The sequence below is a fragment of the Rhodamnia argentea genome, chromosome 8, assembly GCF_020921035.1.
Source record: "Rhodamnia argentea isolate NSW1041297 chromosome 8, ASM2092103v1, whole genome shotgun sequence".
NCBI classification, from domain to species: Eukaryota; Viridiplantae; Streptophyta; class Magnoliopsida; order Myrtales; family Myrtaceae; genus Rhodamnia; species Rhodamnia argentea.
In genome coordinates, this window is record NC_063157.1 from 4467831 (window position 1) to 4530090 (window position 62260).

The 62260-nt window shown below is 40.1% G+C and overlaps 4 protein-coding genes and 1 pseudogene across 13 annotated transcripts; all 5 read right to left on the bottom strand.

Moving 5' to 3' along the window:
- Nucleotides 1–2105: 2105 nt before the first annotated feature.
- On the bottom strand, nt 2106–11113 carry LOC115744741 (annotated as a pseudogene).
- A 12089-nt stretch (nt 11114–23202) lies between these two features.
- On the bottom strand, nt 23203–27791 carry LOC115744758 (26S proteasome non-ATPase regulatory subunit 4 homolog). 2 transcript variants are annotated; one of them, XM_030680087.2, is made up of 11 exons: nt 27631–27791; nt 27381–27494; nt 26985–27090; nt 26559–26673; nt 26264–26473; nt 25864–26176; nt 24690–24813; nt 24228–24331; nt 24054–24122; nt 23620–23691; nt 23203–23502 (listed from the first exon to the last, which is right to left on the bottom strand). In XM_030680087.2, exons 1-10 carry the CDS (start codon nt 27640–27642, stop codon nt 23647–23649), a joined length of 1212 nt encoding a protein of 403 aa, XP_030535947.1. In that variant the 5' UTR covers nt 27643–27791; the 3' UTR covers nt 23203–23502; nt 23620–23646. The 2 variants fall into 2 exon arrangements, with proteins under 2 accessions (XP_030535947.1, XP_030535946.1); XM_030680086.2 differs by having other exon boundaries at nt 23203–23507.
- Nucleotides 27792–29479: 1688 nt separating this feature from the next.
- LOC115744792 (MLO-like protein 4) lies at nt 29480–35441 on the bottom strand. 2 transcript variants are annotated; one of them, XM_030680137.2, is made up of 15 exons: nt 35156–35441; nt 34764–34821; nt 34447–34664; nt 33759–33875; nt 33612–33672; nt 33248–33345; nt 32807–32881; nt 32370–32455; nt 31915–31964; nt 31376–31416; nt 31094–31264; nt 30967–31002; nt 30343–30410; nt 30190–30250; nt 29480–30100 (listed from the first exon to the last, which is right to left on the bottom strand). In XM_030680137.2, the coding sequence occupies exons 1-15, from the start codon at nt 35375–35377 to the stop codon at nt 29657–29659; spliced, it is 1806 nt and encodes a 601-aa protein (XP_030535997.2). In that variant the 5' UTR covers nt 35378–35441; the 3' UTR covers nt 29480–29656. The 2 variants fall into 2 exon arrangements, with proteins under 2 accessions (XP_030535997.2, XP_030535999.2); XM_030680139.2 differs by lacking the exons at nt 34447–34664; nt 34764–34821.
- A 1643-nt stretch (nt 35442–37084) lies between these two features.
- On the bottom strand, nt 37085–38670 carry LOC115744762 (thiosulfate sulfurtransferase 18). Its single transcript, XM_030680097.2, has 6 exons — nt 38471–38670; nt 38241–38321; nt 38036–38115; nt 37812–37882; nt 37640–37693; nt 37085–37389 (listed from the first exon to the last, which is right to left on the bottom strand). The coding sequence occupies exons 1-6, from the start codon at nt 38485–38487 to the stop codon at nt 37234–37236; spliced, it is 459 nt and encodes a 152-aa protein (XP_030535957.1). The 5' UTR covers nt 38488–38670; the 3' UTR covers nt 37085–37233.
- A 10709-nt stretch (nt 38671–49379) lies between these two features.
- On the bottom strand, nt 49380–54208 carry LOC115744760 (receptor homology region, transmembrane domain- and RING domain-containing protein 1). Of its 8 annotated transcripts, none has more exons than XR_004015848.2 (6): nt 53741–54204; nt 53401–53631; nt 52523–52918; nt 51745–51842; nt 49830–50167; nt 49380–49706 (listed from the first exon to the last, which is right to left on the bottom strand). XR_004015848.2 is itself a non-coding variant. In XM_030680094.2 (6 exons), the coding sequence occupies exons 1-5, from the start codon at nt 53868–53870 to the stop codon at nt 50144–50146; spliced, it is 879 nt and encodes a 292-aa protein (XP_030535954.1). In that variant the 5' UTR covers nt 53871–54205; the 3' UTR covers nt 49380–49706; nt 50098–50143. The 8 variants fall into 8 exon arrangements, 6 of the variants coding, with proteins under 6 accessions (XP_030535954.1, XP_030535953.1, XP_048139333.1 ...); XR_004015847.2 differs by having other exon boundaries at nt 49380–49763; XM_030680094.2 differs by having other exon boundaries at nt 50098–50167; nt 53741–54205.
- Nucleotides 54209–62260: the final 8052 nt, after the last annotated feature.

The window sequence follows — 62260 nt, forward strand, 5'->3', positions numbered from 1 at the left end:
ACTGAGGATCTTGTCAAAAAGAGACTGGAGTGCCGAGTACTTCCATGGGAAAGAAGCTGTGGGACATTTTATCCAGAGCCAAGACACCGGACGGAGCTGGCCCAGAAGGAGACGAGACGGGGAGACGTTTTCGGACCGGGACGAGGATAATGATGGGATTCGATGTGACGCGACAAGGCGGCAGAGAAAAAAACAAAAAAGGACAAGAACAAATCAGACACGTGGGAAGACTGTTGTAGAAAATGACGACGCTGGAAAAGTCAAAAACCAATCGCGGCGACGGCTTACTCCCTGTCGCGGTGGGGCTGAAGAATTGATTTGTGAAAGGGACATGGCAATAATGCAAATAGGATTCAGATCCTGTGTTGAGTATTTTTTACTTGTCTTTTTTTTTCCTGTCAAAAATATTGATTACTTGTTTTTTTTTTTTGGTCGAAATATTGATTACTTGTTATAATGCTACTTTTCGCCAACAATCATCCGTCTTATCCTTTTAAATAGTTCCTAAATTTCAGCACGATACACGGTATGACCTCTAAATATTTAATTTGTGCAATGTTATTCTTAAACTTTTAACTTATTCGATAGGATCCATAAATTTTTGATAAATCTTCAATCTAGTCTCCAGATTATATAAAGGTGACCAATGTTATCCTCTCATTAATTCAAGCTCGAAGTCAATATTGAATATTTTCATATAGTTTGGATACAAAATTTTGAACATGTATCAAAATTTTAAGAATCCCATTAAACAAATTAAAATTTCATGGACATCATTGTATATTGAGCTAAAATTTATGGACTACATTGAACAAAATTTCAAGGATCACATTACGTATTTGATCAAAGTTTAGGTTTAGGAACTATTTGTGTCATTTTACCTTTCATATATTTGTTAAAAAGAAAAAAAATGAAAATAAAGCCAATGCTTATGCTTGGATGTGTGATCGAGTGGGGTTTTCCATGGATAGAGCCCATCGTCCAATCTCGTCCATCCGCCGATTCGATCTCCTGGGGCCTGGGTGAGCTTGCGCAGAGCTTATGTCCACCCAGCCAAGGGTCCCCTCTGCTCCTGAGATGTTACCATAGTTAATACCATGGAATAAAGCTCTTTAATCCACGTCATGATGGCAATTGATCTAAAACCTGGAACATAGGCACCAAGGTCTCGAGCCCGGTCTTAATGAACGAGGGCACAAGCAACGAGGACCCGAGCACCGACACTAGGGTCCCAAGCTCTAGGGGTGAACATGAGCATGGTCCGGATGGGTGGTCCTCATCTCATAATCGGGAACTGCCCGTTGGTTCCATGGATCCACCCTGGAACCGGACTGCCGATCTAGTCCAATTCCTAGATGGGTCCATGAAACCGGTCCCATCAAGCAAATGGAGGCGACCGAGAGCGGAAAAGGGAGGCGATGAACGGCCGGAAGTGCGGCCATGGATCAATGGGAGCCGAGAGTTGAGGCCGTGAGTCGATGGGAATTGAAGTCGTTAGTAGATGAGGGTTGAGGTCTTGAGTCAAGAGATGGAGACGGGGAGACGGAGATGAGAGTGAGAGTGAGAGTTTGAGACGAGATGAGTGAGCCAAATAAGGAATTTACAATTTTTCATTTTTTTAATTTATTGATTAAATAATATATATTATGTATTACCGATCCGGTCCGAATGAACGGGTGGGCGGTTCCACACTTGGAACCAGAAACCAGACCAATTCCCTTAGGAACCACCGGTTCCGAATGGTCCTGGTGGTTCCCAATTCCTTTGGACACCCTTAGCGGACCCTAAATCCTGATGCCCATGCCGAATTTTTCGACTACTCATGTCTGAGTGACTAATGCTAAAAAAATGCATGTTTATTCACAAAAATAAAACTAGATTTTCTTTTCTAAACGACGAAAACTAATTTACTAGTCACTTCCAGATTTCAATCAAGTGCCAAAAAATACTGTCATTTTCTTCGAAAATTACTTCTTAGAGAATTTTTTTTGGAACTATCAAATTTTCCACGATACAGACGAGTCTAAATTTCCGTTCTTCATTTATACTGTAAGTGCACTTGAACTAAGTCGGACCCTTTTGGGCACTGGTTGATCTCTTTAGTATGCATGAAAGAGACATCGAAAGTTAATTGATCACATGAAAAGAGACATTATGTGCAATGCTTAGAATTTCAGCAAGAAAGTGCGAATTTCCATGGGACCGAGCTCGACAACAAGATCCGACACGTCGACAAGGCCGCCTCTTAAGGGCATTGGTTCCGTCGCGACTTCCCCTTCGACTTTCCATGTCATCCGCTTCATTTCAGACTTCTCTTGATTCGCTGACAGGCTCATTTCTTTCACTTCATTTATCTGTAACTCACGACCATATATTTCAATGACAAAACTTTGTACACCAGTACGAGAAACAACTTTTAGTAGTAAACAGATACTGAGAGGAATAGTGGGATGAGAGCTGTAAAAGCTTTACGTACCCTCCTTCCGGCGAACATCTTCTTCAGCTCGACTTTAGCCAAGGTTGAATATTCGGCGTCTTCATCGGGCTAGATATGTTCACAACAAGAAAGATTGAAATGAATACTCCGTTCTGTGGTATCTATCTATCACCACTCTTTGAACGAAGTTGCACCAAATGATTCATGAGTGTGTCGAATCGATGGAAAGTGTGGGGTAGTAAGTTGAATAGCCTAAAAGAGTCGGTTTAGTCGATCCAAGAGGCGATGCCTCCATAGTCGGACTACAGTCCCTTGTGGGTTTGCGAAGATTCACAGTTCTGTTGATTCTAGATCTCACATGGAGTTTCATATCATAGCCCAAATGACAGTTGCATTCCTATGAAATAGGTTGACGAAGCTCCTTTTTGGGCTAAAAGGGTAAATGAAGAACTTTTCTCACCTCATAAAGATGGGCAAGACGTAGAAGTGCACTTCCATCATCCAATTCCTGCAAAACAGAAAGGTCAGTTAATCCCAAAGAGAGGGAGAGAGAAGGAGAGTATTTTGAGATAAAACTCATTTACCTGCAGAGTGATCAAAGCGACATTCTGAGGTAAACTGTAACTCGAATCCATTGTAGTCGCCCTGGTAACATGAGAGCCCGTCCAGTCCTCCATCTTCTGCTAGGTGATTGTCTTTTGCTCAGGTAAAGGCTTGAGCATAGACCACAAAAAGCTAATTCATTCAATCCCTACCTCATGTGCAAAAGCCAAAACTAACGGCGAGTACACTTCTTGGCCAGTAGTCCGTCGCCAGCGTGCTCCAGTCCCAGGTTTGTTGATGCCTATGTAGAAGTTTCCTCGTACCTGGAGATATGACTTCACCTAGGAGAAACGAACGAGGAGAAACAATTTTTCGTCCACAGATAACTTCTGGTGACAAAACGTACCGTTAGTCCTTCGCACGTACCATTTGCAATGCACACCATCTCGTCGAGAGGTTCCTCCACTCCTCTGCTGTCATCGATGAGTATTTGCCTGGTGCACGAAGCAACAGAAGGTGAAAGATTTTTAATTTGAAGAAAGGAAGTAATCATATGGGTCGGAGCACGGAAATGACGAGTTGAACCTGTGAAGCATCAACTCTATTTGCCCGTCTTTGATGCTGGCTCCTCCAGCGGCACGATCCACTAAGACTGAGAATTCAGTTTTGTTGTCCATGGTGAAAATCCCAAGATTAATCTGAGGGCATAGTGTAGCAGGAGAGCATCAGTTTTAGGGAAAAAACAAATTTATGAGTCTATGATGTAGGTTGATGAAATTTCATCTATTCAAGGACCATATTATCAACCAATCATTTGCTAAATCATTCAATCAAAGAACTTACTGGATAGTAATTTCCTGCAACAGGTTCTGTAACAGTGAGGGACCAATCTGGTCTATTATCTCGCACCTGCACGAACCATAGTAAGCTTTTTCGCATCAGCCTAGGACAATCGAGCAAGATGACTGTTGTGTGAATTAACGCTATGACTGGAAGAGAGTAATATGACGCACACCATTTCGCTTTGTCAGCCAAATAATGAAAATGCTGATTCCAGCTAACGTCTTCCAATGATAAATGAAACAAACTTTTCTTTTAAACAGCATTTGGAATTTGAAATACTAAAAGAACATCGTTATTAATAACTATAACGCTAGGATAGATGCTTAGTGGAGTGAGTCGGAATACAATAACAAGTCTAGCAAACAGGAAATGTAGGTTTCGGAGTTTACCCGTTTTATGAAATCCCTTCCATTAGAATCGGTGTAGAAGGTCTTGTTCATTGCCATATTCGTCGTCATTTGTGTTATCACCTCCTTCCCGACTTCATCATCTGTTGGAATTGGTCCAATCTTCATAGTTCAAAGCAAGAAGTCTTAGGAGGATTTCTTGGAGACTGAAGAGACTAAATCTTTAGTACGTAGACATTAGTGACAATAAATCCATTGACTTTGCATGCAAAGCATTGAAAATTCAATCAAACTGTTTTGTTGCATAACTCTATCATATGTAGAAAATCATAGTTTACAAAGCAACCAAATAGGGAAGGGCAACTCACTGTAAATTCAACATCAGCGTGCTCTTTGTCCTTGTATAATCTTGTGACCTGATTAAGTGAAAAAAACGTAATTTCAGTTGTCTGAGAATCAAGCCGTTTCACTCGTGTGATGACATTATGCCGGTCCAAAACTGCATAAGAACACTTAATTAATAACAAAACGTACCCAATGGGGCAAAATAGAAGTAAATTAACCTGCAGTTCTAATTGTTTGTTTGCTAAGGTAGCAAGGTTGTCCAACAAACTTAATTACTGTGTGTTCACTTGGATCAAACTTGAAAATTTAAGCTATTAATGGGGATGTCCAACATGCAATGAAAAAGTCCAATTTCTTTCTGGGTCGAGGATTCTGGTTAAATGAATGACATTTTTTATCAGTAGCTTAGCTATTCGAGCCTAATAGTTCTATGCTTCACTTAATCTCTCTGTTGAAATATCTACATTCTGGACATTTTTGGGTCCTTCAAGTATCTGGAGTTTTGCAAGCCCATGAAAACTAAAACCCATAGGTTCTTGAAAAGAAATTTCGAGAGACAGAAAAGCAAACCATCGGCATAAGCAAGAACAATCTGTGCTTGGGCATAATTTATCAAACAAATGACCTGGTAGATCCATGAACTGAGCTGTTGATGCACTTCATCAACTAGTGGTCCCTGAACAACCTTCAGGGGCACCTGTGAGAGTTGAAATAGGTAATGAACTTTATGTGTCCAATCTTATTGTTAGATAAGTTCTAATATAGAACATCGCTGAATGGGTAGTATTTCAATGTTCCAAGCTAGTAGATCATGCACAGCTGAGTAATGGCCAGCTGCTCACTTTTCTTGAAACAGTAGTTGGACACGCCCCATCTGGACGGAAGATGTACGCACCAGAAGCCTGCGATAAAAGAACTCTGCTGAACACTTGCAGTTATATATCTATGATTTGTGTTGTGAATAGGTCTAGATACCAGTCTGCATCGTGTCACAAATCAAGCATAGAAAGAGTTACCTGAGGATCATCTGCATCTCCGATACTTGAGTTATAGTAGAGATAGCTTTGCTGTATTGGTACATCAACCTGGTAAATTTGAGTCAGCCAACTAAAGATGCCATGCAGTGAATTTGGCATAGCCTCACAGTAACATATAAGAAACCCTTGTGAATGCACTGAAGGTAATCCAATAAGGAAAGGAAGGACAAAGTGTTATACTGTGGAACATTGAATTATTGTCAAACCCTGAAGAAAATCTGCCATTATCTGAACCGAATCGTCTGATTTTAGGAGTTCTCATAATTGTTTCATTTTCGCTACTATGAATGGATGCTTCCTCAAGATTGTTCCATGACCCTCAAACTAGAATTACAGTCTTCTCAAGTACTAAGAGAACAAAGAGGTGCTGCCAATGTTGAAATCTGAGACATATTAATAAAGTAGGTTAAGATGCCAACAATATGAGAACTAATCCAAGAAGCAAAAGAAAAGGCAGAATACGGAGATGAGATAGTGCGCTATAACAGAAAAGATTGATTCAACTGATCCTCAGTGAAAAATGAACAGAGAACAGGTATATCAATCAATAACCATCCAAACTTATTAATTTGGATACATGATCTAAGCTAGAAAGCTGAAGCAGCCAGTTGCATTCCCCCCCATTTTCATCATTACCCGAGGTGTCTGTCAATTAGCAACACGACTAGTGTGCATATAGTTTTTAGATTTCAAGAGAAACTGGTGACTGAGATGTTCACAGACTACTTTTGGCAGTATAAAAAATAGCCTTTTTCTTAGAGCCAGGTATTTCAGCTTGTAAACTATTTTTGTAAAAGAGCAAGTTTTTTCTACAAAAAAGTTGCTAGTATGATTCTGATCCAAAGAACTTTAAAAAAGTGAATGAGATTGATAATTTCAATGGAATAATCCATGCATAGATAAATGGTAACAGAACAGTGAACACACAATGGAAGAAAATCTCGCCTCTATACGGAAATCAAAGACATTCACTAGACTTACCCCCATTTTAGAGTTGATTATCTGGACAAGTTGCCCGGAGGACGACGAAAATAGCATCTTCAGATCCCCTGGTCCAACTTCTATGGTACCATTCTGTGGATTGCCCAGTGCAGAAACGAAACTAGTTTTAGTTTTCCCTGCATCATTTTGAAGCACGGACAAGGGAAATAGATCAAATGAGTCAACATGGCTCACTAACAAATATGAAGCTGTGCCAAATTAATTGTGCTGTTCGGTTTTACAGCCACATGCACCACAAATGGATTCTGAATGGTTTTGGAGCATGTCTAGGCTCATCTCCCCTCCTACATGATGCGTTTTACCTCATGCCGATTATCATGGGTTTGAATTTGGACTCATTATTCGTTTTACTTCCTGTTCTTGATATCTACTCTAGCTCACCATGGCAGATGATATAAATATCAATCTCAGAGGCTTGAACGTGAGAGTCAAGTATGTAAATACCAACCTTTTGTAGCTGCTTTAGAGATGAAGTATGTGTTCCAACCCAGTGGCGGTAATGAAGCTTGAAATAGAAGCCAGTACTTTGGGACTTGCTTTGGCAACGATCCCAAGTAGGCTTTACGTAGAAGTTCCTCAAGTTGATTGTAACATTATCCAACTCAACAAATTGCGCTTCAACGGTATATCCAGAAGAGTCACGGACGACTGAATTTGAATCAATAACCTAGTAGACATTGTCATTGCCAAATTATATTCAAATGCAATTATCAATCTCTTGATGCATAAACTATTGGCACAACAGGAAAGAAGTAAATACTCACGGGGATCCTTATAATATCAGTTCGATTCCATCCAAGCGGATTATATGCTACCACAACCTGGTAAAGAAAATTTCTATTAGACCGTACAAATTTCTATAGGGAATTTATAGCTTAAAACCCGAAAAGTTACCAGACTCTTTGCGTCCGGAATATCTTCCTCTGTTGCTGGGCAGAAACTTATATTGAGTAATTGGCACTGCAAAGGAAGTGCCGTAAACAAGAGATGAATACAGGTCAGCTTGAGTAAGTAAAACATTTAGTCCTGAGACAGATTATAAGTCCCAATGAATCGACTTGCTTACAAATCCTTTTGGTTGGAAACTGAAGGGATTAAATTGAAACTTACCTGGCGAAAGTGAAAAGCAGGTGATGAGCATTGACCTCCTGGTTTCTTACTAACTAGGCACGAGAGAGCATTATCAACGACAGCTTCTGCCTAATTGATTTTAGAACGAAGAGCATTTTTTGAAATAAAGTGAGAGTCGAAAACAAATAACCCCAAAGGGAAAATTCAACGGGAGTTGGGTATCCAACCTCAGAAGCTCCAATAGCTAGGCGCTTCACATAGTCATTGGTTGTGTGCTGTTTAGCCGTACCAGTGAGAGCATCATGATGTTGCGCTGTTCCTAAGGCATCTCCAAGCCCGTAAGTGCTAGGACCACTGGACCTTCGCCCCACAAGAAATTCAAGCTGGCGTGCTGCCTATATAGACAAGAGAGCCCAACCATGGTGATGTTTAATGTAAGCACACACTGAAGTCAAAATCATTTAAGTCGTGGGCATTCCACCAGGCAACAATGGGAAGGTATAGACAGTGTTGTGATATAGTATGATCACCAAGAAAGAGAAACAATACCAAATAATATCCACTTAGCATCCTGACATATCGTTTCAGGGCTGGTCGGCTGGTAAAGTAACCAGTCCAATAGGCATCTTTCCTATCTGCATACCTGTACACAGAAGCAAGTGCTGGTCATATATGTAGCTGATGGCGATTAACATAGATATATCACATAGAGGCAACTGAGATGGGTGAAAAAGCGGTACTCACGGGAAGTAATCATCAGTTTTCAAAGGCCATGATACATTCCCTGCATTTTTGGCATCGACATAAATAGATGGCGTAGAGTATAATGCATTCACCCGACCATCCTGAGAGAGAAGAAATACCAGGAATGGGAAAAAAAAAATAAAGGCAAATGCATTGAAAGAAAACATAAGGGAAAAAGCACATCTCATCTCTCCTCTCCAGAGCAATCTTAGAAAGCCTTATTCTAAACTAAGTGCAGATCCTTTTGGGTTACATCTCAAAGAAAAAGATACAAGGGAAAGTACCACGACCTCGATGCCTAGGGAAAGTATACAAATTTTATCTGGGACTGGAAATGAGTTTTTGCAAAACTTCAAGTGTCTTGAAGCATAACCACTTGCATTTTAAATTAACAAAAGCAAATAATAGAGGAGGTAGTTTGACCTTGTTAACATAGTGAATGAGTTTGTCCATCTGCTTGAACCAAGACTCAGCGTATTGGTAGGTAAAATCTTCACCCATTGTCCACATAATGTGATATGTTCTTGTAACATTTGCCTGTTTACTGGAAAAATGAGTTCCTAAATGTGTACCTCAATGATGCTTATTCGCAACGAATTACTCGATAAATACAACAAAGCTATTGTCTGCAGAAAGCTAAGAGTATACCTGTCTCATTGCAGCATTAACAAAATCATTCACTCTTTTTTCGACATTGTAGTCATATAGGAGAGTATTATCCTGCAGTTTTTGAATAACCTAATTTTGAATCCATCCGCTAGAGAAATGAACAAAATGAAAAACTTGAAGGTGACTGATTTGGTTGAATATCAGCACCTGAACAGGCTCAAAATCACCAAGCACTTCAAAATTAAAACCTTCTGGTGGATTATAGTGATCAGGAAATACATTTGTGAAAATCTGCAGTGCACAGACAAGTGCATGATGTTAATTGTTCAGGCGAAGTAACCAAGAAAGATGAAGGTGATGAGGCTGCTTTCAACTCAAACCTGAGATGAAGAACCAAATGTTTTAGACCCATGCCATACAACCTCAAGAGATTTATCTTTCTTGCGTTTCTCTCTGTCTTGATAATCGATTCTCGCAAAATGCAGGGAATCAAATCCAACCTGCAAGAATTGCGATGGTCCTTTTATAGGAAATACTACACAAAGCATGGACTACTCAACTGTGCTAAGCAACTCTCATTCCGATTAGGGACATAGAAAATTAGACATGATACTTGTAAATGTGTAGTGGTTGCATCATAGCGCAAACATCAAACCACAAAACAACTCAGTGCTACACTTAACATTGATTGGAAAATGAAAAAAGAAAAGGACGATGTTCAGGAAACCTCAGATAGAATCTTCTACCTCAGCTCCAAGTAGGTAAGCTTGCACAGCAGAATGTCCAAACGTATCAATTTGCCATCCAACTCGAGGAACCTTGTTGAATTCTGACTTTATTAAGCCGTGACCCAGAGTTGTTTGGTCGATCATGTCGATGTAATGAGTTGTTGCTTCGTCGTGCATACACCATCCGCCATTTCTGCAAATTGCCAACGTTACTGTCAGGACATTAATAGTGCAGAAATTGCCATAGAACACATTACATGCTTCCCAACAGCATACATGAATTCCAATTGGCCAGCATTCACAAGTTTCCTCACTAGTTCTTGCGTCTCCAGACTCTGCTCTAGCCACCACCTTTGGAAGAACGCCTGTCATTTTCATGAAATTCGTTAGTAGCTGTATCGAGCTAAGCTTGTTTGAAAGTGGACAGGGGAGTAAAAACAGTTGTCTGTTCACAGAAACAGCGATTGTTTATCAATTTGCGAGCAAACGATTTGCGAGGTACACCTCAAAATGGGCAAAAGTGGGCTACGATGTGCTTCTACGTCGAAGTGCATTGTCTTACGACAATAATAAAGAATAGTGTGCAACTGCCTCTTTCATGTTAATGGGGACTGTTATGCTGAACTTCAAAATCTTCCGTCTAGCATGTCATGGTGGCATGCCTGGAAGTTCAGTTACTCTTCCGATGCAGTTGGACTGCAAAAATTGCATAAAGATTTTAACTTCTTTAAAGCCAAAACCATCGGTTTCTTCGTGGCAACTATAATGGATTTGAAGGATTGTTAGATTAATGTCACCACAGTCAATTGGATTGAAGTTTTACAACAATGCTTTAGACCAGCGGAGTCAAGCTGATCAACTAGATTCAAGCCTGAGACAGCAAAATTGACCGATTGCAGAGTACTCAAAAACAGGGTTCAAAGATGATCAAAACAAAAAGTGAGCCTTCAGAAACATGCATCAGGGAGAGTCTGAAATTAACAGAATTTACCATCTCGGCGAACACAAACTTCCTATTGGGATCTCGCGCCAATGCTTCGATGACTGAATCAAGCACATTCTCGACGCAACCGCCCTGCAAAACAAGTAACAAACATAAAAAGCATTTCCCCATTCGCCCAAACCCGTGATTATTCATCAACCGACGGTGTAGCCAAACTACATTTCGCTCTTTGATCCCGAAAATTTAAGCACCTGGATGCTGTTATTTGAGCCGACGTAGTACTGATCGACCGTCTTCAACCATCCGACGTCGTCGTGCGAATGCGGGACCAAATGCACGTTCAACTTCCCTTCCACAACCCCAGCACCAGCGTTGTACTTCACGTCAGCACCACCCACTCCTCCATACGAACCCGCAATCTCCAGAATCACAGCCACAAAACAAGAAGCCACAAGAGTACCCATTTCGGGAACAACAATGACGCTCACACTCACAAGGTCACGATGTTCATCGTAGTCAGTGGCTGTTGAATTTATAGGCTTGATGAATGGTGAAATCACCAAAGGGTTGAACCAGTGATGGAGTGATGACAGTTGGAGCTCGTCTGGTTGTATCGGACTTTACCGCCCCGCCTTGTGATTGGTCGGGTACTGCGTACGATGTTGACTCTTGACTGTGATTCTGGCATGGGCGGTTGTCACTGAATGGTCATCATTTTCGAGAAAACGAGCGTGTCAGGCAAAATCCAATGCATACTCATCGAACTTCATCTCTATTTTCATGCAAATTGGTCTGTTAGTTCCTTTATGTCAAAACAGATCCTAGCCACCTCGGATCCTCGAGGAAAATGATTGTTCCGAAGCAATCATCCTTCCCGCTTCAATGGTTTTCGCTGGAAGTCCCTCAGCTTCGGTTCGACAGTTCGTCGGAAGTTCTCGACAAGAACGTGAAGAGGGGGAGTTGAATTTAGATGGACGAAAGGTGACCTCAAACTTAGTTTACGACGTCCACCACGACCGATGTGATATGCCAAATTGAACCTTGTCGGAAGAGAAGGGACAAGAAAACCAGAAAAACACTAACGAAACGAGTATTTCGGTAGAGTAGAAGCTATCGGACTTTGTCCAGAGCCAAGAGACCGAACGAAGCTGGCAGTGATTGTTCCATTGTGACGCGACGAAGCGAAAAACAACACGAAATCAGCACGTGCGGCAGACTTGGCAGAAAATGCCCAAGCCGAACATGCTATGCCGGTGATGGCTTTCCTCTGCTGTGGCCGCAGTAGAAAAAATATTTTTCCTAAAAATGATTATATCGCTCGAAATAATAATTTAAATAAAAATATACTTTATCATCGATAAAAAAATTAATGCCTAAAACACTTTGCAAATGATGAAAATATATTTTCAAAGTCATTATACGCCAATAATGTAATAAGCCGTAGGATTTTGTTCGCGTTAAAAATTGCTTGCTTATTTTAATGTTATTCTCCACTGACAACCCACCATATCTTATAATTATATTGGTCTTATAACCTAATTTACCATCTCTATTTCGATATTTGTTAAAGGATCATACTTATACTGACAGGTGATTGTTGATCACACCCAGACCAGATCCAAAGGCCATTCTCAATTTGTTGCTGAGACCTGCTCGTAATCCAGAGGTCGAGTCCAGGCGTATAACTATTGAAGAACCATCAAAAGCTTGAACAAGCATTCATAGATCCCAGCGAATTTCCAGCTCCTCTGCCAAATCTCCATTCACGCTACCAGCACCTATGTAGCACGGACACCGACACGTGACACGACACAACACGACACGTTATTTCTAAAAGTAGAGTTTTCCGACACGTTGTATATTAAATATATATACATATATATAACTAATAAATGAAGCCAAACCAGGCATCCTATGCAATGACTGAACTACAACAAGCATTTGACTAGAAAAATTCCCATGAAAATCAATGTGCAATGTTAAGCAGAACATGAGAATAACATACAACCATACAAGTTCTTGCCTTGAGTCAGGCCAACCTCATTCACCTTTCAGCAGCACAAGAAAGTTTCAGTTTCAAACCAAAAAGAGACTTTGAATTTGCAAATACACAGAAAGCCCCATATTCCCATTAGCCTGAACGAGTTCTCGAAAAAATAGAAAAAAGAAATACAAAGTAAAAGGAATGAGCCGAATGTCTAATGAGTAATGACACGTTTTAACTTTCATCATGCAATTCACAGTCTAGTAAGGTTACAAAAATAAGTCTAAAAAATCCTGAGAGCCATATGAATAAGAGGTTTAGAAAGCTTCAAATCTTTACACACAATTCTGCTGCTTTCCACATTTCTTACTCGGTAGAAATAAGGATGAGCCCGCACAAGAAAGAAGACAAGTTTTTTCACGAAATGATAAGACACAAGGAATCTGCACACACATGGAGAGATAGTAGGTGGGTGTTGTTGTGTTTATTACTTTAGAGTATTAGCAAGTTGGGGGTATTTGTGTAAATGTATTGTTAGGCTTAACCCTAAGCTAAGCCTATAAGTACTCTTTGTTATCTCTAAAATAAAAGTTAAGTTAGCTCTTTTATCAATAACATGGTATCAAAACCCTAATTAAAAAAACCTAAACCCTAGATTTACAAAACAATTGACCTACGACCACCGCTTCTACAATTCTCGCCGGAATTCTTTGACATTGACCAAATCCAGCAAGCCCCAGTGTTGGCCATCTCAGATTTAACGTTAGGAGGAGTCGCCCAAGCCGGACGACCTCAAGGCTGAGTCATCCAGGCCAGGCAACCCCAAAACAGGCGCCGCCTGACTTGCCCAGTCGGGCGACCCCCGAAGCATGTCCGGCCCGACCTCGTCCAAGTCGGGCGACCCCAGAACAAGTCTTGCCTGACCTTGTCCGGGCCCGGCAAGCCCGGGAGCAGCATTGCAAGGGTCGGTGAATCTTCGGGGACCTCGGATCCGACGTTAACTTGGTTGACGAACCTAGTTCAAGTATCTTCGGAGATCTAATTCGATTTTGAATGGGCTGATTTTGCAGATTATGTTGCTGTAAATGGGTATTTTCTATGAGTTTGTGCAGTTGGTGTTTAAAGGATTGTGATCTGTGAGTTTGTGAGTTGATGGTGATAGATGTGTGGCTGTTGGGATATTGTTAAATCTACTGGAAGTGAATGGCTGTCTTGAAGAAAGTAAATTTTGGTACTGTTTGGCTGAATGTGTTGTTTTGCAAAGTAGCGGCTCGATAGTTGAATGTGGGGCTGGTTTTGTTTGAATTTGGAGTTATAAATTCTGTGTGGCTGAATTGGTGCTGGCTATGGGGTTGGTTTTTTGTTGGAATTGGTAGGTGGTGCGTGTGATATTTGATTACACGTGGGTCAAGTTCCTAGACATGAATTTTTATATTGATTAGTAGTTTATGGAGATGTCTACTAACTTATCAAGTTCTCCATCGATTACTTCGGGATTGGTTCCCCCTAGTGCTTCTTCGAGTTCAGTATCTTTTGGCCCCTACAATAGTATGACTAGTTTGCATAATACCTTGGTCAAGTTAGATGGTACCAATTATCCTTCTTGATCAATGGCTCTTTCGACCTTTATTTATGCTAATCGTCGGTCTAGATGGCTTGAAGAAGAACCACCCGAAGATTTAGCCGATCTAGAAGAATGGAAGTTTATTGATGCTACTTTGCGTACATTATTGTGGGGAAGTATGGCTGAATCGATTCACCATCTTTTCATGGACTTTGCGACAGCCCGTCGGGTATGGATGAAGTGTGCTTTACTATATTCCGGACAGAATAACATGAGTCAAGTTTGTGATATGTAGGAGGCTTTATTTGAAACCAAAATTGGTGATGCTAGGTTAGCAGAATATTATGCTCGTTTTGCGTCTTTGTATCGGCGCCTCAAGTCTTATTTTCCATCGGCTACCACGGTTACTCGGATGCAACAACGTGAAGCAGACATGATGACCGTACTCTTTCTCCAAGGTCTTGGTCCGGATCACAATGCACTTCGACAACAGATTACCTCTCAGAGCACTCTCCCTTCCATTGAAGAAGTGTATTCTCGAGCTGCTCGTTATACTTCTAGTCCCAAGACTTCAGCAATGTCGGATAGTAGTGCTATGGTGGCTCGTGGAGGTCAAGGGACTCGTGGTCGTATTAATGATCGTGGACAATGGAGTTCTGACGGTTCCAACCGTGGTCGTGGTCGTGGTTTTCAAAGCCAAAGTGGTGTTCGTGGTGGTAGTAATAATGCTTCTAGAGGAGCTCGAGGTGGTGGTCGAGGGAACCGCTTTTGTACGCATTGTCAACTTTCCGGGGATATTAGTGATTATTGTCATGACCTCCATCCCGAGCTGCAGGGTCTACATGGCTCCATTAATACCGAGCCTTGGACTTCTTCAGCTGGATCCTCTTCTGGATAGGCTATATAGTAAACTTGACTCGTGCAAAATACGATGAGTTGGTTAGAGCACGACGTAATACCAATGGTGTTGTTCCTATCGCTACTTTGGCACAGCATAATGATCTTACTTGTCTACTTTCTAGTACTCCTCCTTGGATTATTGATTCAGGTGTCACTCATCATATGACCGGTGATTCTCGTCTTCTCACATCCACCTCATTTGTTCCTTCTACGTCGGTTACCTTAGCAGATGGTTCTCAATCCAAAGTAGCTGGTATAGGTTGTGTATCATTGAGTTCCTCTGTCTCCTTACCATTTGTTTACCATATTCCACACTTCCCTCACAATCTATTATCTGTTAGTTCTATTACTCGTGATCTTGATTGCGATATTATCTTTTCTTCGTATTCGTGTGTTTTTCGGGATCGGAAGACCGGACGCCGAATAGGTGGTGGGCGTGAGGCTGGTGGATTGTACATCCTGGATCCCGAGATTATTGTTGCTGCTACAACGGTTCAGAATAAAGCCGTGGATGATTCATATAAGTTACATTGTCGTCTTGGTCACCCATCGGCGGACGTACTCCGACGATTTCCTTTTATGACTAGTTCGAGTCTTCAATTTAATTGTGAAACTTGTCGGTTGGGCAAACACCATCGTGCGTCTTTTTCCCCTCGAGTTTTGAGTCGTCCTTTCCAACCATTTGAGTTAGTTCACTCCGATGTGTGGGGTCCTAGTCGAGAGTCTTCGTTTGGTCTTCGTTATTTTGTCACTTTCATCGATGACCGTATTCGTACCACTTGGTTATATCTAATAAAAGATCGTACTGAAGTTTTTCATTCTTTTCTCCAGTTTTATAATGAAGTACACATTCAATATAATCATTATGTTAAGTGTTTGCGTACAGACAATGCTCGTGAGTATTTTTCTTCTTCTACTTTCACTCCATTTCTCAAGTCTCATGGTATTTTACATCAGAGCTCTTGTGCTCACACTCCGCAACAAAATGGAGTTACTGAACGTAAGAACCGTCATTTGTTGGATGTTGCACGTTGCCTACTTCTTCATACTCATATGCCTAAGTCTTTCTAGAGCTATGCTCTTCTTACAACATGTCATCTCATTAATCGTCTTCTATCCTCTGTGTTGAAAGGAGTTATTCCTTATACTCTTCTTCATCCCGATCGTCCATTATGGTCTATTCGTCCTCCTATATTTGGATGTGTCTGTTTTGTTCATTCTTTGTCTCATGGATTGGACAAGTTATCACGTCGTGCCGAAAAATGTATATTCGTGGATTACTCCCATACTCAAAAGGGGTATACATGTTATAGTCCTACTCGACGTCGGGAGTATATTTCTGCTGATGTGACTTTCTTTGAGGATCAAACATATTTTGGCGATGTTCATCCTCGGGAATCATTAACCATGGATCTTCCGCCGCCCTTAACACCTATCTCTCAACCGGAGCAACCACCTATTAATTCTAATGATACTCCACCGGATCCAGGATCACCAAGATCGACTCCTCTTCGGGTTTATACACATGGTCCTCGCCCGGTTTGGGGCCATACATCTCCACCAACAAGCGTTCCACCACCACCACCTCCAGTCCAGGCCTCCGATCCTCTTCCACCATCTCTTAACAATTCTCCTATTGCTCACCGCACTCGGTCTCGGTATCCTTTGTCTAATTTAGTGTCTTATCGTAACTTAAACCCTCGGATGTCCGTCTTTGTGTCGTCCCTTGCATCCGTGTGCGTGCCAAGTTGTGTGCAGGAGGCTTTGGCCTATCCAGGTTGGGCTCGTGCTATGGAGAAGGAAATGGCTGCATTGCATAATAATAAGACTTGGGAGCTGGTTCCGTTGCCGGCGAATAAGCAATTGGTAGGTTGCCGCTGGGTTTTTGTTATTAAACACAATCCAGATGGTTCAATTGAGAGCTTAAAAGCGCGTCTTGTGGCAAAGGGCTATACTCAAACTTATAGTATTGACTATGATGAGACTTTTTCTCCTGTAGCCAAAATTCCTTTCGTTCGTATTGTTATTTCCTTGGCTGCTCGGTTTCACCGGACTCTTCATCAACTTGATGTAAAAAATGCATTCCTCCACGGTGATCTTCACGAGGAGGTGTATATGGAGCAACCACCTGGGTTTGTTGCTCGGGGGGAGAAGGTGTGTCGGTTGTGAAAAGCCCTTTATGGACTTAAGCAATCTCCTCGTGCTTGGTTTGGCCACTTTAGTGATGTGGTTGTCACCTTTGGCATGTATCAATGTAGTGTGGATCACTCAGTATTTAGTACGTCATCTTCAAAAGGTTGTGTTATTCTTGTTGTCTATGTTGATGATATCATTGTGACAGGAAGTGATGTTGAAGGTATACAACGACTCAAGCAGTTCCTACAAAAGGAGTTTAACACTAAAGACCTAGGTCGTCTTCGATATTTTCTTCGTGTTGAAGTCGCCTAAGCTAATGACAGTATTGCTCTTTTACAACGAAAGTATACTTTTGACATTCTTAAGGAGGTTGGTTTACATGATGCTAAGCCTGGAGACACACCGATGGATCCCGGAGTAAGGCTTGATAATGAGCATAAAGAACTTCTTCATGATCCGGAGAAGTATCGTCGCTTAGTAGGCAATTTAAATTATCTTACCATTACTCGTCCGAATATTTCATTTGCAGTTAGTGCGGTAAGTCAATTTATGAGCACTCCTCATACTACTCACTGGCAAGCCGCTCTACAAATTGTTTGCTATTTGAAGGGAGCTCCGGGTCAAGGACTTGTATTTCATAATCAGAGTCATCTTCATATCGCTAGTTATTCTAACCCCGAATCTTTGGAGGTGATAGGATATTCTTTTACGTATTGGGCTGGTTGCCCTATGGATCGTCGGTCTACTTCAGGATACTGTGTCTTTCTTGGTAGTAATCTTGTGTCTTGGAAAAGTAAGAAGCAGTTTGTTATTTCTCGATCTAGTGCAGAGGCCGAGTATCATGCTATGGTTGATGTTACGGGGTGAACTTCAATGGGTTCATATGTTATTAGCCGAGATTGGACTGTCTATGACTGGATCATCTATTCTCTATTGTAATAATCAGTCTGCTATTCATATTGCTAGCAATCCTGTGTTTCACGAGCGAACGAAGTATATAAAGGTGGATTATCATTTTGTTAGGGAAAAAGTGAATTGTGGAGACATACGATTGATGCACACACGTTACGAAGAGCAACTAGTATACATTTTCACAAAGTCTCTTCGACGTGGGCGAGTTTAATATATTTGTCATAAGTTAGGGCTTTTTGATGTGTACGCTCCAACTTGAGGGGGAGTGTTGTGTTTATTACTTTAGAGTATTAGCAAATTTGGGGTATTTGTGTAAATGTATTGTTAGGCTTAACCCTAAGCTAAGCCTATAAGTACTCTTTGTTATCTCCGAAATAAAAGTTAAGTTGGCTCTTTTATCAATAACAGGTGCATTACCCTTCTCATATTCCAAGGCTTGCAAAATCAACTTGACATGGAAAATGGCACATGTTAGCGTACTTGAAGAAACCATGCCATCAAGAACAGGAGCTGATTTCAACAAGAAGCCAACAAATTGAGAAGTCCTGAAAAATCGGCAACCACATGCTTCATATCCATAAAAAAGTAAAGGAATTCTTACTGTTATATATGAGCACTATGATAGACTTAGAAGCATATATATTTATCTTGCAATCATATGATGTTGAAGGCAAAATCTCTTACTTCAAATTATGTGCAAGGAAAATATCAACTTCAAAGCATAGCTATGAAATAATGAACAACCAGCAAATAGTAAACAAGACCACAATATAAATTTTAAAGAGCAGAAGTCCAGCCCAAAAACAATAGCTCAAGGAGAAAAAAATCCTCCGAAGAATCTCTTCTAGTGGACAAGGTTAGTTTTCACACAAACAACATGAAAATCAAGAGCCAATGCTGACTTACCAGTTCTCTTAAGAGGAATCTAAGTTGTACCCTGTGAAGAAATGCTCGGTCATCGACATCTACATTATCCATTTCTTCTAAAAAAATAATAGACTCCATCTTCGACTCATCAAGTGAAAGGCTCGTAATTTCAAGCACCCCAACATCTTCAAACGTGTCAAATGCATCTCCGCCAATATCCCACATCTTGGTCTCTCCTCCCGCATATTGTGGGCTTTTTCTTGGTAGAAGACGAAGGTGTTGTGAATGAAAATAAAATCTTGTGCACATTTTGGAGTCATCTTATTCTTTCTCACCGAGTGCACAAATGAGTAAGTACTTTAATTCTCTCGGCACATGATGAAGAAGAAGGTTGTGCAAGAAGTTTTAACGCTATGCTTTGAAACATAGGTGCACATGCACCACGATTAACCCACCAAGCCTTAGGATCCATAGAATATCAATTTTGAATGAAATCAAATTCTCTAAAACCTCCACTTTTGCATGCAAAATCTACATACTCTAAATTCACCTTGTTGCGCTCATCCGAGTTGGGAAAGTATTTTTTTAAGGCATTTTAATCATTCTTGACAAATCGCCTTCTCCTTGTATGGAGAAACTCGAATAGAATATTCATTAAGCCATTAATCACTATAGTACCTATAAAATAAAAGTAGGAAAGCACAATAAATAGAAGAGTATTATATTATCATGTCAAAGAAAAGATACCGATTTTGAATGGAATCAAATTCTCTAAAACCTCCATTTTTGCGTGCAAAATCTACGTACTCCAAATTCACCTTGTTGCGCTCATCCGAGTTGGGAAAGTATTTCTTAAGGCATTTTAATCTTTCTTGATTGATCACCTTCTCCTTGTATGGAGAAACTCGAATAGGATCTTCATTGAGCCATTGATCACTATAGTACCTATAAAATAAAAGTAGGAAACCACAAAAAGTAAGAAGAGTATTATATTATCATGTCAAATAAAAGATACCGATTTTGAATGGAGTCAAATTCTCTTAAACCTCCATTTTTGCGTGCAAAATCTATGTACTCCAAATTCACCTTGTTGCGCTCATCCAAGTTGGGAAAGTATTTCTAAAGGCATTTTAATCTTTCTTGATTGATCGCCTTCTCCTTGTATGGAGAAACTCGAATAAGATCTTCATTGAGCCATTGATCACTATATTACCTATAAAATAAAAGTAAGAAACCACAAAAAGTAAGAAAAGTATTATATTATCATGTCAAAGAAAAGATACCAATTAATAAAGTGATAATGTCATACAATTTTTAAAACTTACCTAGGATTCAAGGCATGTGCCAAATAATGAAGTGAAGTGTTGTTCTACTCCAACGATCCACAAGAATTGTACAAACCACCTCATTAAATGTAAACTCCTTATCTAGCCTTTTTCACTTCTTTCGCATATATAGCTCTCTTCACTTTAACAATCATTGAATCCCACATGTCATAAACTAAGTGAAGACACGGTTTGTCGGTGTCACAAAATTGAAGCGTGTCATAAATAGGAGCAGTGAAGGAAAGTATATAATCAATTGAATCCCACCAAAATCATCCAACACCTCATCCTTGGCAAACTTAACCCTCTCTTGATTATCATCTCGATAGATATTCCATTTATCACAAACAACCATGCTTTGAAGACCACATTTGATTAATAAACCTCTTAATCATCACAATCATTGAAGCAAAATATGTATCCGCCACGGAAAGCAACTTCAAGCTAAGAAACTCGTTGTATATTGCTAATCTCAAGGAATAGTTCATGATGAAATTTTTGATACGTATAACATCAGCAACAATCTCTGAAATCCAACCACATTCCTCATAAACTACTTGATTATTCTCCACATTCTTCGTTGCGAAAATATTCTTCAAAGCAAGATTAAGAGTATGCACCACACAAGACGTCCAGATAATGCATGGAAATTCTTGCTTAATGAGCTGTCTCGTGGCCTTACAATTTGAAGCATTATCTGTAATTACTTGGACCACATTCTCATGTCCAATTTCATTGACAACTTCTTTCAATAAGTTAAAAATGAAATGCTTGTCGTTTGTTTCTCCCGTACAATCAACCGATTTTATAAACATAGGTTATCTATCCGACATCGCCATAAAATTAATAAGTGGCCTCCTTTGTGGATTACTTCATCTATCACTCACAATGCTTACACCCTTCTCCCTCCACATGTGTCTAATAGGTGCACACAACCTATCAACATTTGCCTTCTTCTTTTGCAACAAAGTGGTCATTAACAAATTATATTTCGGTGGTACATACCCCGCAATATGATGATTAGCGACATAAGTGAAAGAGGATTGAAAGTAAGGGTTCATTGCTAAGTTAAACGACAAGCCCCCCGAATAGAACATTCTAGCAATCTCACAGTCTAAACTTTCTTGTTGACTCATGTTGAATGCATTCTCAATTGATGCTCCACTCCCACTCTCACTCCCACTTCCACTTCCAATCTTCCTTTTTTGGAGTGAAAAGATGTATCCATCCCACTACTACCACTAATTGAAAAACTAAAAGGGGGCACAGGTACTTTTTTAGGCGTATTCCTCTTCAATCTAGATTTGACCTCTTCCACTAATCTCTCCATCTCCCAAAGATCCTTTTTTTTCTACTTTTCTGCATTTTTGAATACCTTTTCCAATTATCATCAATGAATGAGTCATAACTCTTGTGTATGAACTCTTAAAGCATTTTTTCACAAAAGTTGCATTTCCATGACAAATTTCCCCCCGCATCACCAGAACTACCTAACTTAGTAACATACCTCCATAGTAGGTTATTCAAATCTTTATCGCTAGATGTAGGTGGTGGAGCGGTACTATCAATGCTTGAAGCCTTTCTACAGAAAAATACCAGTATAAGATGTCAAGAAGTATGAATTTAACATATATAATCAGCCATCACTAATGTAGTATCAATGCAAATATGCAAGCCCAATAAAAATGATGAGAACTGTTTGGGGAGATTAGATCCATTGGCCATTATAAAGACATGCATTCAATTCCCTAAAACATCTACAAATTGAAAAGGACAAAAGCAAAAAGCATTATTCATGCATTATTCATGATGTTTCGCCATAACTCACTTTATTGATGGCAGAAAATTTGCTTTTCGAATAGACAGACACTAAGTAAGGTGAAACAATGATATTTGTTGCCTTAAATCACAAGCACTGGATGAACTCTGTCTAAAAGCTGATCAAATCCTTATAAAAGCAAAACCCAAATCACAAATTATAAACCACAATCAATCTCCTTGATTAAGCGGGGCCATCAATAAAACTAGTGAGCAAAGAATCCAATTCACTATGAACACCGAACACCACCAAAATTGACTAACCCGGATAAACTACTCGGGGTATAAAAAGCCAATCATCACACGAATCACCACAAAACAAAACTAATCATCATATCCGAAAAACTAAGCTCGTCTAATCATCGATCCCCTTCGTCCTAAGATTAACAGAAAAAGCGAAACAGCAAAGAGAAGACTACGAGAGAAAAGAAAAGCAACAAAGGGAAAGAAAGAAACACCGAACCCGAGAAATATCTCTTCTTGTTCGCCGATGTACGAGAATAGAACCGATTCGAGAACCAATCAGAGGAATCGGTTCAACAAAACCTAAGAAGAGAACAAAAAGAAAATCCAAGATTTGGGCTTTGAAGAGGATGGAGGACGATTGAGTTCGAGCAAGCAAGGGAGATGATCAAGTTCGGGCGAGTGAGAGAGACATCGAGCGAGCGAGGGAGATGCAAATAAAGGACCAGTAACTCAACGAACAATGTCTTCTGATTGTGAGAGGCGAGTGACGCCTTTTGATGCTTTTAGGGTTTGAAATGCAACTTTTAATTTGCTTTTATTTTTCAAGGGACTAGCATGTCCGTCGATCCGCGTGTCGGGCACGTGGCCGAGCATGTCGGTGTCTGACATGTATCCGACACCGCACACTCCCAACAAGTGTCAGTGCTTCATAGGCCAGCACAAGCTTGGAGGCAAATAAAGCTCTTGTATCGATGAAAACTCATCGACACGCGCTTATCCGAAGGAATGGAGAGGATTCTCAAGGATCGACATGAGATAATCGGAAAGCCGGTCTAGACATCATACAAAACAGACAATACAGAGCTTAAAAGATCTCAAATATCAATGAAATATCCCTCAGACAGAGCATGATCATTTAAAACATTGCCGTCGAATTTCTGTGACGAACTGCTTTTGTAAAGAGATTAAAAAGGGGGCGAGATAGCACGGCGTAAAAGTTCCAGAAAGCTTTAAACCCCTAGCAAGCTACAGAGAGCCAAGCTCCATGTTCTGATAACCCCATGGAAGTTGTCACCTTGACTTTACTTTTCGGCTCACTCTTTGCTCTCTTGAATTCTTCCCATGTGAACATGCACCTCTATGGCTCCAGAGGAAGGATCCCCAACCTGCCAAACACCCGCAGCAATGAGATTTTCATTAGAACCAATCATTCCATTTGTAAGTTCACATTTCATAGATGATCGAATGTTGCTACAACTATTGCACGAGAATAATAACCTGACAGAAATATAATAACTACAGAAATCACTGCTTCTCCTCTTCATTTGGCCCCTTGTCTTCATCCTTTTTCTGCAATAGAGAGAATATGGCAGTTTGTCAAAGATAATTTGATGTTATAGCCGTGGGGCTCATAGCCCTTATACTCTAAGATGCACTTCCTTGCATAAACTGAAGCTCTAACATAGGAACCCAAATGCAGGGGAAAAAGTATAGCATTCTCTACAGTACTCATGCAGTAACACCAGTAAATAAGCATGCAGAAAATACAAGTCTGACCTAATCGAATTCAAGCCAATTTACACCCTCACTTACACACAAATCCCAAAGATCAAGCATCAGACTGATGATGACTATGATACCCTATATCAGATACCCACAAGCAACAAAAGATCCCACTTCTACCAGGGGTTCTATTACTGTCAAAACCGCACCTGAGACTGGTTTTGCATGGAAGCAAGCAAATCCTTGACAGAAGGATCATTTGGATCCACTCCAGGAAGCTGCAGGAGCAACAAATCATCATCATATGGAAGCTAGGCAACCAATTCTTTTCCATGTTAAAAGTAAGAATTCAAGGGTTCAAATGGAAGATGCATCAGATGTACCGATGCAATTATGGATGACACAAAGGATTGGTCCGCCAACAACTTGCTCATATCTGTCTGGCCTGATGAATCTTTGTCGCTGTCCTGGACCGACAATTGAAGAGCTGAAAACACCATGCAGTAATGTATTAAACCACCAACCAGCGAGAAGGAAAGACATTGTCTTCAATATGCTTCCGACGACCGTTGCAACAAAAGTTAGAGATAATACGCCAATCCATATTTCTCTCCACAGTAGATGTAGCCAGGAAGGAAGTCAATTCTAAGGGAATTCACAGAAGGCATAGCTAGTGTTGTGAAAGATGTCAACATGCAGTGTAGTCCGTCCTCCCAACATGATACCACGAGGCCAAGTGAGTTTCCAAAAGTACTTCGATACAGTAGCACACAAGACAGGTGAATACCATTCACCCATCTGTCAGGGGTGGACTCAAGACATACAAGTAAATCACAAGATCTAACCTAGAGCCAAATCAGGATCATCTGCAGTAGCCTCCGACATGTCGGTGTCTCGCATATCATGGCCAGAGGTGGTATCATCCATCGACATAGCAAGGGCCTGCTGTAGCAAAGCATTCTCATCATCCTGCGACTTTAAACAAATACTAGTTCAAGTCCAATTAGTACATGTACTGAGTGGGGGCCAACAAACAAATGATCCTATCAGTAAAATTCAATTTTACCCCTGAAAGAAAGTAGTAGCTGGCAAAACAAAGTTAAGTGCAATCCCTGAGTACAAAAAGAGGACCAAAGTACGAAAACCATTTTTTGCGAATTGCATCCCTCACATAATTATGATACGTTTTAGTGAATTGCAACCCTTCAAAAATTAAGGAAACATGAGACAATCATGTGACCATAGAGGATGGGCATAATCAGTTTCACCATCATGCAGTACACATTGATAACTTTGTGAGAATCCGAAAATAGGCAGCCCCACTTGGGCATCAAAGCAAAATGCAGCAATTCTTTCACATGTAGACATTTGAATCATCAAAGCCTTCAGTCTGCTTCATTTGACAAACAGCACAGAAGCACTAGATAATCCAAAAACCTATGGGAATAACACCATACAATCATTATTTCCCTCAGCATCCCAAAATCTGCTCCAACCTTGAAAAACGAATGAACCTCGTGCTATTGTTTCGACAACAGACAATAAACTTTGACAATTCAATACTAACAAAGCAAAAGCCCCATAATGTAAGCAGACAGTTGAGACATTCTTAAAACACACCACAAATATCAAGGATGTAAACCAGATGGGAAAATAGAAGCACCCACACTTATTTCTTTATCTAGATATCTATACCCTATAGGGACTATTTCTCCTTTCAGATACTTGCATGAATTTTAATCAACAATATAGTTATCCTGATGCATGGGGTAAAAAATCAGGAGATGCTTCTATATGAATGTGAGAAACAACTTTAAATATCTCAGCAGGAAAGCTGTGGAGCATCCATAATTGTTGATACGTAAAATTCCAACCAACAGATGCATTACATTTGCACGAAGATCGGACTTTTTTCTTCAAAATTGACCGCTTGGGGTCTTTCTAGGTTCTCAATTTAAATGAATGAAAAATGGGATTGATAACACCAGGCAACTTGAAAGGCTTAACAATGATACTGACCATTATATCATCTTTTTTATTATCCGCTTCAGAAGCTGAACCACTGGCACCTTCAGTCATGGTTGCATCTTGTGATGATGGCTGTTGTTCTCCTCCTTTATCCTGCTTAGCAGCTTCCTCAGCAGCCTTCTTAGCTGCTGCTTCTTGCCTTGCTCTTTCCTCTTCCATGGAAACTCTAAGAGCAAGGGCCAGCTCAGGATCCAGATTGGGATCAACACCAAGATCAAAACCAGAGACACCACCAGCTGCTGCTGCTGCAGCCGCTGCCGCAAAACCGCTTCCACCTTCCCCATCCCCGGTGAAGATAGGGGTGCTACCAAACAATCAAATACATAAGGAAAATCACAACATGTCCCAGCATTGACAACCAACTTTCAAGGATGAAATCAAAATGGCCTACCTTATCAGGACATCAGAAAGAGCATTTGGACCAGGAGGAACATGAACAATGTGGCTGGTGTCGTTATTATTCACAGCAGCAAGCAGAGCTTCCAGTTTCTCAGGTTTCCCTTCATCTTCATCCCCAAAGTTGACAATATCAAGTGCTACACTGTTCTTCTTTAACTTCCTTCCAATCATCTCCAGTAACTTCTTGTCGTGTTTGATGGGACTAAAGAACCCAATATCAATATCCAATTGAAGAAGCAAACTATGAGACATTGAAGAGCAGAGAACAGAAAAGAAACTCACAGCACCTTCCAGCAAAGACTATAATTCTTTGTTGTTGCTTTTTATTTTGGCGATGCTTTAGTGCCAATTGAGCCACCTGGATTCCCGCAGCCAGATTCATCTCACCGCCAATTTCCAGGCCTAAATGCTCCACATAAATAAGACACAAAGTAACATAATTTTCTTGCTACTAAAAAAGATGCCACCGAACAACTCTCAAACCCATTTAATTTAATTGAAGTATCTATTGAAAATACCAAATTCGTTGGGAAACACAATTGCTCAACTCTACCTGTGGACACAGACACCCTTCATGCAAAGCCATAGCAAATTTAAGAACATAGGTGTACAGACAGACAAATTATTGAAGACCAGGGGTATTTCAATACATGAACCTCATCTAACACAGCCCCGAAACAAACAGAACATTGAAAATGAAAATGGAGACTCACCATGCATACAAGCCAATATCTTGCCAAGGTCACTAGTAGGAGTAACCAAAACTCGAACCCCTTTCCCTGCCATAGTTAGAACTCCAACAGTGTTCTCCGGATTCGACTGCACACAACACCAGGACAATGTCTCAAAACTTTTTCCCTCTCATAACAACACCTAGTAAACTAAAATGAACCGACCACAGATCTCTCGAAGGATAAACGAAAACAGGGACAAAACAAACCCTATAGTACAAATCACTCGTAAAACCACAATCGGTGAGCCCAGATAGAACAAAAGTCACTCAAAAGGATTCGCGTCTTCCCTAACTAAACTTTCCCTGCCCTAACATACTGAAACACGAAGCCAAACGAAAAAGCCGCATCGCAACAAACAAGGCCACATCACAACACCTGTGTTTTGGCGCCGCAGATAAGGTTAACAGCGTCCGCTTGAGCTTGAAACCTGTTGGGAGAGTAATCGCCATTGCGCATCCACTCGGAGTTGTCGATACATATCATCGTCGCCTGACAGCAAAAAAAAACACAAACCAATCAGCCACATAACATGCAAGGACATGGAAACCCTAATATGCGAAGCGAGCATGAACACATTGGAATCGTAAGCATCGGAATTTCGAAGAGAAGAGGATCCGAAGCTAACCTCGAGCACCATGATTCCGGATTTTGAGCTCAGAAAGCGAAGATCAGAACTTGAATTTGCAGAGATAATGAAAGATGATGAACCAAGAAGCCCTAGGGGCGTTTACTTGCTTAAGAGGGTAGCAGAAGCTGTGATCCTGCACGGTCGCGATCAATATTCAAAAGTTACTCCTTCGCGCATCGTCCAACCATCAGTTGCCACGTATCAATCATGGGTACTTGGAATTTCCGAAAGTTTCCCTCGATCCCCGAACTTCAACGTATTTTGTTACTGCCCCCAAAACTTTTCAAAGTTTTGCACCTTTTACCAAATTTTGATCATTTCTTACACCATTGGATGCGTCATAAGACAGCCCCGTTTGGTCATTCAATCACATTTGCTTTCAAAAGAAATTTTCAATTTCACTTGAATTTAAAGGTGAAAATAATTCCCGTGTCATTTTTTCTATGAATTTTTAGGTCATGACCGAAATAAATACATAAAATAATTTGGTGAGAATATTCTTTCAATCATATTTTATTTCAAAAGGAATTTTTAAATCGAAGCCGTTGCGTTTCAATATCAACTAATGAGAACTTGCGAAAACCGCCCTCAATCCCTCAACTTCAACACATTTCGTTACCACCCCCAAAACTTTTCAAAGTTTGCGCCGTTTTACCCGACTTTGATCATTTCTTACACCAATTGATGCGTCGTAATTTAGACGGGCTCGTTTAGTTTTCTAATCACATTTTTGTTTTAAAAGGAATTTACAAGTTCACTGAAGTTTGAAGGCGAAAATAGTTCTCGTGTAATTGTTTCTATATATTTTTGGGTTAATACCATGGAAAACCCCAAACCGGTACACTTGTGACAAATTTACCCCAAATTATTTTTTTGACCACAAAAAACCCCAAACCGGTACACCCGTGACAAATTTACCCTAAACTGGTACACATGTGACAAATTTACCCTCCGTTAATTTTCATTAAATTTAACTATCAAATTGTTGATTTAGTGACATGTGATAGTTGACGGGTATACCAATATGGGATTTTAACCCTCTATTTAGACAATGCCAATATTGAACAGGGGGCCGGAACCGGCCCGTTGACCGGGCCCACGGTTCCGACCAGGTTTTTAAAAAAAAAAGAGAGAGAAGACCCGCGAAAAAGAGTTATTGGGCCTAGGAACCGGCGGTTCCGAACCGGAACCGAGCAGGCCCGGAACCAGCAGTTCCAAACCCGGAACCGGAGCCGGAACCGGCTCTTCAAGGGCCGGTTTCGGTTCCACCTTTTTCGAGAACTGGAACCGGCGGTTTCGTTGAACCTGCCATCTCTGGCTCTATTTGTTACGGGTTTATCAATTTGAGATGTTTCATAATATTAAATCAATTCAACGGGAGGTGAATTTGTCACATGTGTACCAGTTTAGGGTATTTCGTGGTCAAAATAATTAGTTTAGGGTAAATTTGTCACAAATATACCGGTTTAGGATTTTTGGTGGTAAAAAAAATAGTTTGGGGTAAATTTGTCACATATGTACCGGTTTGGGGTTTTTCGTGGTCAAAAAAATAGTTTGGGGTAAATTTGTCACGGGTGTACCGGTTTAGGGTTTTTCATGGTATTAACCCTATATTTTTAGATCAAGATCGAAATAAATACGTAAGAGAATTTGGTGAGAATTCGCAACCATTTTGGCAAAATTCATGTTAAAAGAGAGTTTCAGCTCTCACCTACTATGACTTCTTTTCCTGAAAAAAAAAGAACATGGAAACGACAAGGGTCTTTGCTTCGGTTACATTCCGATAAAAAACTAGAACACATGCATTATATTTGATCAAGTAGACAACTTTCGTCATTAGCTAATGAATGCTGCAAATTTGACTAGATTTCACCTCAGAGCAAAACCATCAAGAGCGGTACGAATAACGCAGCTACAGATTATATGTGCCGGACGATCCTCTCGGCATCTCGTGTTGTAGTGATCTCGCCGGGAAGAGATGCTTGCAGCGCGTGTCTGAACGTGATGAGCATGCAGTGTTCTCTCATGCCAATCTTTGCTCCTCTGGAGGTTCATTGTTATCGATGACCATCAGATCATCGGCATGGTGGAAGTTTATACATGACCCGTCTTTTGCCTCGTTGTGTACATCGAGATCACAGTCCTCGTCGCTGCTATAGATGTCGAAAATAGGACCTGAACGAAGCCGACCAGGGGCGCCGTCATTTCTAAGGGGGAAACTCTGTTCCTCCAGCTCATCGTGATGAGAAAATGACGAGTCTTCTGCATCCAGAGAGCTTCCTTCGATGCCGGTCTGGTGGTGGCCTAGGCCATCGAATCTGTCCATGTCGTCCACCAAGGAATCCAGGGATGTGACTGACGTCGCGCTAAGGAGCGGAGTGTGCTTGGCCTTGGCCCTCCTCTGCCATCCGTGCAGTGATGTCCTCACGCTTTCGGACATCACCGACTTCTTGAATTTTGAACCCATCTGCACCACATGACCTTGAATTTCAGAGGTGTCACGCGAATAGGCTCAGGCTGATCACAGTTCAGAGAGAGGGGGGGAGAGAGAGAGACCTGTGTAACAATGACATATAGAGGGAAAGTAATGAAGCTACACCAGAACTGAGAGACAACCCTGCAAATCTCCGCAAAATGTTTGCATGAATGAGCTAATATCTCAGGATAGATCATAAGAGGAAGTAGGAGGGGAACGAAGGAAAGACCCACCCGAATGTTAATCGGATCACCAGCAAGCTGCGATTATTCATGAAACAAGTAGTGTCCCTTATCTCCCACTGCGAATATAGATCGCGTCATTTCGGATAGTCGGTCAAATCAGCAAAATAGGAACCTCACAGGAACATGACAAGGCGCGTATTTTGTTCTGATGCAAAAATCAAAACTTGTTGGATTCAAATTCCAAGATGACAATGCCATGTCTATTTGATTTCCCCAATCCCATGTCTTAATGACAAATGCTGAACATATTTGCATCAAGGAAACAGCGCGCTTAGAAAACTGTGCAGATGCACTTCAAGGGATGATAGCAGCAATCCAACAATGATCCAGCCAAGACCATTATAATGATTGATCTAAACGAGGCATAGTTGAGGTAAGTAGCACAGACAAAATGAATTAAGGCCAGTTCAGATAGCTCAACTAAGGTTATTTGTCGGCAAATTTACTGTGCCATTGGAAGAGTTGGCTCAATTACACGAAAGATTTCATCAGCGGCACCTAGAGAGGTAAGTCGAACTTAGCTTAATGCTGTCATACTTCCCTAGTTTACCTCAGATGCAATGCAACAAAGACATGTTTACAAACTACCTATGGCCAAGGTCAGTTTCTTACCAGGGACCAGATAAAAGTTGTCATCTCAAACGCATTCTGCAATATAAAGAAGGTTCCTTGAATGGATAGGCAATTAGGCATATAGTATAACCGCAGCAATCGATAGCTGACTTCCCTGATTGCTCACCTGGAAAGATATGAACTGTATCAACCATAAAAGAAGCTGCGGCTTCCCAAACCAGAAGAGCTCATCCCTCAGTTTAAATTGATGATCTTCCAGCTGGGGACGTGAATCCATGATTTCAACAGCCAACTTCACGACGACGTGGTGAAGCTTGGTACCAATCAGCAGGATCAACTTTTGAGAGAGATAGAGAGAGGAAACCGAAAGTTAGTCGCAATCGCGACATCTTAATTCTAAAAGCGCAAAGAAACATATCAACCAATAACATGACAGATTACGACTTACAATTGATGGAAGGAAGGAAAGCCAAAAATAGATGTTGCTTCCTGATGGAAAAATAGAATCTACATAAGAGTAGTCCATTAACATAAACCCACAACCAAATGACACATTGGAGGATCAGAATTAAACGACTGGTGTAAAATCTTTAACCCATCAGCAGCAGTCATGTTTCTCCTTTGAAAGTATAGCCACATGGTTAACTCCAACACTCCATCGGTAGCTCAACACTCCAGTAAAATGAACCAGCATACATCTCGCAAATCTTTCTAATAAAGCATCTAATGGCAGTTTGAGATAACTTCTTGAAATCCAAACCATCGCGAATTTGAAACAAGGTAATGTGTATGGATCATATCTCCATATGAAGAGACATAAATGCAGACATTTGATGCAGACATGACACTTCCCTAATACTGTCTCTGCAAAGAACCATACTAGCTGACGCCATAGAAATGAAAATACAACAGACAGGGGAAACATGTGTCAAATTGCCGAAACAAAATGTATCTTCTATTTTACCCTCCAGATCTAAAGAGCATTACCATGGAAGTCCAGGAATATGCAGAAGATGGCATATATCCAGAGAGGCACGCTGCAAAAGGAGCGCAAAACAAATGGCTGCATGAATAGCTGAAAAAGACGCCGAAACTTGTGACAGTTTCTGCGACCACAAGGGCAGCTGCCATATAGAATGAGAAAAAGTAGGAGTTGTGATCCCAAACTTCACATTTTGAAAGACTCCAGTTTTTATCATAACTAGTTTGTTTAAAACATTAGAATCAGTCATAATTCTTGGACATACAGATTCATGTGCACCCATATTAACTTTAGAGAAGCGAACTGGAAATTTGGCATCCGTTTGAGTTGTCTTGTTTCGTTCATCAGTATGCCAGAAACAAGCTTCTGTTCCTGCTATAACCTTTAATACGATGCGGAATAGACTCATAGGAGTAAATGCTTCACTTGCAATATTCAAGGTAGGGCAAGGAGATATTACCTAATGCCGACAACATCTCGAAATTCATCCTCCATGCTACGGAGCATATAGTTATGGAAGTCATATGATAGAGGGAGTTCATGAGTCTGTAACTCACAACACACAAAAAATGGAAGAGTAATCAAGAATTTATGACAATGGAATATATGATGCCCTGTTACTCCCCTATCAACGGCATTCTCCTTTAGTAAAAACAGTGTTATCTTAATCCAGAGGACTACATTTTCAGAAGCAGTCTCAATCTTTGCCACCAAAAGACAAAATCCTTCCACCATTTTCATGGTTAAATGTTGCTTAAATGGAGATTCTGTAACTTTTCTCCCCATCAATCAGCATATATAACTCAACTAGACAAAAAGCAAGTATAAGAGATGCATGTGATCATTCCATGTCCATTAATATAAATGAAAAAGTAGAAATCCTTCAAGAGAAATCACCGTGATGAAGCCCAAGCGCAATGCCATGTAGTCGGGCCTGTTTATCGAACTCCAGAATTGACGACTAAAGCAAAGCTGACAACAGTAGGGTTCCGTATCAGAGTTCATAAAAGGATTATCTTTTTGAAGCCTCGAATGAAAGTACAAATATGGGGGATCATACCAATCCCTACAGAAGCATAAGCTGGTATATAAGCCATAATTCTTAATTCTATATTAAATCAACATTAGAAAGCAAGAGAAGTTTGATTAGGATGCAGGTAAAGTATCTTCAAACATACAATTTTACTAGAGTTTCTTGCGAATAAAAAGTCTCGATTTGACTCTCCAGAAGTACGAGAAGTACAAGGGACGCATCTACTGTCTAATATGCTAATCAACATTGAGCCAAGTCACATGACTATCGGTAAAGATGCAAGGATTAGAATAATGTGACAATACCAGCCAAACCAGAAGCTTGTGTTGGCTCCATGGATGTGATGTGTGGTGAACAATGAAAGTAGATAGCCGCATCAATCTGATGTCTTTGGAAGCTTCTCCTGATAAATTTAGATAAGTTAAGAGCAAATTTCAGGAAAGGGTGACAAAGTGAAACTATGAAAGGACAAGATCAGCAAAACAGTCAACCGATATACAAAGTAAAGATAAGTGAAAACACGAGATAAGAAGACTTCATCTAAGCTGTTCAGAACCATCTGAATGACTAATATATTTGATTATAAAGGTTCTCACAAATACCAAAGGTATTGCCTACGACTCTATGAGTCTGCTTTAGTAATGGCACACATGAAAGATAAATCGGGACCTCTTAATCCCTGGATGGCCATTGTCTTTGCTTGGTTTTCCCATGTTTTCCAGCTATATATCTGAGTGACAAGTGACAACACAAGGGAAGCACATTGAGTTCATTGGAAAAACAAAACTGTGTCGGTGATCTAGCATGATATACAACCTTAATCATAGCAAGCACGATTGCCGCAAAGCTGTAAGAAACATGGACAATTGCCAGGACAAACAAGAAACGGTGAAGCTGCTCAAGACTTTCGTATGAAGCAAAAGATTCATGACCCTGAAAAACAGTTAAAAATGGGTTAAAAGGGTCTTGAATATTGTGTTGTATTCAGTATTCAGTCCTTTCAAATGAGCATCATTAGTGTACGTCAATGAATTTATATAGCTGATAGCAGAAAAATCTATTCATAAGCCGTTCAAGAAGCATAGAATAATTTAAAACATCTCGAAAATTGTCAGAATAAGAGCATATTGCCTGGGAAATGATAAGTGGCTACATTCTGCTTATTCCAGAGCCAGCCAAATATAACACCTGAAGCAAAACTGTTCAAACCGATTGGAAGTGATGCTTGGGAGATGACTTTCTTAAAAGGACCACCCATCAGTGACTAGAAAGGCAACAGACAATCTACCTGACCTTGAAGAAATTATAGTCTATCCAAGAAACATAGACATTGTATAATGGCTTACTGCTTACACTACATGTGGTAGTATGTAAATTACAATTCATGTCAACATAGTGAGTACTTGAAGAAGCATAACTGCAGCTAAGCATCTAAAAACACCCTAGCTTCACCCCCTAAAACAACTAGCATTGGCATTTGAAGTTGAACAGGTAGAGAGCTTACCTCAGGACAGAAATCATGCTTCCCAGCAATCACCTGTTCCTTCGAGTTATTCGGATAACCTGAATTCGGAAAGAGAATGTGGTCCCCGTTTCTAAAGTCACCTTCTCTTGCGCATGGATAAAACCGGCTGCTTAAGGCCGAGGATTTGATGCAAATTTTTGCTACGAATCTTATCCAATGACCCATCAGCAGAGACAGGAGCCCGAAAAGCATAAGCTCTGCCCGCAGATGATAGCAACAACAATCAAACTCAGAATTGCACAACTTCCAGGTGAAAAACAAGAGAATGTCATTCTCCGAAAGTTTCAATTTGCTACCTTCTTTAATCTTCTCCAGAGCAGCAAAGAGAGATTTCCTCTTAGTCTTGTCTAACCACTACAACGAGACACGACCCAATGTCAGACATTAATTCTCAAGAGCCTTTTCATCCATTTCCGTCTTTCTTTTGCTTTTTTCCACTCAAGCAAAATGTCATTCTAGATTCAATCAAGCAAGAGGACTAACTTCGCAGCATGCTCACATTACATCTATTATAAACAAAATGCAAAACTATCTCTTTTTTGTGTGGGCACGTATTCTCCGATCAGTATTCTATGACAACTGGCAACACATCTTCATTCTCCTGCTATTTTCTTCTTCCCACGTTCTTCGAACATCCAGAAGAACCGAAAGGATAAACAAAGAAAGCTCGGAAAAGAAAAGTCCAGACCTTTCCAACCCTCTTCAAAGAGCCATGAAAGAAGAAACCCAGAGCAACCAAGACACTGACCACGGTCGCCACTAAATATGTCGGGGTCTCAGCCAGTGATCTCCCTTCTCCTTCCATTTTAACACCGACCCAGAACTCTCCCTCTTCCCTTTCTTTTAAATCTCCAAACACAAATTCAAACCCACCGATACAAGAAAGAGACGCCCACTGTCTTTGACTCATTCCGAAGCAAGAAAGGTCGTGCCTTTTTCAGAGGTCATCACATTAATGGTGGGTTGTTGGCATGAGCAGAAAAGAGAGACCCGTACAGTGAAAATAAAAGCACATTTAAGAAGAAGTGCATGGGGGTGTTAGGGACGGAGTAGACAGGGAGGGTCCCCATTGGCGATCGTCTCCACCACCTGCAACTGCGAGTTTGATCAACGTTGCTCTGTCGTTCTCTCTCTCTCTCTCTCTCTCTCTCTCTCTCTCAAACAGAACAAACTACAGACTTTTGGCTTTGGCCTTGTCTGAGGGAGGCTGAGGGAATATCACTTCTTTTGATGATTCTCTCCGAAAGAATGCTGAGGAAATAGATTAAATATTTGATGAGGATTGACATTATATAAAGTTGGTTCAGGAGCAGTTAGATCAGTGCTCGCCATATGTAAGCATGTGGTTTAATTTCGTGGTCATTTCTTTCGTGATGAGATCATGCTGGAAATCACGCGATCATGATTAGGATTGGCAATTCATTCGTGCCATCAGGTCGATGATGGTGCGTTTGTTGAGTGAAAACATTTTCGAGAATGAAATTACTGGACTTTCGTGTGTTTAATTTGCTGAAAATGATCTGTCGACAAAAAATCGTCTCTAGTAAAGAAAAAAAATCCACGCTTAGATCTAAGAAAATGAATTCCATAATTTGAAAAAAGGAAATTGCTTTCCTGAAAATCGAAAGCACTTTTCTTGAAAATAATTTTCCTTTTAATTCCTAATATAAAGGCAACCTAAGAATGAGTTAAAGAAATATGTGTCAATTCGTGTACTTTTGAACGTATGTAATGGGTTCGGATTTCTCTTGGTGAGTTCTTACTATTCTCGGCTTATTTTCTTATCACATATTGAGAATTATTGTTGGTAGTCAAAAAAATTATCAAAAAAGTTATAAACATATTGTATTTATGCCAATTCGGATCTAAACGTTTTAATTTGGCTAATTTAATCCTAAATATTTCGATAATTTATCAAAATAGTCCATTCGGCCAACAGCGGGCACTAAGTGGACCACCATGTCAACACGTTCCAGCCAAATTTGGCCGGAAGGATTACGTCGGCAAATCTTCAAAAAATGTTTGGAATTATCGAAAGGTTTAAAAGTGAATTGGCACAAATATAATATGTTTAGAACATTTTTTTGATAATCTTCCATTAGTATTCATGACAAATGGGATAAATTCAAACTTGAAAGCACTTGAAAAGAAAGGAACTGGAAGAGTATGAGATATTTGTACCCTCGATGAAGTAAAAGGCAGGACCCTACAATGCAAACGAAATATTTGCATTGGAGAAGCGTTTGAACCAACGAAGATTTTATCTCAGTGATAGACTTAATCATGGATCGAACAATCTAATCAGTTCATTAATATCTCAAATAGGCTTACTTATCCATTTTCCTCGAACCTTGTTTCAAACAAAAGCCTAGTCTTGACACTAAGGTTTAGCCCGACCGTAATACGAAAACACTAAGGTTCGGGCATTGCATCATGTGCCAGTTTGGACAAGGTTTCCTGGTCCAATGTTCAGCGTGGCTTGGCTCGACGAAGCAATTTTTTTCTCCGGTGCATGATCCAACCGTCGATCAGGGGTAATAATCGAGAGATCGGTAATCATTTTTTATCCTTCCTTTCTTTAGCTTTCTTAAGGAACATGATCATAGCCCAAACGAAATCACACGAACAAGGTTCGCTAAATAAATAAGATATGGCTTCATCTCTTAGTAGCAATAGAACTAAAGCCAGAAATCCAGAGCACGATTGCAAACTTGATCACATGAATGCAGATAGTACCACACAACCAAATCTGATATTAGTTCTTGCTTAATTAACCACTTCGAGTTTCTCTTCCTTTGTGACTTCCTCAGCCTTTGGGCCACGGTGAAGTTTCATCTCCTCCTCGAGTGGCTTCTTCACGGGCAATCCCTTGTCAACCCAAGCTAGATGGCCTCCTCCCATGTTCCACACATGCTTGTATCCCTGCCCAAATTCGCTCATCGTCAGCCAAGTTTTCTCCGATTAAGTATAACCGCAATTTATTGCACGACATAGAAGAGATTAGAGAGAGAAGAGCAGGGCGGGCGCGCGATGTTTGCTTAGATGCATGAAGAAGACGTCATGTTTCCCAGATCACTTTTGAGTTTCTCATGTTGGTGAAACTATGTGCCTGAGCGGTTCCGGCAGGTGATCATTTGAAGAAATCAAAGGAAACGAGCTGAAGGAAACTTACGGCTTTAAGCATGTCGGCTCCGGCAGACAGCGATCGGGCTCCGCTCCGGCATCCCTGTCAGGTTCGATCAAACCCCCCTATCATTTGACAAGTTCCATTCTAGAGCATATGCAGAACTTCTTGACATTATGAAAGACCTAACAGAAGCTGAGAACAGAAAAGGAAACACTACCACCACGATGCGATCTTCCAACCCATAGGCAGATGAAACTTGCTCCATGAACCGAGGATTGCTCACTCTACCTAAGAACCCCACCAAGAAGAAGAACAAGAACAAGAAGACCAGCACGTAACTCCATTAAAGATTTTCAAGAGAGCCTCAACATCAGGCAATATCCAGAAAGAAGACGGCGTGTTCTCATTTCCACGAACGAGAGCGTGAATACGATTCGTCACCTTCCGGGGTGGCGAAGAGGTAGGGAATGTTCAAGACGTCCTCCGCCTTGGGGTGACCCTCCTTGAATTCTTCTTCGGTCCTACGAATTCGGCACTCGACTATGAATTTTGTTCTTCCCAAATTTCGTCCGCGGCAAAGAAGAATCGCAGGAGAAAGAAGAAGTTTCTACTAAATTCTCGAGTTAGGACGAACTCTTATCTGCACCTCACGTCTAGCAAACGGTGGCCGGAGCTGACCAGATCCCTGGCTGCGAGAACGTCGATAGTGACCACTTCTGGTCCAGAGCTACAAAGAAAAGGCACGATGGGAACCAGGAACAAATCGCAAAGAAACAAAATGAATGGAGAACAACTCCGGGAAGTTAACCGGCCGATTTCGGAATTCCACCAAGTTCATGAGTGAAACTGAACAGAACATCAAGCCCTGCCTCGTACCTTTCGAGAGAAGCCATGAATACGATCGAGAAGCTCCGGGTTCTTGTTCTGGGGAGAGCTTTCGGATCCGGGTCGCCGGCCTTCTGGGTCGGGAGGGGGGAGAGATGGTCGCCGGAGCTCAGCTGCTGTGCATGGCAGGATCACAGATACCCTCACTGCTCTGCTGGTAGTCCGAGACCGGGAGGGAGAGAGAGATAAGGCTTGGGCTGCAAAGGAGAAGAGAATCTGTTTCCGGCTGAGGAGGGAGCAATCGGGTCACGCCACGTGGAGCAGGGCAGAAGACTTTGATGTAACTTCCCAACTAACTAAACTTCTTGTCGGAATGGGGTTGCCCGGACCGGACCAAAGTGCAGAGTAGTGGTGGTCACGGGCCGGTTTGGGCCGGCAACCGGCCCGGACTAGGCCCGCCGGTTCTGAACTGAAACTGGCCCGGCTCATACGGGTCAGTTACGGTTCCTAAAAATCTAGAACCGGCTCATAGCCGTTGGGCCTAAGACCCAAAAGCTAAAAAAAAAAAATAAAGAAATTCGGGAAAGAGCTCCTTTTATTTTTTTTTTCTTTAATTCATTAAAATTATCATAAATCTTTATAAATACCCATTTCCATCTTTCATTTTTTTCTCACAATTTCTCTAAATTTTTCTTGATTGTCTCAATTCTCTCAATCCGCTCAAATTTCTCAATTCTCTCAATCCCGGCTCAATTTTCTGAATCCGCTTTCTGCTCAATTCTCTCAAAAAAATGGCTAGTGGAGGCAGAGCCGGTGACAAGGGAAAGAGCCCGATTCGGATGGGGGAATCCGATTATCCTCATGAATATGATCCTTATCATTTTGCATATTGGGTAGACGAGGATGATAATATCAACATTATTCTCAACGTCGAGCACGTTTCAACGGAAGAAAGTCTTCATCCCCCTACCGGTATCGAAGAAATGTTAATAATAGAGGAGCCGGAATAGGAGGGTACATCCAACATATGAAAACACTTCACGAAGGAACATTTAGGCTAAAACAAGTATTAGGTAAAATGTAAATATTGTGGGGCAACATACAAATTTATAGATGGAGGCGACTATGGAACATTTAAATGACATCCGAGGTTGAAACATGTAACGCAAGTGAGAATCGACACTAGCCAACTATAAATTTTCGAGTACGCCAATCCTAACATTTCTCCTTTATTTGGTTACAATGAAAAAGTTTATAAAAAAGAATTAGCTAGATTTATTGTCATTGAACGTTTACCGTTTAATTTTGGTGAAAATTTTAGTCTTAATTATTTTATAAACACCGCATGTACTTCGCAAACACAACCTGTTCCAAGAAATACGCTTAAACGCCAACTTATTAGGCTTTTATAAAAACGGAAAAAAAAATTGAAAAACTTTTTTATGAATTTTGATGAATGTGTGCATATAGGTAGTGACATTTGAAGTGATCTTTGGCAAACTCATTCTTATGTGGGTATCACTTGTCATTGGATAGGTGGCGATTGGAACATTAAAAAAAGAGTTATCGCATTTTGAGTTTTTGATTATAGACATACGGCTAATAATATTTATAGAGTAATTAGGCAAGTTTTGAAGAATATAATTTGATTAATAAAATTTTTTCAATTGATTTTGACAATGCCACGGCAAATACCACTTTCATTCCCGATTTAGAAAATATTTGTAAACCCACTTTTAGAAGACAATTTTTTCACATTAGATATGATTGCCATGTTTTCAATTTATGTGTACAAGATGGTTTACGAATTCTTGATGCATTTCTCAGCCCAATAAAGAGAGTAATTCAATTTTTATGGAAACATCCCGAAATTACGAGAGAATGTGGCATATTTTGTATAGAAAATAAAAGAAAATGAAAAAAAATTCCAAAATATGTTCCGACTTGTTGGAATTCTGCGTACAAGTTGCTTAATCAATCTTTTGCATATAAATATTTATTATGTATATTTATTTCAAATAATTTTTCTGAAATTAATTTATTCCCACAAGAGTGGGATATTTGCAAAAAAAAAAAACAGATTTTTTAAAAGTTTTTAACGATGCAACTTATACTTTATCTGGTGTTTATTCTCCAACTACGCATTTATTTTTAATAGAGTGTGTTAATATGCTGGTGTTTTTGAAGAATATAAAAAAAATGATCAATTAGCTCCGACTATTATAGCAATGCGAATAAAATGGTTGTATTATTATACCGACATTCCTCTTATTTATTTGGTTGCTTTTATTTTCGATCCATGTATCAAATTAGATGGTTTAGGTGATTATCTGAATATGTATTATGAATGTTTACATTTGAATGTAGCGGTAAATGTTAGAGCTATACAAGCAGCGATTAAAGACACAATAGTAAAATTGTATAATGAATTTTGTAATAGATATAATCTAATAGGTGATAGTGTATCTTTCCAACATAGTGACGTACAAAGCGGGTACCTAGGCAAAATTAGTAGATGGTACAAAATGCTGATGAGTAGGGAAAAAAGATAAAATGGAGCAACAGGTAATATTTCTGAAATATAGACATATTTAACCATTTATTTTGAGTTTGGTGGTTCCGAAAGCAAGACAGATTTCAAAATTCTAAAGTGATGAAAGAGACATTCAACCTAATTCCCAATTTTCGCTCTTATCGCAAGACAGGATTTAGCAACCTCTTGTTCAACGGTTGCGGTTAAACAAGCATTTAGCATTGGAGACAACATTTTGGACGACCGATGTTCAAGATTACATCCGGATTCGGTGGAGGCTCAAGCTTATGTCGATGATTGGACAAAGGCAAAACATCGACAACAAGAGATGGATCGCAGCAATGAAGCCGATTTCTTCGATAAAGATGGAGATACCACCGTCACAGGTACCGGAACAGGTAGGGACAATTGACGATGAGATAAATTGGAGTTATCAAAAGTAAAAGAATTACGTAAGCTTTGATTCTTCTATCCTCAAGAAGATATGTGGGCATTTAATGATAATTCATTAAGTTTAGACCCCTTCCCCCTCGCTTTTTTTTTTCTCCCCAAATTTGATTACAATGTACAATTTGATTACAATTTATATTTAATAAATTATTATTTTTTATTTCATAATTCATTATTTAAAAATTAAATTTAAAAATGAAACCAAAATCGCCCCTTAAGGTTTCGATTCCGATTCACAGGTGGCCACGAACCGGAACTAGCCAGTTCCGAACCGTGGCCACCACTAGTGCAAAGTTGCGGTGGAGTCCACGATCAAATTCATGGGCCTACAACCGACATCGCTACGTTGGGTCACCTACTTTAACTAATTCACTCTTCCCCGCAGTTGCGCACATTCGGCCTTCGCTCGACCTAATCTCCTTTTTTTTTCAATGAAATATAAGGCTAGAAGTCCGTAAACTTATAATAAAAGTACAATTAAGCTCTAAATCAAATCATAAAACTTATCAAATTAGTAATCCTCACCGACCGCAAGCAAAGGCCTAGGTTCTCGCCCCTAAATCGAGCAATGGTCATCGGCCCTTACCCAGTTCTAGACGAGGGCTACTAGTTGGGGGTCGGCCAAAATTGGGCAAGGGCTTACAAGCCCTCGCCTGCGGTAGGGGCCGGTGACCCCCGCTGACCATTCTAGCGATGGTGGGGCGGCGGTGCCACCCGGTTTCTAACTTCTTTTTTTTTAGCTTATTTTTTATTCAATAAAAATAGATTTTATTTTAAAAAAAAAAAGATTTGGGCCAAAACAATGTCGTTTTAGTTTTATATTTCATATTTTAGCTACATTATCCCCACGTAGGAGAGAATATATATATATATATATATATATATATATATATATAAACAATGTAAGTATTTTTCATTAGCAAAGTTAGACAGAGTTAACGAAAGGATTTGGTTGCAAGAATTTGACAAGTTTTAGGACTTGATTGCACTTTTTGCAAGTTTTATAATTCAATTATTGAACATCCAATCTCCGATTTGCCATACGTGCATGCCATTAATTGCAAGAAGTCTCTATAATGCAAGCGTACGTTACCTATAATACTCTTGAGAATCTTCTACAATACTCGTGAAAATGCTTAGCCGTCTCGAAGCTTCTGGATTATCTTGACCCCCTCCTCGAACCGAGATGGAGCCATCATTGGAAACCGGGAGTGAAGCTATCCCTCCGGGGACCGGCCCACAAGAATCCATTTCGGGATTAGAACCTGCAATCCAAAGACTAACCATGGAGGTCACTGCATCCGCTGAATCGACCTCTGATATAGAAGAAGAAGAACAAGAACTACTGCGGTTGAGAAACAAGCCGTCGTGGCTGCGCTTGTCAAGTGACACGATCTTTCTGTTTGCCCGCTTTGATCAAGCTTTATTCCCGAGCGCTCTTTTGAAATGCTTTGGTGGAGCTGGAGAAGCAAGACTAGTCCAAAGCTTCGGCCCCGCCTTTCGAAGCAGCATCTTTTGATCATTTCACTGTCATAATGGGACCACTACGCTGGCCCGAGAAGGTGTGTAAACGGTCACTCCATAACTATAAGGAAGCAAAAAAAACCCCACATGCTCTTTATCATATCACTGTTGGGAGAAATCGACTGTGGGGCACTCAACAAGCACTCACAAAGGAACTTTGTTCACACAAGGAAGAGGAGACGAAAGGTGGCTTTTCAATATACCGTATTCACAATCGATTCACCCATATTGAAATGGTTACAAGACAAGCCTTTATATAGGCATAATACAATGACTCTTCAATTACACGACTCATAAATAAAGAACAACTAAATGCATTAATCAAAACATTATAACTCTAAAAGACACTTGGAGAGACTACAAAGTATTAAAGAAAATTCTTGATTCATGCACTAGCGCGTGCATGCGCCTTGGGAGTCTAATGGACTCATCGAAACCTTGGCAATAATTAATGAATTTGGTTTAATTTCCAACAAAACTCCCTCTTAAACCAAATTCTCTTCCGTCGATCATTCCAAGTAAACTTCTGAATTTCCGAAACACTTCGATCTTGAGAGGTTTCGTAAAAATATATGCGACTTGATCACCGGTCTTCACGTGCACAACTTCGATTTGTTTGTCACCGACTTGTTCTCGAATAAAATGATATCGAACATCGATATGCTTGCTTCTCTCATGAAAAACTGGATTCTTTGCCAAAGCAATGGCAGAAACATTATCAACAAAAATTTCCGTTGCATCCTTTTGCTCCATATGGATTTCTTTTAGCAACTTTCTCAACCATATCGCATGACACACACACGATGATGCAGCAACATACTCCGCTTCACATGTCGACAGAGTAACACTGGATTGCTTCTTTGATGACCATGTAAAAGCGGTTTCACCCAGATAAAATACAAAACCCGTAGTGCTCTTTCGGTCATCTACATCTCCCCCATAGTCACTATCCGAATAACCTCCGAGTTGAAATAGTTCGGATCGATAATAATACAAGCCAAGAGAGATAGTACCTTTGATGTACCGAAGTATCCTCTTCGTTGCTTTAAGATGAGATGTCTTCGGATTCTCCATCTATCGACTCACAATTCCGACATTGTACATGATATCCGGTGCAGTGCAGGTCGGATACCTCAAGCTTCCAATCAAGCTTCTATAATATGTCGAATCAACATCGATACCTTCATCGAACTTCGATAGTTTTGCACCACAATCCATCGGAGTATTAACCGAAGTGCAATTTTTCATATTGAATTTCTCAAGGATATTTTCAGCATATCCTTTCTGGGAAATAAAAATCCCATCTGCATTTTGCTTTACTTCGATACCCAGAAAATAATTCATGAGACCATTTTCTGTCATCTCAAACTCTTTCACCATCAACGCTTTAAAAGTGTCGATCAATCCGGAATTATTTCCTGTGAAGACAAGATCATCAACGTATAAACATGCCAATAAAACATCACCTTTCTTGTGCTTCAAGTAGAGAGCATGTTCATACGGACATTGTTCGAAGCCATTCGCCTTGAAATATGCATCGATTCTGGAGTTCCAAGCTCTTGGAGCTTGCTTAAGCCCATACAAAGCTTTCTTCAATCTCAGCACTTTGTCTTCATGTCCTTTCACAACAAACCCCTCGGGTTGCTCGACATAAATTTCTTCTTCAAGAACACCATTCAGGAATGCCGATTTGACATCCATTTGATATATGGGCCATCGATTTTGAGTTGCAATGGAAATCATTAGTCGGATGGTTTCCATTCGGATGACAGGTGCAAACACCTCGTCATAGTTGATCCCGACTTTTCGCTTGTAGCCCTTTGCAACTAGTCCGGCCTTATAACGAGTGACTTCTCCTTTCTCGTTCTTCTTGGCCTTATACACCCATTTGACATCGATCGCCTTTTTGTCCTTCGGAAGATCTGCAAGTTCCCATGTTTGATTCTTTTCGATGGCTTCTATTTCTTCATCCATGGCTTTTCTCCATTTTTCTTCTTTAGCAGCTTCATCGAAAATAAGTGGTTCACAATCATGAGAAGACATACAAGATGGAGTTCTTCGGTGGTTTCATAAAGTTCGGATAATCTTCTCGATCTTGGTGCTATCGGTTCATCAACACCATTTGAAGAAGTTGGTGATAATGAACTTGGACTTGAAAATGATGTTGGAAAGGAAGATGAAGGATTCGATGAGTTGTCTTCTATTTCGACGGAATCACGCCCCATTTCGACAGAATCACTACAAGCGGATTCGACAACTTGTCGATTGTCTTCCCACAAAGCATCTTCATCGAACTCACATCTCTGCTTACATATACTTTCAAAGTAACAGGATCAAACAATTTGTAAGCTTTCAATGAGGAATCATACCCGATAAAAATAAGCTTCTTGCTCTTGTCTTCTAGCTTCGATCTTTTACGGTCGGGTATGTGAGCACAAGCAATGCTCCCAAAAATTCTCAAGTGAGAAACCGTAGGTTTTCTCTCGGTCCATGCTTCTTCGGGAGTAACACCATCGAGTCCTTGCGTGGGACATCGATTCTGCAGATAAATTGCACATTTGACAGCTTCGGCCCAAAGCTCCTTCGACAAATTTTTGCTTTTCAACATACTACGAACCATGTCGAGAATGGTTCTGTTCTTTCGTTCAGCTACACCATTTTGTTGTGGGGAGTACGGCGCCGTTAAGAAACGTCGAATACCATGGTAATCACAGAATTGATTGAATTCTCCAGAAGTAAATTCTCCTCCACGATCGGTTCTTAAAGACTTAATAAAATAACCACTCTCCTTTTCAACCATTTTCTTGAAGTGCTTAAACGTATCAAACACTTCCGATTTTTCTTTCAAGAAAAACACCCAAGTCTTTCGAGTAAAATCATTAATAAACGTAACAAAGTATCGATGATTACCGTATGATTGAGGAGTGATCGGACCACATAGATCAGAATGAATCAACTCCAGTGGCTTTTTCGCTCGATACGTCGACTCCTTCGGAAAGCTGGTTCTAGAATGCTTACCAATAACACACCCTTCACATAATTGATCGGAATGATCAATATGCGGTAAGCCATACACCATCTTCTTGCGAGAAAGCATATTGAGTCCGCCGAAATTGAGATAGTCGAACCTCAAGTGCCATAGCCACGAAGGATTGTCTACACATGCTTGAAGGCATGTAGACATTTCATCTTTGATGTTCAGAGTGAACATCCTATTCTTCGACATCTTTACGTTCGCAATCAACTTATTATTGCGATCTCTCAACATAAGACATAGATTTTTCATCTAGACAGTAAATCCTTTCTCAAGAAGCTGTCCCAAACTCAAAATATTGATCGACATCTTCGGTACATAATACACGTTAGTAATAAACCGACGTGTTCCATTCTTCAGATGAATTAGAATCGTACCTTTCCCTTCGACGAGAATTTTAGAATTATCACCGAACGAGACTTTTCCTTTTACTGTCTCATCCATTTCGACGAATATCTCCTTTCGACCGCACATGTGGTTACTTACTCCAATGTCCAAGTACCACGTATCATTTTTTTCATCAGCATTTTCTTTAAATGCCAGCATAAGAACTTGATCACCATCATTCACCAAGTTTGCCTTTTCATTTGCTGCCGCACTTTCTTTTTGCCAACACTCATAAGCATAATGGCCACATTTATTACAACGATAACATCGAACCTTTGATTTATCATACCGTGCATTTGTGTTTCTTCCTCTTTCACGAGCACTTCTTTGATTATGAAAGCACTCATTGCTTCGGGCGAAATTTCCTCCGCTTCGTCCACGACCTCTTCCTTGGAAACCGCCTCTACCGCGTCCTTGTTCACGATCTTGATTGACCCATCGAGTTTCCATAGGGTCACTTTTTTGTCCTTTGTCATCTCGGATAGTCAATCGAGATTGGAGTACTTCCTCCATTGGCTCGGACTTGTTTCTTTTCGGTCTTTCTTCATGGGCTTGTAACGAACCCATGACCTCATCGACCGTCATAGAATCGACATCTTTTGATTCCTCGATAGCGACGACGATGTGGTCGAACTTCTTATCCAATGACCGCAGGATTTTTTCGACAACATGAACATCGGGAACATCTTCGTCATTCCTTTTCATCCGATTCACAATAGCTAAAACTTTTGTGAAATAATCAGAAATCGACTCGGATTCTTTCATACGAATTACCTCGAATTCGCCTCTCAAAGTTTGAAGACGAATCTTCTTTACTTTCTCAACACCTTGGTGCGTGGTTTGAAGAATCTCCCATGCCTCCTTGGATGTAGTAGCATTCGAGACTTTTTCGAACATGGAATCATCCAAGGCTTGAAAGATGATTGACAACGAGAGTTGATCTTTCGAACGAGTCTTCTCCAATGCATTCCTCCGAGTTTGAGTCAATGCAACATCTTCATCCGGCTCATCATAGCCATTGTTGACGAGATCCCACACACTATGGGCACCGAGTATGGCTTTCATTCTAGAAGCCCACTTGCCATAGTTTTCTTTGGTGAGGACTGAATATTGAAAAGGAAGGTTGCTTGTTGATGCCATAATCACGAAACCGTGAAGCTCTGATACCAATTTGTTGGGAGAAATCGACTGTGGGGCACTCAACAAGCACTCACAAAGGAACTTTGTTCACACAAGGAAGAGGAGACGAAAGGTGGCTTTTCAATATACTATATTCATAATCGATTCACCCACACTAAAATGGTTACAAGACAAACCTTTATATAGGCATAATACAATGACTCTTCAATTACACGACTCATAAATAAAGAACAACTAAATGCATTAATCAAAACATTGTAACTCTAAAAGACACTTGGAGAGACTACAAAGCATTAAAGAAAATTCTTGATTCATGCACTAGCGCGTGCATGCGCCTTGGGAGTCTAATGGACTCATCGAAACCTTGGCAATAATTAATGAATTTGGTTTAATTTCCAACAATCACCTATACGAATCCGAAGCTAACCTCTGCACCCGAGTCATCCCCTTGAATAACAGATTTGCCTGCGAGTCTTTTCTTTGAATTTATGATGGGGAGACGGGGAAGATAAACACAATAGATGTGATATACCGACCTATTATGCCTCGAAAAACTCCGCTCCGTAACATGAAAAGACTCGTCGAAGGACCATACAATCGATAGTAATGACTGGTGATTGTCGCGCTTGGTGTAAGCATAAGACTTATTTGTATCTGGTAACTGATTAAAAAAAAAAATAGGCATTTTATTTTTCATTGGAAGGAATAACTCCTGATTGTTGGCACTATTCTATTATTGAGTGATTTCCTGTTTTCATCACACAAACTTATTCTTCCGCATCCTCAGTTATCACTCGAAATTGTCAAAACCAAAATTGGTCCCCGAATAAAAGGATAAAAGAGTTGTCCATCTATGATTATATGTTACTCATTAGAGAATTCTCGCTTAAAAGCAAAAGCTGAGTTTTCGAACTTTTTTTATTTGTGGGGCCACTGTCAAATTCTCTAGCCTAATTCCCTAAGAAACCCCGAACTTTAAATCAAGTCCCAAATTTGCCCCAAACCTTGTTTTGTCTCGGGAAAATCCCTAAACTTTAGATTCAGTCCCAAATCTACCCGGAACTCTTTTTGTCTAAGAAGAAATCAGCAATTTTTACTCTAATCTCAAATTTGCCCCATTAGCCCTTTATCAAAAAATCACCATTAGTTGTCTCTAATTTTCATATCCTAAAATGGTTTTATTTTGGAGAATTTCTTTATTGAGAGTGAATTTGTTATCCACATGAAAATGTCAAGTCGATCCGTATCTATCACCTCATTACTTTTCTAATATAGGTTTTTTATCAACGTGAAAATTTCACGTCAAGTTAGTACCATACCACAGGGTAGCTTTGAGAATATATTGAGAATTTTTCATTTTTTTAGATAAAATAAAATTCGAGGTAGATTTGAAACTTTACCTAAATTTGAGGATTTTTTCCGAGACAAAAAAAATTTACTATAGATTTAGAAATAAACCTAAAGTCAAGGGTTTTCTAGGGAATTAGGCTCAAATTTTCCATCATTTTGCGGCTCTTTTTGTATGCACGGACAAAGACACAAATGTTAAGAGAAGCAGTGCAAAGCTACTCGCCCATTCTTAAGTTAGACGCAATAGTATGATGTACAAAAAATTAAACTACCTCAAAATTATAAGGGGGCAGAGAAATATGCAAGTGGATTTTCCTAGCACAGAATAATAATAAATAAATAAATAAACACGGCGGATCTGCAATGCCAAATCACCGTCCAGTCAAGGCGTTTCGATTGCGATCGATAGACAGTATGCGTATCATTGTAAATTGTTGGATCGTGGATCACCCCGAATCTCTAACCGATCTCGATTTCTATTGATCGTTTTGTCAAATTCGTTCTTGCACCAATTTCTTTATATCAACCCAAAGGCAGTTTCATTTTTCGAGTCGTAGGTTAACCGGAATTACAACATGTCACAGATGCATACACTTTGTCTTCATAAGCACCCGCTTTGCAATGTCGGTCCGACAATATTCGGGGGCAATTATTACAAGAATATAGTCCTGTGGGGCTGTAGTAGTAAAAAATCTTTTGAGGCTCTATCCAATCGACAATATGAACAGATATATATACAGGGAACTAGACATGACAAGGTCCTTACTTGAAGGAACAGGATCATTGTTTCAGCTAGGCTCAAAGGTCATGAGGGGGCTTTTCTGCTGCTGCTGATGTCGATATTGCCAAGCTTCGACTCGTAACAGCATCTTCAAAGAGAAGCCAGAGGAGATCCCATAAGTTGAGCGCACCGACCCACTTCGAGCCTTTATAAAGTAATCCTGGAGAATAAGGATGCAGTAAAAAAATTGGAAATGATAGACAAGTAACACCATAGCTGAATAACATGAGTTGGGCAAGGCGTCACACGGTAAATTCCCGTGTGCTCTAATGCAGTCTGAGTGTTTGGGATCCACTAATCTCAAATCAACTTGTTTCACAGTCAGATAAACGAAAAAGGCAACATGCAAACTAGGGGGACCTAGTCATGGTGGGAGCTTTTGTGTTTCACCCAAAGTCCTCCATCTGACGATGAAACGAGGTTCACTGCCAATCCATACACTCTAAACAATGATTTTTTTTTAAGGATGCATCTCATACCTGATGTTTCAAATAGCAGAACAAATCGCCATTTTCCTTCTTGATTCTAAAGCCCAGTTTCTCTCCTTGTCTGCAAAACATGATTAACTTTAAACCTCGATAGACATCTGTGCTGGTCTCGAAAATTTTGAACAACTTTCTCCACATGAGCATTTTCAAAATTTCTCCATACATATTAATCCATTGAAATAACAGTTCCCCCAATACATAAGGGTGGCAAGCAGATACAACTCAAACACCCTCCATCTCCATCCCCACCCTGCAACCCCATTCTAAAACCAAAGAAAAAAGAAGGATAACATCATTTTTTAACTTCTAAAGTCTATTAAAAAAGACTATAGAGAAGTATTTTTTCTTTTAATTTCCTTGAATCATGTCTTCTCTTTTTACTTAGCTCCTCCTTTAGAGAAACTTCCATCAGCAAGTAATCCTCTCTCCTCTGTCTGAGAAGCAGTTTGGATGGAGAAGATCCCATCACTTCTCTATGGCATAAATATGATGCAGCCCGTGGACTTTTGACAATTTACACAGGCACCCACCCATTTAAAAAACCTAAGCATTGTTCCCATTGAACTGTATTATTACAGATTTGCATCTCTAATGCCTGTCATTTCAAACAGTTGACATTGCATGTTGCAACTAGTAGATTTGCATTGCTCCGTGATGTATCTATCTAACAAATGTAAGTTTCTCAGAAAGCAGTATGGAGTAGATTTCATTGCTCGACGATGTAATAAAAATAAATATAAGTTTCTTATGTCTTCGATAGAAGACACGTATGAGTCAAGAACACAATCAGCACAAGCAGTAGGGCCTTGATCATATCCACTGTCAGGTGCCTACAAATACAAAACTCACAATGTCCCACAACTTTCTTCAGCAGTAGTACTATCTTGCACCCAGCTTAACTTTTTATCAAAGAAAATTACAAGGATCTCTGAAGGAGTTACTGGTGTTCAATCTAATGACAAGTGATCCGCGTTACTCTACAAGGGCAAACTGTCAAATGTGATGGAGATGCTTCAAGTAACTGTAACTCTCAAATGCCTAGCGATTATCATAAACCTTGTCCTATTAATAAAGCCAAAGTACGCTCCTATGCTAAAAAACTCGGACAAGATTGACCTCATGCCAACAATGATGCCAACAGGAAGAAGGCCCACCCATCATTAAAGCAAGCCATGCATTGGTGTATTCATCAATTATCTTAACTTCCGAATATAGAATGATCCATCCGCATGCAAGCTAAAGATAGATGCCGTGAGCAAATTTGCCAGTCTTAACAACAAGATGTCAAATCTGAATAAAAGTACAGCAACTCCTCAAGTACATGCAGATGTATCCCCAGAAACATCCACACTCAGGCAAAACTATTTATGCAATTATCCACCTCCATGAGCATAGTGATCCCGAGCAGGTTCGTTTCAATTTTCACACTTGATCCTAATAGGTAGTCCATATGAATTGACCATAACTAGAATGGCCATAGAAGCAAGCCTCTAGTTGACCTGTTCAAGACAACAAGATGGAAATACGGAATTGAATATAGTCACTCAATCAGCATGAGGCCATTAGAGCATTGTACATTCTTGAATAAACATTACAAAAACTGCACCATCATTCATCAGGATGGCTCTAGAAAGTTACCTCATGGCATGCTCTCTTGGTCCTCACATCATGCTTGCACACAGGGCAGAACAATCCTCCCTTCTTCAGCCAAGACTCCACACAGCCTGAATGAAATTCTGGATGGAGCTCTCAAAGTTAAAGATGTTTACATATACTAGTTATCTTACAAGAAAAGAGGGGAGACATTGATAAAACCATGTTTCCAGAAAACGACATTTACCAATGAAAACACAACCCTGAACTGTTTTTCCTGAACAATTTGGAAGATGAATTATAACAAAGACATGGTGATACTACTTTCGTAAGGACATCACATAACGGCACGAGTCTCAATCTTTTCCCCCACCGATTTGTAATAACCCTTGAAGCAGATCACCCAAATATCCTGAAATTCTACATAATGCAAAGTTGCAAGAATAAAGCACAATAGATCCATGATGGCTTGAGCTTTCCGATGTAATCTAAATTAAATGAATGCAGGAAGCTCAATAGATACTACTTTCATCAGGATGTCATATAATAGTACGAGTCTCAATCTTTTCCCTCAACGATTTGTAATCACCCTTGAAGCAGATGACCCAATTATCCTGAAATTCTACCTAATGCAAAGTTGTAACAATAAAGCATAATAGATCCATGATCGTTTGGGCTTTCTAATGTAATCTAAAATAAATGAATGCAGGAAGCTCAATGAAGAACTGGCCACTGTACTCTGACCAGGTTAAAATGTGAACTATAAATTAAATTTCTATGAAGGAGCCACGTATAACAAGCAAGAAAGATAGCCATGTTGTACCGTGTTGGCAAGGAAGGGTTTTAAGGATCTCTCCATCTTTGTAATCCTCAAGACAGATGGCACAAACTTCCCTAGTGTACTTGTCACTACTTCGAGCAGAATTGAACGTGAAGTAGGGAAGTTCTGCGACGATTTTATCATCTACATGTTTAATGTGATGTGTTCTTCCTCGCCAGTACAACCATGGTCTTGGAACAAACAAGGCCAAAGCTAATAAGCCAAATATGACAATGAGGGAGATGAGCGATATAGCCAGCACAGTCCAGCCTGCTTTGACACAAGATTCATAAATGCAGCATTCCCCTGTACCCACTTGGGCATGCTCCTTTAGACTCTGACCAGCTTCATTCGAAACAAAAACTGCAGGAATCGTGATTCCCTTGGGATTAACCATCACTGCACCATAGAGAACGAACCATCAATGGATAATCTAAGTAACCATTCAACCAGGCTCATGATGTTTCTCGATATTTATGCCCCCTGGACCGCCCAACATTTATGCAATAACATGGACCCAGAACGCTGATTTAAGTCTGCGACATAGCACAAGAGACATGTCTTTGCTCCTTAATCTCCCAACTACTTAAGACAATGATCTTCCAATGACATAATAGATCTTCAATTTAAGTGAACTCGAGGTACCAGGAAATGTAATGGCAAACAGCAGATCGAGCTCACCATCTTGAAGCTTTTAAGCATTCTATGAACTGACCGAAAATGGAAAAAAACAAAATTAATTGAGCTCAACTTCGAGAAAGGAAGGTCATGGTTCAGCATCAGCATATACACCAATCAACTCATACTAAATTAGCGTCGAGCAGTCAGCGGACTAACAAGCAAACTAGTCATGGGAAAACTGGAAGGACAATGCAACTCACTGTACACCAAATCGGCCCTCTCGCGGTCATCATACACAATGACCGCCCCGAAACCGGCAGTCTGAGCGCTCACTATCTTGTCCTCGAACGAGCAGTTACCCCTCACGATCAACGCAAACCTAATCAAATCGGTTCCGTTTGACCGAACGCCGTCGCGCAGCGCAGAGCAAGCGTCGGCGGGATCAGCGATCTCGAGCGCTCCGCATATGCCCGTCTCATCCACGTCGACAGCTGCGGAGTTGTAGATAGCAGATTAAACTCAAAAAGAAAGAGCGCTTCATCGTCAAGTCAACCCTAGAGAGAGAGAGAGAGAGAGAGAGAGAGAGAGAGAGAGAGAGACCGAATTTGGCGGGAAGGTCCTCGAAGGAGGTGGTGGAAGAGGGCTTCAAAACGACGGTAGCTGAAGACCTTTGGATGGCAGAGCAGCAGCAATAGATGGAGATTACAAGGCCGAGAAATGCCTCCCTCATCTCTGCGCGCGCGCGCGCTCTCTCGTGCTGTATCACTCAAGAGACCAGGGACGACAGCAGGATCCGGTACGTTCCGGATTTAGACGTGTCGTGAGCGAGAAGGAATAGAAGGATCGGCAGTATCGCTCCTCCAGAAGCGGTGGAGAGAAGCGGCGCCTCTGAAACCCTCGGCGGACACGTGCACCAGTGGGCCGTGGCTCCATTCCCGCACTGACGTCAACGGCGGCGCACCTTGGTGGGGACGACTCCGGGTCCGATTCCGGTGTTTTGGGCTAAATTACCAAAAATTACAAGCTGTTGGATAAATACAAACACTGTCGTGATCGGTTCCAATTTGCAACTACCGGTCCAAATTGTTAGAAAAATAATAAGTTAATTTTTTAAATAGAAAAGTCCAATTTGACTTCAAACTCGTTATAGATAATCGTTATCCACAAACTATAAGAAAAAAAGTTCAATTTGGCTTTGGACTTGTTATGGATAATGCTTATCCACGTTAATAGATAAGGATAAGGTTTTTGATCATAGAAGAATACAACATTGATTTGGACTCCTTTTGGATAAGATTTCGGCTGACGCTTTCACACTATAAGGCGGTGGAATTTGCTTATAAATATGGGGGGCATGATAGTTAGTTTTTGTTTGGAGAGAGTAAGCAATAGACGTCTTAGCATATTGGGTGAGAGAGTTAGGGAATTGTGAGTTTGTACTAAAAACTTATAATTAAGTTTGTGTTTTCCTTGTGTAAAGCCTTAGCAAAGGTATTTTGAACACTACTCTCATATTTGCATACTCAAGTTCTCTGCCACATTAAATCCTCCAAATTTTCGCAACCCTTTTGGTTCCTACAATCGGTATCAGAGCTAGTTATGGCATTCAATTGCAACTTTTAAAGTTGAACGGGAGGAATTTCAACAACTGATCCGTCTAGATGAAGGTTCTATTCAAATTGCAGGATTTGCGGAACTTAGTAGAGAGTGGCTACATCGAAGTAGCCGATACCAAAGAATTCAATGCTTTGAAAAAGGAAGAGAATGATTCGTTGGTTGAGTCCGAAAGAAAGATCGGAAAACATTATATGCATCTTTCACGCTGTGGATGAGACAATATTTGAAAATATCATGCGTAGAAACCGCCAAAGCAGCGTGGGATATTCCGTAGAAATCCTACAAGGGCGATGATTGTGTGAAGCGAGTTCGACTTCAAACGGCTCGAAATGATTTTGAGTCTTTACGCATGAACGACTCTGAATTTATCTCGGCGTACTTTGATCGTGTGCAAACCATCGTTAATCAATTAAGGGTTAATGGATAAGAACTTCAAGATAAACGAGTCGTAGAAAAAACCTCGAGGTCTTTGACCGAAAGATTTGACTATGTTGTTGCGGTGATCAAAGAAGGTCGGGATATATCAACCATGATGTTGGAACGGTTAATGGGTTCATTACGCTCACATGAGTAAAGAATGAATTAGAATTCCGTAAGTGCGTATCCAAAGCAAGCTTTGCAGAGCCGGGTTGCTCATTTGACTCAAGGAGGGCATCATGGTGTCCGAGGTCGCGGAGGTGGACGAGGTAGAGGTAGAAATTCCAATTCCATTGGAAGGTATAAAACACGTGACAAATTGAAGGTCAAGTATTTTAAGTATAACAAATTCAAACATTATAAATCCGAATGTCGAGCGGACATGGGGCATGAGTAGCCGTAACATGTTCATGCCGTTGATGCTGATGAAAGCATCGTGTTAGCATGCGAAATGAATGACTCGAGTACCGGTGACGCTTAGCATGTATCTCGGCACTGGGTGTAGCAATCACATGTGCGACCAAAAGGAGCTATTCTCAAAGCTAGATGAAACAGTTCGTGGTGAAGTCAACTTCGGGAATAAATCAAAGGTTCTCGTGATGGGAAAAGGTAACATTGATATCAAATCAAAAGATGGCACTAATGTTACTGTTGCAAATGTTTACTTTGTGCCAAGACTTTTCTGGAATTTGCTTAGTATTGGGCAACTTTCAAAAAAAGGCCACAAAGTTAACATTGAAAACGGAGTAAGTTGATCACGGCGGTGCATATGACAAAGAACTGGATGTTCCCTCTATCTCTCCGGATGAAGCCATGGCAAAAGATAGCAAGTGGTTGTGGCGGCTTCGCTTCGGCCATCTAAATTTTCATGGACTAAAACTATTGGTCTAGAAAAAGTTGGTGACTAGCATGCCTTTGATAGACAGTCTAGATAATCCATGTGAAGGATGTCTCGTCGGAAAACAACATCGAGAATCCTTTCCAGTTGAAAAAGCTAGAAGAGCCAAGCAGCCTCTAGAGTTGATACATACATATATTTGTGACCCAGTTGAGGTAGAATCGAGTCGGACAAAAAGATACGCATTAATTTTTGTCGATGATTTCACCAAAAAAAACTTGGGTATACTTCTTGAGAGAAAAAGCTGAAGCTTTTGGCAAATTCAAAGAATTTAAAGTCTATCTTGAGAAACATAATGAATTTAGTCTAAAGATGTTGAGATCGGATAGAGGTGGAAAATTTACTTCCAATGAATTTGACAAATATTGTAAAATTCATGGAGTAAAGCATCAATTGACTATTAGCTATACTCCTCATGAGAATGGTATAGCAGAAAGAAAGAATAGAATGATTATTGAAATGGCAAGAAGTATTTAAGGCTAAAGGTTTACCAAAGAAGTTTTGAGCAAAAGTTGTTGCTTGTGCTGTATTTGTCCTAAATAGGTGTCCAACAATGAGTGTTCTTGGAAAAACCCTAGAAGAGGCTTGGACCGACAACAAACCGGATATTTCATTCCTATGAGTATTTGGGTGTGTTGCGTATCCCCGTATACCGGATGAACGAAGGAAAAAGTTGGACGACAAAAGCTAGAAGTGCATCTTCATTGGTTACAGTGAGGTGACTAAGGGTTATAGGCTGTATAATCCAGTCACGGAAAAGGTAATTATCGGTAGGGATGTTCGGTTTTTTAAACATGAAGCTTAGGACTAGAACCAAAAGGGTGATTCTAAAAACATCACCAATGAAGATGAACCAACACCAGGAGAGTTAGAAAAATCTCCAACTAAAGTTCCATTATTTTCACCTGGCAGTTCATCTTCTTCACCAACAACGATTTCGGAATCGTTAATTCGGCGTTCGCAATGACCGCGGCAGACTCCAGTAAAATTCAAGGATTATGTGGTCACAAGAGATGAAGATAGTGACAGTGATGAGATCATTGATGAAACAATGGCAAATTTTTGTTTATTTGCTGAATGTGACTCCATATCCTATGATGATGCGTTTGTAGATGAGAAGTGGATCCAAGCAATGGATGAAGAAATCCACTCCATCGAAAAGAATGACACTTGGGTGCTAACTTCTTTACCACCCGGTAAGAAGCCGATTGGTGTCAAGTGGGTGTACAAGACGAAGTACAAACCCAACAATCGGGTGGACCGTTACAAAGCCAGACCGGTCGTAAAAGGCTATAAGCAAAAGCCAGGTATTGATTATTTTGAAGTATTTACACCATGGATTCGAATGGATACCATTCGGATGATCTTAATCTTGTGAGACTATTCGAATGATCTTAGCACTGGCAGCCTAGAACCATTGAAAGATCTATCAAATGGATGTGAAATTGACATTTCTCAATGGTTTCCTTGATGAGGAAGTCTACGTGGAGCAACCACATGGTTTTGAGAAGAAAGGGCATGAAAATCAAGTTTACAGGCTGAAGAAAGCATTGTATGGGCTAAAACAGGCACCTTGAGCTTGGTACACGGGGATCGACACATACTTGTAGAAGCATGGTTTTTAAAAGTGTCCACATGAGCATACACTGTATATCAAGTCAAATACTAATGGTAATCTCATCATTATATGCCTTTATGTAGATGACTTGATATTTACGGAAAACTATGAAACAATGTTTGCGGCATTCAACGAGGCCATGACAAGTCGGTTCGAGATAACAAACTTGGGATTGATGTCATATTTTCTAGGCCTTGAAGTGAAGCAGACAAATGATGGCATATTTGTTTCGCAGCAAAAATATGCTAATGATATTTTGAAGCGATTCAATATGGAATCTCTCAAAGCAATTCGAACTCTCGTAGCAAAACGGTTAGAGCTGAAGAAAGAATGAACCGGTGAACTATTAAATCGCACTTATTTTAAAAGTATTATTGGCAGCTTAAAATATCTAACCTCTTAGAGGTCGGATATTATGTATGGTGCGGGAATTATTAGTCGATTCTTGGAGAAACCGTACCAATCATATTTGCAGGCAGCAAAAAGAATTCTGCGGTATGTCGGTGGAACTTGTGATTATGAAATTTTATGTTCTTACACCGACAATTTCAATTTCTTGGGATATACAGACGGTGATTGGGCATGTGACATTGAAACGCCAAAAAGTACTTCCGGATATGTGTTTTTTCTCAAATCATGAGTAATTTCCTAGTCTTTGAAAAAGTAACAAGTTATTGCACTCTCAACAGTGAGCGCGGAATACATAATAGTAGCTTCGGCAGCATGTCGAGAGATGTGGCTTTGTAGGATGCTTAGCTAAGCGATGCATGAGCAGAAAGGTCCTACCAAATTGATGTGTAATAACAAGTCAGCAATTGCATTAGCCAAGAATCCTGTTTTTCGGGGCAGGAGCAAACATATCGACATCAAGTATCACTATATCTGTGAGCTAGTCAAAGTTGTTGAGATTGAACTTGATTTCTATAGGTCCGAAGACCGGATTGCAAATATCCCGACAAAACTATTGAAGGCGAATTCATTCGAGAAATTAAAGAAGATGCTTGGTGTTATGTACTTCCAAAATTAATTTTACGGGAGGCTATTAGAAAATAATAAAATTGATTTTTAAAGTAGAAGAGTCCAATTTGTATTTGGACTCGTTATAAATAATCCTTATCCATAAGTTATAAGAAGAAAAGTCTAATTTGACTTTAGACTTGTTATGGATAATGCTTATTCACATTAATAGATAAGGATAAGGTTTTTGATCAAAGTAAAATACAATTTTGATTTGGACTCTTTTTGGATAAGATTTCGGTTGACGCTTTTACACTATGAGGTGGTGGAATTTGCCTATAAATATGGGGGGACATGGTAGTTAGTTTTTCTTTAGAGAAAGTAAGCAATAGAAGTCTCAGCATAGTGGGTCAGAGAGTTAGAGAGAGTTGTGAGTTTGTACTAAAAGCTTATAATTAAGCTTGTGTTTTCTTTGTGTAAAGCCTTAACAAAGGCATTTTGAATACTACTCTCACATTTGCATACTCGAGTTCTCTTCCACATTAAATCCTCCAAATTTCCATAACCCTTTTGGTTCCTATACAAACGACCATCGTTAGCACCGAAACCGATCTTCAATAGACATGCGATCCGATTGATAAAGAAATTAGGGAGTAAAGAGAATGAAAACGATAATATCGTAGATGCAGGATTTGTTAGAATTCAATATTATAGCTTGTAAGGTCAACTCGGGAATCAATTGAGATTTTTTCGTCTCTATGATTCACTTTATTATATGTACGATATGAATGTGTTAAATATAAATGCCATCCTTTTCTATTTGAGAATAGTATGTCAATCATATTTAATTTCAACAAATATTTTTTACTTTAGAAAATAAATAAAAGAAGTTATTTAGCATGAGAGGAAATTGTTTCCATTTTTTGTTCTATTACGGAATCGGCCTTCCAGTTTCTTGGACAAATTGGTCAATTTTGGGGATAAAATCAGGAATCAAACTGGTCAAGGCGGGTTCCCAATTTTTGGAACTAAAAACCAGACCGATCTCTTGTGAATTAGCCGAGTAATGCCGATCCTCGAGTTAAACCCCTATCCTCTACATAATCAACATAATCATAGTTACTAAATGCATGGCACTATAGTGAGATCCACAAAATTAGGAATGATCAATTTTAGAGTGAATTGGTTCCCATCCTAAAATCTAGAACTGGCCCAATCACTGTTGGTCCCAGTTTGTGAAATCAAAAACTGGTCACTGTTTTTTTTTTTATTTAATTTCTTCTGTTACTAACAAGTGGAAGCTTCCAACGTTAAAAGAAAAAAATAACAATTAAACAAGTATATTAGAAATTCTAAAACTTATTGCGAAAGTGCAATTGAGTCCTCAAACATTCAAAAAGTGTAATCAAATTCTCAAACTTATTAAATTGGTGCAATCGAATCCTTTTGTTAACACCATCAATTTGTGTAACAGAAAATACCGATGTGACATTTCTAAATTAATTTCATTTTTCTGTGTGGCATTACTTACTATTTTCTTCTTCAAAACTTATTTAAACTAGATTTAAAAACAAACAAAAAAAAGCTAAACTTTTATTTTATAAGAACAACATTGAGAAAAAAATAAAAAGAATGGCAAGGCGCTGCCTCCTATTGCCGGAGGGCCAACAAAAGTTGCTGACCTTGGGCAACGGTGGCCGGCCCAAGCGAGGCTTCACCTAGATCCGGGCAACCCGACCCCCACATAAGGCAGGCAACCATCGCCGCCTTGGGCAAGGCCTTGGGGCCGGCGACCTTGGCTAGGCCCAAGCAAGGACCGATGTCACTAGGGGCTAGCGAGGGCCGGCCCCTCTGACAATGGACGGTAGAGACAACACCCCATCGGTGAGGCTTATCATTCTTTTTTTTCCCATTTTTTAAAATAAAATTTTCTCTTTTTTAATCTAATTTAAACAAGATATGGAGTGGAAAATAACAAAGAAATGTCACGTCGGTAATTTTTCATTAGACAAATTGAAGGTGTTAACAAAAGAACTTGAGTGCACTATTTTAAAAAGTTGTACGACTCGATTGCACTTTTTTAAAGTTGTGGAACTCAATTATACTTTAAGATTTATAGTGCACTTATTGCAAAAAAAAAAAAAAGTTACCATTTAGGGTTTGTTTCAAAATAAAAAATTAAAAAAATTAAGAGATTTTAGGCGATCCGTCGGTCCTGTTTGAGTTGTCCCGTCGGTCCTGTTCCTTATACGGGACAAGGAACCATCTAAAACCGATCGGTTCGATCCGATCTGGTTCTCGGGTTTGATCGAGATCCATGCACACCCCTCGCATAATCAATAATTATGATAGTACTTGTCTATATCGATAGAATATTTATAAAACCTTCCCCATATATTGACAACGTGATATGATGCGACAACAAAATTTGTAACAATGAAAATCGGAAGAAATCACAAATCCGCCATTTGACATGAATTTCAATTACAATCACAGAGACGGATTCATACATGTCAATACGAACTGTCGATTTTACAGTATTTCTAGATTTACTTATGCACTTTTTGAGGGAAAAAAAATGATGCATTGGCCGATAATGCCATGTTCGTTATGATGCTTTATATTTGTTAGTAACTGGGATCTTGAATAGCAATTGCTGATGATGAAAGGTTGAAGCTGCGCTTGTTTAAACAAATAATTTAAAAGGTCGGCTTTTAAGTGTGATGGGAATGCACGTGATTGATTGACACGTGACTTCTCAACATCTAAAGGTGTATATGGTTCAGCTTTTTTAATGGTTTTGGGCCTCAAAGCCCTTTGAGACTTCTCAACATCTAAAGGTGTATATGGTTCAGCTTTTTTAATGGTTTTGGGCCTCAAAGCCCTTTGAGAAAATGCTGGGGGATTTGTCAAGACTTTTCAAGAGGCGTTGCCCAAATGTCAGCTTTGGGAATGTTTAACTGATCAGTGTTGGACTTTCAGCATTTTCGAAATGTTGAAATCCCCATTAATGAAAACTAACGAGTTTCCTATTTTGCCCGCAAAACCTTACTAAAAATTTATTTTTACTCCTTTTTAAAAGTGAAACCCTAAATTGTTGCATTTCATCTTCTTCTTCAACGTGATTGGATTGGTGAAGGGCCAGCAAAGTCCCACTTGGGTCGGGTGACCACAAGCCTTGTCGCCTGGGGTCGCGCGGCACTCGGTGACGGTCGCCTCGGTCACCTGATCCTCGAGAGGCCTGAGCCTTTGCGGACCAATGAAGGGTTTTCCTTATTTAAAAAAAAGAAATATGCAGCCAAAAGCCCTTTGCAATTTTTTTCCCCGCCAAACGCTGCTTAACCCAAAGTTGCATTTCAAAGGAATTTTTACCGAACGCTATTTGTATTTCCCCAAAGCTTTTTAGCCTAAAGATATTTGCATTCGCTCCAAGCCAATTTTCAAAATCGGACCAGATAAGCCCTAAATCAATTAAACAATAAAAAAAATTTTGACCATAAGATCGGCCCTGATTTTTGCCTAAACCGACTATTCATAAAAAAATTTATCTACAAATCTTGAGATATGTTTAGATTTTCTCACTAGATGCCATTATTCAAGTCTGTTCAACAAC

What these genes read in the sequence shown, in the direction of transcription:
- LOC115744758 (XM_030680087.2), bottom strand. An exon ending in GATATTGGCTTGTATGCATG is followed by an intron (nt 26,674 to 26,984) that starts GTGAGTCTCCAT and finishes TGGAGCATTTAG; the next exon opens with GCCTGGAAATTGGCGGTGAG. An exon ending in ATTATAGTCTTTGCTGGAAG is followed by an intron (nt 26,474 to 26,558) that starts GTGCTGTGAGTT and finishes TGGGTTCTTTAG; the next exon opens with TCCCATCAAACACGACAAGA.
- LOC115744760 (XM_030680090.2), bottom strand. Translation starts at nt 53,870, where the DNA reads ATGAGGGAGGCATTTCTCGGCCTTGTAATCTCCATCTATTGCTGCTGC. An exon ending in AACCCTTCCTTGCCAACACG is followed by an intron (nt 51,843 to 52,522) that starts GTACAACATGGC and finishes AGCTCCATCCAG; the next exon opens with AATTTCATTCAGGCTGTGTG. An exon ending in CCAAGAGAGCATGCCATGAG is followed by an intron (nt 49,707 to 51,744) that starts GTAACTTTCTAG and finishes TTCTCTTTGAAG; the next exon opens with ATGCTGTTACGAGTCGAAGC.
- LOC115744792 (XM_030680137.2), bottom strand. Translation starts at nt 35,377, where the DNA reads ATGAGTCAAAGACAGTGGGCGTCTCTTTCTTGTATCGGTGGGTTTGAA. An exon ending in AGCATGATTTCTGTCCTGAG is followed by an intron (nt 33,876 to 34,446) that starts GTAAGCTCTCTA and finishes ACTGTTTTTCAG; the next exon opens with GGTCATGAATCTTTTGCTTC. An exon ending in TGCGCTTGGGCTTCATCACG is followed by an intron (nt 32,456 to 32,806) that starts GTGATTTCTCTT and finishes TGTGAGTTACAG; the next exon opens with ACTCATGAACTCCCTCTATC.
- LOC115744762 (XM_030680097.2), bottom strand. An exon ending in CACCGTTTGCTAGACGTGAG is followed by an intron (nt 38,116 to 38,240) that starts GTGCAGATAAGA and finishes CCGAATTCGTAG; the next exon opens with GACCGAAGAAGAATTCAAGG. An exon ending in GAGCCGACATGCTTAAAGCC is followed by an intron (nt 37,390 to 37,639) that starts GTAAGTTTCCTT and finishes GAATTTGGGCAG; the next exon opens with GGATACAAGCATGTGTGGAA.